This window comes from Ixodes scapularis, unplaced genomic scaffold (assembly GCF_016920785.2).
Source record: "Ixodes scapularis isolate PalLabHiFi unplaced genomic scaffold, ASM1692078v2 PGA_scaffold0__279_contigs__length_252992795, whole genome shotgun sequence".
In the NCBI taxonomy this organism is placed as follows: Eukaryota; Metazoa; Arthropoda; class Arachnida; order Ixodida; family Ixodidae; genus Ixodes; species Ixodes scapularis.
Genome location: NW_024609835.1, coordinates 24,362,778 through 24,434,866, shown reverse-complemented (window position 1 = coordinate 24,434,866; position 72,089 = coordinate 24,362,778). Strand labels below are relative to the sequence as shown.

Genomic DNA, 72,089 nt, shown 5'->3' with positions numbered 1-72,089 from the left:
CTGTGCACGGAGCAAAAGGGTACAGCGTCTGAGGTCTACGGGTAAAACCGTTTCACGACGCATTTGGTACACGCGCCATTGATCCCCATTCAATCAAGATATTCAGTTACAAAGGCTAGATGTATCGCTTCCCGAATTTTCCGGCTGCAGTCACATTGCTCAGACATCATGCAAAAGGCGCGGTGTTGACTCCAGACATGACTACAGAATTATATGCAGGTGCGCCTCAAGCATGTTCAAAGCACGTTTCTGTCATTCATATGTATGCTTCAAAAACTTATATAGACAGCTTCGCTATGACTGTGGTGGCAGTCTCCATCACCACCCGGAGACGGCGACCATCCAGCCGGCGACAAGTGGCCCGCGGGTTTTGAGCAGCCAGCAACATGCGCGCGTGTAAACCGAGAGCGGGGAAAATTTGCTGGGAAAGACAAGGTCGCGGGGGAGAGACGGCTAGGCGGAGATCACAGCGGCCTTTTGCGGGAACAGGCTTTTTCCGATTGGATGCCCTCAAGAAAAACCAGCCGTTTCTACGGCGGAGAATAAAGTGCCGTTCACACACTTGCAACCGAGTAGGACGGAGAGAAACAATACCGGTTTTTGAGTTTTTTACAACGTCGTAGGATCTGATCCGCAGCAGCGCATTCGGTCCTCCGCCATTGAAAGAGGCCTAAAAACCGGTCTTGTCTCTCTCGATCTTACTCGGTGCCAAGTGTATGACCGGCGCTTCATGCCCCGTTCACACATTTGCAACAAAGTAGGACCGACTGAGACAAGACTGGGTTTAAGCCTCTTGAGACGTCTTACGACCGACTCCGCAGCAGCGCATCGCAAGAGGCATAAGAAACCGTTTTTTTCTAAGTCGGTCGTAGATGGTTGCAAGTGTGTGAACGGGCCTTAAACAGCACCGTTTGCTTTCCACGAGAGAGTGGCACGTTAATCATGTCGTTTAACAGCCGAGGCCGTGGTGCAGAAAAGGGAAAAGTCTTAGTCGAAGGAACAGACACAGAAGGGAACGTCTGTGTCTCATCCTTCAACTAAAGCGTCGTTCGCACACTTGCAACCGAGTGGGACAGAAACAGAAAAGAAGGGTTTTTAAGCCTCTTGCAACGTCTTAAGACCGGATGCGCTGCTTCGGAGCTGGTCCTAGGACGTCGCAAGAGGCTTAAAAGCCGGTCTTGCCTCTCTCCGTCCAGCTTGTTTGCAAGTGTGTGAACGGCGCTTAAGAGTTTTCTTTCTTTTCTGCACCACAATATCAGGTGTTAAACGACATGATTAGCTACCACTAGCTCGCCTGCGCACTTACAGGCTCTTCACTAGGAGTCGCATGTCTTTCCTTTTCATCGTCCAATACGCAAGCACTAACGCATATGACATGACCGTCCCAAAAGGAAGAAACATACCTCATCTAATGTCTTCAAGCTGCCTTTTGTATGATTTAGTAACAGTGTTACCACCCGCCGCTTAAATGAATACTAAACCAAACGCTGCAGTGCCTATATTAAGTTGCCGACGAGCTTTTCACGAGCCAGCAGCCGCCGGTGTGCTTGAGCACACGCAAAGATACTGACGCTTAAGACGACAGTGAAATGAGTGGGTTCTGGGGGAACAGACGAAAAAAGACAGGTTTTTCCTCCCCACAAGTGAAAGCTACGTGCTTGTCAGACCAATTATTCGTCTACCATTTACACCAGGCCCCACTGTGCAGATGAAAAGCTTGTCTTCATTGTCCTTTTCCCCGAAGCCCACAGATTTCCCTGTCATCTTAGCATGAACGAGGAACTATGACTTCAATTTCATTGCGTGCGCTCGCGCACACCGGCGTCTGCTGGCTTGTGTAAAGATCGTGCGCCACTTTATATGGATACTGCTATGTTTAGTCAACATCCCTTCAAAGAATCCCTGAAAAGAAAAAAAAATGCTTCTTTTAACAGTTTGGGACACGGGCAGCAAAAACGGAGTTTTACGCAAAAAAATAAATAAAAAATACAGCAATATGGACAGCGCAAGATGCGATGTCGTCGGCAGTCACCTCCTTTCAATTTGTTTTCTCCCTCAGCATTTCGCTCGCGTGGAGGAGAAGTAAATCGGCTTCGCCTTCACGACCAAGATGTTCATTCCGGAATGACCCGCGACGTCATGGACATCGCGCGCAGAATTTTATATAAATCTCTTGCCGTCAATATTGCTCTAAATATTTTTTCCGGTGAAATTTATTTTTTGACACTCGTATCCCAACCAGACTGTTTTTAAATTATTTTTTTCACTTGCCCTTTAATGGGTGGGCGCAAGAGTGCGAACGGGCCTTAAACATAACCGTTTGCTTTTGACGAGGGGGTCAGATGCCATTCATTTTAGTCGTCTAAAACGCTAACACTAAATTACATGCAGACTTGGACGTAATTCAACTATTATACTGCAGTTACTGTGGTTTACCTACTTTTTTAAGTAATTTAATGACTATAAATTACTTTTTTTCGGTAATTAGTAGTTTCTTTTAAATACTATTTCCGACTAACTTCTACTGAAATTACAAATTACTTTCCAAATTTAGTGATATATATGCTTGTAAACCGACACTCGAGCACAGAAACAAATAAGATGCCTGAATATCAGCGGATATTCGAGAAGAGGGGTAAACTTCAAGCCAAGGCAATTCAGAGAAAAAGCTATATTTTCTTGGCTCTGTGCGCTTCTTTGTCTGTCTCATCAACAGGCGGAACCGTACACGAGACGCGAATATGTGTTTCGAGTGTGTTCTCAAGTGAGGTCGAGTAACTGCGAGATTGGCCTTGGAGACTGGAGCTTTTCTGTGTCCTTGAATTTAAGGAGACAAGCACTTTGCGCATTCGAAGGAAAGGCTCGTTCCCGCTGCTCTTCAGCCTAGCAACTCTCACCCTTTCCAGAAAATGTTCTCATTACATACGGCATCCTCACTCAAAGGAGACAACAAAATGCCGCACCCTTTCTGAAGCTCATTTGGTGCTCCTGCGGTTTTTGCTTTGATTGAAAAATCGCGCGCTAAAGGGCAGCACAGGGGTGTCATTTTTGCATTGCCTCTCCTCCCAAAACTCAAAATATGCAGGTCTTCTGAAATTCGAAGATCCTTCGAGAATCTTCAGTTATTCGATCAATGTTTTTACATCAAAGAAATAATAAACACGCAAGCACTGTCTGAAAAATCAAGCTCTGGAAGTGCAAAATCCGAAAGTAGAAATGACACCGTCCACAGTACATAATTATTCAAAAAACAAAAAAAAAGTAAAAAAAAAACAAAACACAATAGAGCACGCGAAAGCAGGATCATATTTTAAAGCGTTTCGATGAAAACAAGATCAAGAACATTTTGTATTAATAATTGACTAGCAGGATTTCGTTAACGGTTCAAAACACACGCCCTTTGTTACCATAAACATAAGAATAAAGTAATTTCAAAAGTAATTTACAACCTTTTTGCGGTAGTTAGTAGTTTACTCAATTACTTTTAGTTTGAATAATTCGTACGCTACTCAAATTACTTTCGAGGCGAGGCGGATCACTTTAAAAAAAGTCTTTGCATCTACTTTCACGTACAACACTCGGAGAGCCAATCAGCGCAACTTACGGAGGCAGCTCAGCAAATGACACTTCCGAAACATATGTTTAGATCAAAAAACGCAGTCTGAGTTGTGACATTAGGCAATGCAAAACGTTACGCTTGCATTGTTTAATGTCACAACTCAGACTGTGTTTTTTTGGCCTAAGCATATGCATCGGCATCGTCATTCGTTGAGCAGCCTCCGTAAGTTGCGGTGATTGGCTCTCCGAGTGGTGTGCTTGAAAGTAGACGCGGAGACTTTTTTTTTAGTAACTTGTACAACGTCAGCTTAGATGCCAGGACCGTCCTACAAGGAAAAAACACTCTTCATCCAGTGTCTACAGATGGTCTTTTGCATGATTTAGTAATGGTATGACCGCCCGCAGTATCAGGGATTATATACTCAGTTTCTGCCTTAATTAGGCGTTAGCGCACCCCCTCCCCTCCCTCCCCGCGTAGCGCAACGCATCTTCCCCTACCACCTCTGCTTTTTACCAGCTCCTCTCCCTCCCCCAACTTAGGTGGCACAAGCACATAATTACCGATGTTTTCCCATTTCTTTAATGCCATCACTCTCTCTCTCTCCCTTATTGGTCGCACGCGATGGGACGTCAAGCCAACAGCTGCTCTCCTTTGCTGACAGCCTCTCCCATGGCCAAATCCTACAGTGCAAGCAATGCCATCACGAGCGAGCAAGGCCCGTGCAAGGTTCCCATAGGAAAGCTTTACGTCGAAGCCGACGTAATAAAGACGCAGATAAACGTGTGCTCATTTGATCCGTCGTCCAGAGAAAACATCCCCGTGCCTTGGACGCCACGCGCCTGTAGCGACACAAATTGAAGACATTAGGTATACCCGCGTGAATTGGATATAATCCCGTCATCAGTGCTGCTCTGGATGGGGTGCAGAGTGGCAGCACGTAATAGTTGTCGAGGATGACACCGTCTCCCGCCAAGACGTCGACATTTGGTGTGGGTATTCAGGTCGATCCATGGAAACTGACATCTCCCCCCATCCCTGAAAATACAGAATAAAAAAAAGATAATACCAAAATGTATAACACAGGCTTGCATTGGCACGAATAGAGAGATACGATAAACAGAACTGAGAAACATAAATAGATAAAACAGCGCAAAAAGGCACTAAAGAAAGCGACAAACCGGACAGGTCAGAGCTCTGCCCTGACCCATTTTTGTCGCTTCCTTTTGTATTTTTTGCTCTGTTTTATCTCATTATGTTTAACCACTACCAACTAGGCCAGCTCTCACTCTCAATCTGATTACGAAGAACTAAATAATAAACGCCTAATGTTTGTTAAGGCGAACTCCCGCCAAAAACAAAATTGTGACTAGAAAACACAAAATTGTCGCGAACAGTTCATGTCGGCGTGGTAGCAGGATCGAACGCTTGCACAAAATTACCCGCATGCTGCCGATTACGTTTTTTCTTCTTGTGTCACTAGCTTTGTGGATAAGCGTATTCTGGAGAAGTGCAGGGGGTGAAACGTTCCAGGAAGACTAAAGAAAAATTCCCGGTTCCTTTCCTTATCTTGCCAACAAAGTATGGCGACCGGCGAGACGCTAGACAAACCGGCACACAGTGACACTGCAGTGTTTAAATTTAGAGGTCGTCTCTGCTAAACTTTAGCGAACGTTGTTCAGGTCATCATTCGACGTCGCGTGAGGCCGTGACATCACGTGACGCTGTGAGGTCACGTGGCACCTTGGCGTCACGTAGCACTATTTTCCCTATATACTGAGTTGGAAAATAGAAAATGTCTTCGGCTAAATTTAGCCTGAATACCTGCGCTCCACATAGCGGGAAATTTATATCGTCGTGTTACTCGACGCCACAGGACACCGTGACGTTCAGCGATCACCGAGACTGTGATTCCCCACTAAATTTAGCGGAGAAACTTTCTCTTCTAGATTTAGCCGGTTATGACGTGCTAATTCGAAACACACTCTAAGAAATATGGAGCGTCCGCTTCATGGCAAAGCCACTCTATGAAATTTACACCGGAAGAGGCAAATCTCTACAGAGGGAACTCGGCGAATGAAGGAGTTGAAAACATGTAAATACATGTAATGGCAGTCTGACCTGTGCCACCGAGCACGCTGAAACATGACGCTCAGTAGCGCAGCCGCAGCGCATACTGTAATTCTTTAGGGTCCCACGTATTATCAACCACGTTATTCGCCCAGATCCCTCTGTAAGTCGGAGCGATCTGCTCTCTGAAGTGCTCTGCGGGAAAATAGATGCACTTTTTTTCTTTTTTTTTTAGTGCACGCACGGTATTCGGTTTGAATTAGAGGCAATGACGGCTATTGCCGTACAATAGGTAAAAAAAATTTTAAAAATCCCTAGGCAGGAATTGAAGGGATGCCAGCGAATACCCTATTTACTCGAGTGATAGCCGCACTGTTTATAAAGAAAACCTGAGGGTTCGCTTTTCCGCGGAGCACGCGGATTGCCAATCACCTCAATCGACAGCACGATTCCAGCTTTTACAGGACAGAGATAACGTCTTCGCGTGAAGATACCATCTATGAAGATTCCATTTGTATATTTGTATGGAGAATAGTGGCCTCGATCTAGTTATTAGCTATGTTATTCTTGCGCAATGCGATGACTGGCTGTATATGTGCTCTGCGGTAAAGCAGACGCAAGGGCCTTGTTCATAAATAGTGCGGCTGCGGCTATTACTCGAGTAAATACGACATCGAAGCTCAGAAAACGATAAAGATCTGAAAAATTTGGTTTGCGCACTGACGAATAGGAAGTGTGCTACGCTTATTGTCCCTCGGCACATCTTCTCCCCCCTCTCCCCCCCCCCCCCCCCCCACACCCGCCCCCCCCCCCCCCTTTATCCCCGGTGAAACAAATCACGCTCAGTAAATGCGCCGCAAACTCCGCCTTGCCTGTGCGTGATTATTGGTCTAGCAGTTGATAGCAATTCCCAAAATACGACGACTGCCTCGAAGGTGTACTTCTGGGCGCTGATTGATTGGGTCCATTCGATCGTAGCGTTTACTGCGGTCGAACTTAACGTTGAGTGAGTATGGAGTGCATCTCACAAGGTCAGAAACATTTCATTCTTAGAGCGCAGCTCTTAGGCGCCCGTATCCGTGCTTCACGGCGGCGGCGTCGGCGTAACCACACGAAATTTAGCGAGAAAATTGAGGTCACGGGACCTTTACGCAATTCGATTTTCCGCTAAATTTAGCTGTGAACTGAATTGGTGTTGAGGAGGAGGTGCAATGGAGGGGAGGAGGAGGAGCAGAGAAGGACGGGAAGAGAACGGGAGGAGGAGAGTGTACGGAGGAGGAGAACGGGCATACCCTCCCCTTCTCCTCAAGAGCTGCGCTCTAGTTTCGCATTACAGAAATTTGTACAGCTTTTTTAGTAATTTTTTTTAGAGCGCAGCTGTGTATACTTGAGTCAGAGCGCAGTCAAAAGCTGAAAGACGCGCAAATACATACACCCAGGCTAAAAGTGCACTGTCACGGTCTACCTAAGGCGTACACTCAAAAAAAAAATTGTGTGCGTCTACTTTCACGCACAATACTCGGAGAGCCAATCAGCGCAACTTACGGAGGCAGCTGAGCGAGTGACAATGCCGAAACATATGTTTAGACCAAAAACCAATCCTCCTTGCCCTCCGTCCGCGCCATGTCTGAGCGAGGCTCACAAGGCGCGCGCCTGTGTGCGGGGCACGACCGGGTGCCTGGCTGTACATGTTATTGCATACAACAAACTAGTTTTTTTTTTTTTTTTTTTTGAAGACAGTTTTGTTTTCTAATGTGAAGACACTAGCGTTTGTGCACCTTTATTGGAGTTATAAAGCACGGGAAGACGTCTCTATTGGCAAATGTAATAGCGCGATCAGAATTGGAATTATTCGGGCGTGAATCCGCTTCCGCTAAACGCAAACGATTAAAACAAAAATGACCGCATCTCCATGTGGTGAATGATGTTGATAGGGGCGAAGATCTGGTGGTGCTTCTCTGCGTAGACGCTGAGCCGCAGCATGCCGAGCTTTTCGTTCGTTTTCATCCATGTCAGAAAGAGAATGTGTGGTATGGAAAGTGGTTATATACCCATTTGAGCATTTGACCGCAGCACCCTCTCGTCTATGAACTTTAAGCCAATGCATGCAAAGTTTAACGCGATTATATACGCATTTGACCGCAGCGCCCTCTCCTATATAGACGTTGAGCGGTTACATGCAACGTTTCATCCATGACAGAAACCCCAGCTCTTGAGTTACTACCACATCTCAGAATCCTCCACTCGTCCCACAGTCGTGGCCGAGTGGTTAAGGCGATGGACTAGCAATCCATTGGTATATCCCCGCACAGGTTCGAATCCCTCGACTGCGCAAACAGTTTTTTTTTCATCTTTTTGTTTTGCCCTACACGAGCACGTGAACACGTGAGCTCACGAGCACGAGCACCAGCAAGATCGATGTGAGCACGGACGCCGGACGGACAAGGCTGGACCCTAAGGAGCTTCACCCCTAAAAAATAGTTGAGTATTTTGTGACATCGCCATGCACTGTGAAAATATATTTTGTTTACCCGTTTATCGCAGCAAAAGCTGAGAGCAACCACACGATAGAATTCACCTCTCTCTGCGTCTAAATAGAGTTTCGCAAGAAAAGGACTGCGTTGCTAGCGGGAGCTCCTGCCGTCGCATTGAGCATGAATTGAGCACGCGCACGCAAGGCTCGCAAGGCTTAGCGTAGGCTTTACAAAACTGTCTTATATCCCTGTCAGACGGAAATTTTAAAGGCTTTTAGAGCAAGCTCCTTTACAAAATTTCAAACAAGCGCACGCAGTAGGGCACGTGCGCACTCAACATCGCGAGCTGATTGGCCGATTTTATAAAGGTCCTTTTCTTAAACGACGCGCATTTGGAGAATCTGCATCGCTCGAGCTAGGCAAATAAAAGATACCACTACGCGTGCAAAACCAGGACTTTTGGGTAATTTTTAGCATCACCGACCGTTTTTCCAATCCTGCAGCTTGGTTTACTTCATACACCTTTTATAAACGTTGAATACTACCTGTAACTGTGAACATGCGCGCTGAGAAATATGCGAGTTCTGCTATTTACTCGCCTCGTGCATATAACTACCCATCAAATACACTCACTTGTATCCCCTCCGTAAAAGAAAAAATAGCACGTGTTATGTTTACATATATTAGTGTTTTGGCGTTTTCACTCGCAAGGTACACCCTTGAGTTCACTCTCAAAGCGTATAAGCTTTGTCGCACACCGGCGGGCGTAACTTACTGCGTGAGTTACAAATTAAGGATACAAAGATCCTTCAGCGGAGCCTTCAACAGACAAGATCATTTTTTATTGTCAATAAATGACGTTCGATTAATCACAGAATACCAATCATGTACAAAGATGAAGACAAGAAAATATTTATTGCTACAAGGCAAAATATTGCACATTCGGAAAAGGTCCATGTGAAAAAATGGGAGGAGCTGCATATGGCTGGAGTTTGTAGAGACCAGTCTTTGCCAAGATGGCTGGCTCGAACTGATCGTTCATAAAGTGATCCTGAAAAATAAATGCAGCATCGCATATTTTTAGTTGCCATTTGGGAAGCACCGATCGCGGAATTTTGTAGCAGAAACAAACTCGCGAAGTGCTCGATTGTTGGTGACTCCTTTCACTGATGCAATATGCACGCGGTAACACGACAACCTTTTAATTTTAGTGGCACCCCAGGTTCTCACGTATCGTTCTCAACTCGGCCGACTCAATGCAAGCGAGCTAAGAGTGAGCGAGTCAGTTTCTATGATAAAATACGCACGAAAAGACGTGTCTAAGTTCGTCGTGCCGGTAATTAATACCCGTGCCACACGGGCAACTCGAATGCCATTTACAACGAATGACATTTGAACGATCGGCCAATCAGCGTGCGACACTCCGAGCGTGGGGCGTTCCACGCGCGACAGATCGCGAGCCGATTCGTCAATCACACAAATGTCATTCGTTGTAAATGGAATTCGAGTTGCCCGTGTGGCGCGGGTATTAGTACCGTCTTTGTCTCCCCGATTGTGGAAATAAATATGTTGCCCAACAAAAGCGCGAGTGACTCGATCACTGGTGACTTTCCTTTCACTGTCACAATATGCTCATAGTAACACTACAGCCCTCTTTATTTTAGTGGCATCCAGTCTCTCACGAATCGTTCTTAAATCGGCCGACATTTGTCTTTTTTTTTCCTCACAGGTGTCATTACATCTGTAAACATTAGCTTTTTCTCTTTTTACAGCGGAGCTGTTAAGGGCTAGGTTCCCCAGGATCGTGTCCGGTAACAAACAAATGTCGACACAAAACTCTGGAGAGCTACCGCCATCTATGAGCGACAGCGGCAATCAGATAACAGACTTGGCAACCTCACTCATAGATTGCGACATCTAGGCGTCGTCCTAGATGTCGTTCTCGAGGTCGTCCAAGAAGTCGTCTTTGAGGTCGTCCTAGACGTCTACTTGAGGTCGTCGTCGAGGATGTTCAGGAGGTTGCCCCCCGAGGTCGTCCTAGAAGTCATCCTTAAGGTCGTCCTAAGAGTAGTCCTAGAAGCCGTCCTTGAGGTCGTCCTAGACGTCATCCTTAAGGTCGTCCTATACGTTGTTCCTAAGGTCGTCCTTGAGGTCGTCCTAGACGTCACCCTTGAGATCGTCCTAAACGTCGTCCCTGAGGTCGTCCTCAAAGTCGTCCTTGAGGTCGTCCTAGACGTCACCCTTGAGATCGTCCTAAACGTCGTCCCTGAGGTCGTCCTCAAAGTCGTCCTTGAGGTCGTCCTAGACGTCGCGCTTGTGGTCGTCATGGACGTCGAGCTCTAAGCGTCGTCCTTCAGGTCATTCAAAAAGTGGTGATTGAGATTGTCCAAGAAGTCCTTGAGGGCGTCCCACCATAGTACAGCTTTGCTGGTCTTCCTTCTTCACCAGAGTGGAAAGGCCAAAGTTTTCTTTAACATGGTAAACATTCACCAGCTCGCCTGCACCCTTACTATAATATCACGTATCCACGACCGGCGGCGTGTCGGACGAGAAGAAACGGGAAGTGGGCGCGTGCGCGTTGCGGCAGTGCAACGAGAACAGCTCCGCTGGTCTTCCTTCTTCACGAGAGTGGAAAGGCTGAACGTTTTTTTGTTTTTTTTTTTTGTTTTTTTTTTAAATCATTTTTTTTAGGACAGATAGCATGACATTATGCTTATAAAACACATAATATTAAAAAAGAAAAAAAAACGCCAGATACTTGGTATTGCTAAGGATACCCATTTTTAAATCGAAATTTATTATAAGCCATAGCCGATATACGAGGGAAAGACAGTAAGCCCCAAAAGGGTATTCAAGGAAACACTGTGGGGGATACTCAATTGAAAACCCTTTTTAGTTCTCGACATGCCCTACTCACCATTGACACATTTCTTCGATATCTTTACCAGTGCCCCAACACATTCTGCTAAATTATCTTGGGCTGCTGTCTCTGCCACGTGTGTACCTCACGCTTTACATCTTCACCCACCGTGAGCGCACATTTTCAAAACATCAGACGGTTATGCACTATGGTGTAGGCTAAACTATGAGACCTCCAGTCATCTGTAACAATTTCTTTCACCCGCCACACTGTTACTTGTTACCATCTCAAGAGGACCACCAGTTCCATCCTCGTCAACAAAATTGGAGCGCCCTTGAAAAACTTTATGAACCCAGCGGTGCACCGCTTTACGCGATAAACAGTTCCCACCGTAAACAGGAAACGTTTATTATTAAATATTCTTTACAAAAAACCCTTTTGCCCCCCCCCCCTTTCCAAAAAAAAAAAAAGGCGCAACAGCACGCTGATTTTCTAGCATATACACTCGTCGAAGCTAAGTCACAGTTTTTACATTGAGCTACACACGCACGCGACTGTTACCTAGTTACTGCGCATTGAATATCATGAAGACGGATTCTGTTTTCGCCTATTAACATATTTGGAAACTAGTCCCTGCTTATATCACATATCTTACATTAGTTTGTGACTTACCGACTTTCCTTCGTATAACACATACATTCCGAATTAGTGCCATTATATTTTAATGGATCCATATAAGAATAGACCCGATGCATAAAATCCTGCGCATGTTTTATTAAGGTCCAAACGAAAAAAGTGCAAATGAGGTGCCCAAATTAAAAAAGTTAAAGGACGAATAAGACGTCGCTTTTGCCTCGGCGTCCTTTCTACATTCTATATTATATAGAACCGAAGTTGTATATTATACAATTTCAGTTTTATAATATAAGTTTGGTTCACAACTAAAATTTACAACTAAGGTGTACACGTTTGGTTATATAATTAAAGTTGTCTAACCAACCTCCCCGCGACCCCCGTGACCGGACGAGTTCGCGTTGAGTTTGGTTAGCAGGAGTGTTAAACCGCTTTTTTTGTGGAAGAAAACGAATGGTTTTCCACAAAGGCAGTACATGAAAGCATACTTTAGAAACACAGGAGTATGGGATGAAAAAAAAAAACATAAGGCTGACTTCGGATTCGCTACAACTGCAATCGATTGATGTTTCAGTGTTATTCAAGACTGCCAAGAGCACTTGTGTCAACGCACAATGGTGGTAATCTACTCCACTCGGTTAGGTGACAGCATGCTTTATATGGTTGTTTGATCAAGTTTCTCCACACGATCTTCATCATATAGTTAACCGTGCGAAATAGATGCGGAACAGCAAGAATGACAACAATTAAAGTCCCTAAGTCCCCTTTATTTTTTCCATTTTTTCTGATAACATTCCTCAATCTAGCCAGGGCGACCAGACGCCGCCGTGATACTCGGGATACGCCCTGGGATCCTGGGGTTGGAAAAGAGGTGGAACTGCGGTAGCGTTGTAGGCAGCCAACTTGGACATCATGAAGCGAAGTACCTGTAACAGAAATTGGGATGATATTGAAGTTTCATGGACGTACATTTCGAAGTTGACCGTTTCCAATTTCACTGAGAGCACGCGTTGAGAGCAATTAATGAACTGACAAGAAACCCTTTTCAAAAGTGCACGCCATCTAGTCGCTGCTACACTCATGATCCGAGTCCGCCATTGTTTGGGCACGTGCTCTGAGCAGGTATTGGGCACGAGAGTTGCGTCAGCGTTCGGCGAGGACTCTGATCCAACCAGACGCTTCGCACCCAAGAAATGGCATGCGCCAATGTTGCTCGATGAACTTTGCGCGATTTTCGCTCATCGCTTGGCCGAAGAAACGGGCTCAGATCATCACTGTAGCACTTTTGAGCGACGAGATATTTCGGTGGCGCCCTCTCATGGTTCCTATCGCTGACGTCAGAACCCAGATTATTAGTAGCGAGCGACGATTTTGATGGCGTGTGAAAAGCAAGGTGGAAGCCCAGCAATCGCGCTCCTAAATCAACACCGTCAGGGGTGACAGTTTGACATTGCTCTTATTTACGTCAATGAGAGATGAAAGCATCTTACTCGAGACATCATGAGCATTGGGCCAATCGTAGGTGGCCGATCACAGCAATGGTTTTGGTCGCGCACGTCACCTATTGAGCCGACGTTCCGGTGTTCGGCAGCTCACGTGGCCATGGCTGAAGCCTTGAGTGCACGCGCCTTTCCCCCCGCCCTCGCTCCCCGCGCACCCAACGCTTTTTCACCCAAGTCATCTACGTGTCCAAATCGCAACATCCCTTCCCCCTTCAAGATTGTTCATGTTCCTCAAAATCAGCAGGTCGTCTTCCTTTCTGCAGACGTTTGCATCAAGTCTCCTTTGCGGGGCAGAAGATCGCACAAAATATATTAACCTCTCGTAGACAATAACTGGGTCCTCACATTAATATTAAGAAACAAAAGTGGGAAGAACTATACATATTTCAGCTTTTCCACCAGTCTCCCCCTCAAACCCAACATCATGAATAGTGCCTCTTAACTTTAAAAAAGTCTTCCATCTTGCGCCATGACTTGCTCAGGTAAGGAGTGAGAACGAACTGTACATTAGACACTTTTGCTTTAAAATAAGCACTGATATAACGTTAAGGGGAAAAAAGTGACAATAACTAAAGATTTGCCCACATTCCCAGCAGTGTATCTTTCCATCTGAGCATTATCAATAGCGCGGCTAGCTTTTAAAGTCTTCCAGCATGTGCCATTGACTTGTTTGTGTGAAAAAAGATAGCGATCAGAGCGCCAAACATGCCTCTGCTTTAAAATAAAATAAACACTGCTGACAAAGCTTGAATTTTTTCCTATCCACACTGATGGAGACCTTGACCGATGCGCTGCCAACAGGACAGCAGGAGCAAGACGGGAGCACGTCACAGCCGAACGTTAGAGTGAATACTTTGACGATGCGTGAGATACTCTCAATGTGCTCCTAATGGCTTTTGACACTGTCGAAGCCTCCTAGTCGTTTCCGATTTCCTGGGCATTACTCTTGAGCGTGCTACATCGAGGTGGCGAAACAGAACAGCGAGTAGACGTCGCCCGGAGCCACCATTTTGGCGATCAGGGCGATCCGCAGTCCGGTGACCCTCGCATAGCCACCCGCGGACAGCTCGAGGATCTCGGCCGCTCCCTCCATCAGATCCTACAAGGCGGCCGATCGGCTGCACATCTCCAGCTACTTGTAGCAGCCGAAATACCTGGCGTAGGCCTTTTCCAGAAGGGGGCCCCAGAACTTGGCCTTAGCCCGGGAGTGGAATCATGGCAGGCATCCGTCGCGCGTGATGTTTTCGTCCAACAGTCTCTGAATGTCCATCGTGTCTCTGCACTACCCGACCCGAGACAAGCGGCGAGACTCACGTTGCGACGTCAATAGTATTCTAGCTCAACGCTTGTCCGGATAAAGGTGCTAAGGTTATCAATGTAGCATTTATTAATCCAATGTTCCGGTGTTCGTCATGCACAAGTTTCAAGTCCACTCACATCGAGCCCCGTACCTCTGCTCCGCGCTCGCTCCTCGCGAAGAGCTAATTACTGTGCTCTACGAAATGTCCGTAACCAAAAGTTTACATTTTGTTATTGACCCCTACATCGCCGAACGCTCAGTCTAGGCCCAAATGCAGTGCTACCGGTTCGAACCAGATGCCAAAGTATCAGTGCTGGGGTTATCTGGCTTAAACTTTATAACTAGGGTTCCGTGTTTTGAGATACTTCTGAAAATTTTCGAGAAACACCCGCCAGTAAAATTTTTATCAATTCGTATGTATTCGATAAACTCCTAATTTTGTTGTACCATCGCCTGAAAATAAAAACATAAAAACAGAAGGCATCTTAAACTTGGTCAGTGCACAGTGTTAATCTTCTCAGAAAATGCCACCTCAGTTTTTTTTTCTTTTTTTTTAATATTTGTTCATTGGCAAAGTGTGTCTTGCCACTTATCTCGTCAAGGTGCATTCAGAACAATAGGTCATCGTAATTTCCTGTTTGGGGCACACTATTGCCCTTTAGAGGACGGAGGCGTTGTGTTTTTATAAAAACAAAAGCTATAAACCATAGATATTTCATAGAAGGGGGAAAAGAAGGTGGGCAGTTGAAGCGTAATGCTTCTATACCACTCCACCTCGCGAAGCCGCCTGATAGGCTGATCTATAGGATGGGATAAATACGAGCTTCCAAGCGACTACTTCCAGGAGTTTATTGATTTCAAGATACCGACATTTATCGAGGCAACACTTCTTTGCAACTTTTATTGTGCGACAAAATAGTATGTCAATAGCACTGGCGTCAACATAAATTCCCACTGAAGAAATTTTAATTGATACAAACGAGTTATCTTCAATGTAGCACACGTTGACACCCGGATATTATTAATTTTTACTATAGAAAAATTGAAAACACAGCAGAATTTCACTCCAAGTTTCGAAGAATCGGTAATCTCAGAAAAATATATATCTATAAGCTTCCCATTTTTGTAGAAAATAAACTCCGAACAACGCCCTCGAATTCGGAGAAAAATAAACTCCGAAGCACAGAAAGTTATAATATATTTTGGAAATTTTTAATGAGAAAATAACGGGCGACAAAACTTAGTTTTGGGCAAAGGTAAATGACGTCAAATACCGTAAACGGACTTCTTTCATCAATGTATATTTTTAAACAATTATAGCTTTTAAATTAAATAACGGAATGTTCTGGAACTTTGGCATCTGGTCCTGTACGGTAGTACAACATTTGAGAGTAGACTGAGCATTCGAAAGTATAAAATGTATTTTCGCGTTGCGGAAAAACTTTACACTTCTTCGGGGACCCTGTAACATTCTGCAAATGACTAAGATCTAAAGACTCATTTCCCGAACATCGAGGTATGGATTGCGAACCTAAGAATGGCGCTTTCCTTGCTTCGTTATCAAGAGCAGAAGGCGTTTCGAGTGCTAATTATCCACATTGCCTCTAATCAAACTAAGCCTTTTTTTTTCGATGCGGTTGTTTTACGAAGGCAAAGTAGGCGCTCATGCATGTTTACGAAGCCAACTTACAAGTCGTTTAGATCCTGCCAAATTGTGGAGCTCACAGGGATCTCGCTCAAGGTCGAACAGGTACGGTGGTTGTCGAGCCACAAAGTTGTTGGTCAGCCAGCGTTCGCGGCAGTCTACGACGGGGTTCTTGCTCCAGTCCAGAGGAGACCAATTCCGATTCTGTTTCCCGTAGAATGACTCGAGTACCCGTGCCACCTTCGAGTCCTTCCTCAGCTGGGGGACGTCATTTGTGGGGCGCAAGCCGCCGGGGAAAGAATAGCGTCCGTCCAGTTCTTCGTTGAACCCTTCACCCACCACTAGCTTGTAGTTCTTGTAGCGCAGTGCCGCGAGGTTGTTCTTTGGGTCAATGGTGAGGAGCACTTCCTTCCGAGGAGACCCAAAGCCCAGGGTTAAATATCGCCACATGTCGATTCCGTCCATTGAGCCCAGATTCGACACGTCACCACCTGCGAAAGAATTTCACATTCGCGTTGTGCATTTTATCGCAGAATCACTAAACGACATTGGAAGTTTCTTAACGTATACTACAGCAATCTCCCCCCACCTTCATTTAAAAAATACCGGGATTATTTTGTACCACCAAAATAAACGACGCTTCGCGGACCTCTCAGCCTCCAACCAAATGTAGCGCTAGCGGTTAGAACAAGATGTCATAGAATTAGAACCCTATCTTATTCAAAAGCTATAAATGATTTTATGAATACTTCATTGGGAAAATACCCTTTTTAGTAACTGACGTCGCTATTCAATCCTATACTTTCGAGTGCTCCGTCGGCCGCCAATTTTTAATTTAAATTTTCTGTTGACTTTCAACTTTTTATTAACATACTGGCTAGTCCAGAAAGTTTGGCCCCTGGTTCAGACCGCTAGTGCTGCACGATGACAGAGAGTGATTTTTCGCGATGCGTAGTCTATTTTTGCGTCAAGAAAAAAACGTAATTCTGGGGGTATACCCTGTGTTGAGAAATAAAGGAAGAGGAAGAGCGCGCGGACGATTGGGGTGCACGCGGGGCTTCGGCACCCGCAATGTCAGTGTTCCATAAACGGCCATCCAAACAGGACACGTCTCGGGTCCCTTCCTCCACATAGAATTTGGTGCCGAAACCCCTCGAGAGGACATAGACCGCCTACGCAGGACCCGCGGCGTTGTCCGCTCCGTCGTCACCAGGACGATATCCCAGCTGGACGATCTTATCCAGAACCCGAACACAACAGAGCTTGACTTGCGGCTCCCGCTCGACTATCTCATTCAGAAGCAGACAGGCCTAGATGACCTGGACCGGGATATTCTTACATCGACAACCGACGACGACTTGGAGAACGAAATCGAGGGAGCAGAGGACTACCACATGAGGATTAGCCACGGCATCACGCGTCTTCGTTACGCCCTGGACAAACTAAACCGACCCACGATCATCGCCACGCGTGTTGCAAGCACCCCAACCGACACACTGCAGCACAGCGGCCACCCTCCCACAACCAAAACCTTAAGCAGCCTTTCTCCCACCGGAACCGTCCCTAAAGCACCCGCTCAGGGCAGTCATCGAAGGGTCGCCCTTCCCAAACTCCAGGTACCTACCTACCTTTGCCGGAAACATCAGTGATTGGCAGGGATTTTGGGACCATTTTTATGTCACGATTCACAGAAATCCCCACCTCCCTCCCATCGAAAAATTTAAGTACCTCATGACATACCTCACTCACAACGCTAAGAGGGCTGTCGAAGGCATTCGTCTCTCCGAGCAGACGTATGACCTCGCAGTTCGTACACTTCATGACAGATTTGGAAGACGTGATATCTTGATCGACGAACATATTAACCAGCTACTGAATCTTCCGAAAATAAGCAGTTCAAGAAACGTCACGCAACTACGTCAGCTGTTCAACGCCATTCGTTTCCACACATCTCTAGAAGGCTTGAATATTCCGCCCAACAACTACGTGGTAGTTCTTCATCGTGTATTTATGTGAGCTCTTCCCGAAGATCTAGCACTCATGTACCGACAGAAAATAAAGGAAAGTGCGACAACAGACAGCCCCAACGCGCTCGAATGGCGCCCAGATGATCAAGTTAAGCTTATCATGACGTTTCTTCAAATCCAGATCGAGATACGAGAGGAAGGGTGCATGCAACAACCTACTCGGGCATCCGAAGGCCCACCACATCAGCCGAACTGACAAACTCAGTCCTTATCGCACAATCCATCTGCGCTGGCACTGACCAGCGAATCAGTTCACCACCAAGTTCTATCGTGTCCGCTCTGTGGCTCCGCTGAACACGACGTCCAGAGCTGCCAGGATACACTATCGACCCAGGAAAAACGATTAAGGCTCACACAGGCACGCTGCTGCTTTAAGTGTGCCAAACGGAACCACATCGCCCGTGCCTGCCGCACAGCAAGGAGCCTAACCTGTAACGCTTGCGGAGGGCACCACCTGACCATTCTATGCGACGTTTCCCGACCCCCTGAAGCTACGCAGGGCATCGGCCAATCTGGAGAAGACTCTCCTCCAAACTCTGCGGCAATTATTAGTGCTCCAACGAACGCGGCAAAGCCCGAACCGTCAGTTCTGCTTCAAACGGGCCAAGTGTGTACTTCTTCGCTCCATGAAAGAGTCCCTGTTCGAATATTGCTGGACAGCGGCAGTCAAAGAACTTTCGTGCGTCGCGACGTCTCAAAACAATTGAACTGCACAGCTCTTGGACACGAAGAGCTCACCATATTAACGCTTGGTAACGCTCGACGATCTTCACGCTATCACTGTCGACGAGTTACCATCGAACTATGTGGTCGAACCACCGGCACACGAATCCACTTGGAAGCATTGGAGGTGCCAGAAATCTGCACTGTCATCAGTCATCCGGTCAACGAAGAGCTGCAAGCTCGACTCCACTCTGAAAACATGCTGAGCGCCGATATAGCACCAGGAGGTGTGCCATGCCCAAATGAAATAGGTATCCTAATCGGATCTGACGCCTATTGGAATATTGCCCCAGGCAAAATTAAACGCCTCAGCGAGGCACTAACGGCAGTTGAAACCGTCTTCGGCTGGATGATACAAGGAACGTATACCTGTCATTCTAGCAACCCACGAAGCACAGTCACCACCCTTTCTCTGTCATGTGAATTCTCCAACGACGGTAACGAGGATTTTGATCCTTCACATATGTGGCGCCGAGATGCCATGGGTGTCACCGATTTAGTCGACACACATCCAATTGATCACCGAGCACTCCAACCATTTGAAAGAAGCATAAAAAAGCGTGATTTGCGGAACGAAGTGCCTTTCATGATAAGTACCGCAGGCCTATAACCAAATTGCAATCAGCTCAAGAAACACAACAGAGAGATTAGGACGGCGCTAATTTCGGAACCAATGTCCCTGTGCAGTAGTGTTGGCCACAAAACGATCTACGCGCGAGACTGCACACCCACGAAACTGTCGGCTGCCACACAGGACGATGTCTTCGAAGAACTGGTGAACCAATTGAAAAGTCCCGTCGCTGCAGGCAAGAAAGGGAGAACTACCATGCTACTCTCGGAACCAATGTCTTTGTGCGATAGCATCGTCCTCGGAGAGAGCGGCACACATAGCTTTATAGCCACGGAGGATGCCTGCGATAGACGGGTAAATCGTTCGGCCTCAAAAAAAAAATGGAAACCGTTTCACCGCAAGCTGTTGCTGCCCAGGAGGAGCGAACCCTTGCCCGACACCTTTCACCGACACCGACACCTTTTAGGCACGGTTCAGCAGTCAAGACTGGTCCCTAACAAGCTGAAAATCCGGCCAGCTGCCGTGGGGAGCACAGACAAGGAACATCAGATCTCCCCGCCGAAAGGAATGTCGGGGCCAGCGGATATCGTGCGCTCAGCAAGACCCGGAAAATTTGAGCACTGCAAAGTCGCGCAGGGGAGCGAGCCGTCTGAAACGGTCGGCACCACGAATGCGTTTGCAAGCCGAGAACAACATGATATGTCAAGAGTTGTGGGACTACTATCAATAGGCAAGCAGACCGTTCGACAAAGCGTTCACAGCTCTAGAAGGATAGAAGGCAGAGAAACGAAAGTAATACCGCCAGGTCTAAAGTGCAGAGGAGCGACTGAGGGATGGTCGGAGAAGCCGGATTCAGCGTGCGTCGAAGAATCGTCAACGTCGAACTTTTGTCACGCCGAACTCGTAGGCGACGGCAGTTGTCGGTCAGAAAGGACTTTGAAAGGCGCATAAGCGGAGGTCTGCAGAGCTTTTCGAGCTGGAGTAACGGACGGTCCTTCAATTCCGAAAGGCAGAAAGGGCGCAGCATCTCCGGAGTCCGCGTACAATCCGAACGCAAAGTCGATTGCCACGGTCCAAGCTGAGCAGAAAAAAACGAAAATGCTAAAGGGAAAAGAGCTACCGTCCGAGGACTCCCAAGCAGACCCCCTTCCAAGCACCGAATACCCAGCTCCTTCAAAGAGGTGGAAGGTGAAATGGAAGGACACCACTAAGCGAAAGAAAATGTGCACCCGGAGCTGGGGTGGCAGACGTCCACGACGACCGGGAAAGTCCGTGGGACGTGTCTGGGCAGGACGACTTCTTGAGTGACGAGGTCCAGACGAAAACATCCGGGCGAGAGATCAACAGGCCTGCCCAGCGGCTCTTCCTTCTTGAGGCAGCATCGACACCAGTGCCGGCCCGGCAGGATGTTGAGAAATAAAGGAAGAGGAAGAGCGCGCGGACGATTGGGGTGCACGCGGGGCTTGGGCACCCGCAATGTCAGTGTTCCATAAACGGCCATCCGAACAGGACACGTCTCGGTTCCCTTCCTCCACACCCCGTACACAGCGAATCACTCGGAAGACTAATCAGTGAGCGCTCTCTAGGCAGACGATGCATTGAGAACTTTCGTAACCATGTTTTAATCATCGTAAAATTTCAGTATCAAAATAAGTTATTCGGTTCTTTACCACCGAGCAACGTTACTAGAACACTCAGTTGGGAAACTCGCCGTCGAAACCTGGGCCGCTGGCGTCCCCCGAGACCGAGCTAAATACGACAACAGCGCCACTCTTTATCATTTGTCTGTACTGTGGTCACATTGAGCTTTTAGAAAGCATGTTATTGCGTAAAAACAAACGGAAAAGACTTCTTGTATGAAATTTATTGGAGTTTAGTACAAAATGAAGGGCGCGTGATGTTTTTATAATCTTCAGTTTGCAAGGTTTTGCGGCACAATTAATATTGTTTTTATACAACCATGCCTCAGCTGTGCTTTCAGGTAGCGCGTCCTGACCTAGGTGCATTGTAACTTTGGTAGTAATTCGCGGCGCGTCCGCTGGGTAGACGGGGGTGGCACCCCTGTAACCTCTTCCGCTGTATCTGTTTCGGCGCCAAAATGGCCGATTAAAGCCAAAATGGAAGTAACGTGCAGTTCCTCGAGTGGCCGCTGCGGGAGAAATGGCGGCATTGTGCTCGCCATTAGCTCGGTTCTGGAGGACAGATCGGAGCCACTTTTTCAGAGCATTCTCTACGGCAGTTTCCCAACTGAGTGGTTCTAGTAACGTTGCCACCGAGGTTTCAAATCTCTAAGGGCTCTAACTCACTTCGTTGCCTGAACTAGGTAAAGAAACCTCAATTATTAAAGTTGTGACTTGTGAGTGCCTTCATTAGAGGTCAGTGTTGCTGAATGAGCACTTTTTTCATTTTAAGTTTATTTCGGGAATTAAAACTTCCAATAATTCCATTCCTCGCAACTTCTAGGAAATGGAGTCACTGGGCCCATTCTCATTCCTGGAATAGCTGAGGAGTTCCATTTCATCCATATTGTGCTTCCGGTAAAACAATCATAAAAAAATGAAACGGAAAAACACCTTCAAAATATTTGAAGCGCATCTCCAAAGCACCGATCCTACAAAGTCTAGCTAGGGTCGCACAAAGCACTTGGTTCCACACTTAGTGGAACTCGAGACACCGATTGCGCGATGAGGCGTGTAATTCTCGCCACAGACGACAGAACGATATTCTTTGTGTACAATTTGTGTACTCTCCACTTCTAGGAGATACATGGGGAGTGAGTTTGATTAACGAGGCCGAACGTATGTCTAATTTGTGCTTCGCATAGTTAGAAGCAATCTTGCTCTCTGATGCGAAGAACACAACAGCCCCGCTACGCTGTCAGAAGCGACGTAAGGTATACCTGCCCAATTGTCCATGCACATAGGGACGCAGAACCGCTGAAGAAGTGCAATCGCACGGTACCAGCACAAGGGTCTGTAGGGCCGTACCATAGAGCTTGTTTAAAAACCTATAAATTTACGTTTATTATATGATTCTTCCCATTTCCCAACTTATCCAATACATTTATTTATTTATTTCAGAGGCAAATACAAAATTTGCAGAGCTAAAAGTATACATGCGCTCATAATGTGCGGACATTATCGCTCTAGTACCTGGAAATTGATTATAAAGCTCAGTACCCGGACACGGGCTAGTATCTTTTTCTGCTTGCGTGTCGCGATACATTGAAATACGAACAACGGAGTGCGTGGCTTTCTGTACATGCTGCGCAGCCTAGCGACGGGATAGGTAAGGTTGGGCATGCGCGGCAAGGCCACAAATACGAGGATTCGCGTTCAACTATTATATGCCTTCACGTGGCCTTGGGTCATAGCTCGGTGCTTGACTTAACACGCCGTGACAAAGCCCTCGCACGCCAAGACGAAGCGATGGCACGCCGAGCTTTAGTCAAGGCATATCATAGTTGAACGCGAATCCTCGTAAGTCTGGCCTAATGCGCATGCCCAACTTTTCCTATCCCGTCGCCAGGCTGCGCAGCATGTACAAGAAATCACGCATTCCGTTGTTTGCCTTTCAATGTACCGCGACTGCATTCGCGATACCTTTCAAAATGCATGTCTCGAGCTCTTAGTTTCCGGTGTTTCACGGCGATTAATCTACATTGCTTATTCTGCTCCTGTGGCGAATAACACTCAAGCTAGTGAAGCAGCAGCACACATTAACGCTAAACGAATCAAGTGCCGCGGAATAGAATGACGACGCTTTTTTTTTCTACGTTCCGCCTGACTCTGAACTGGGCCGTACGCTGCAGCATATCATAAGGTGGCATATGACCGTTGCTGTAGTCGCGCACGGTGACAACAGTTGATTTGTCGCGTGTCGAGGCGCCCGGAGTAATATATCATCCGTCTACATATTTCCGCTTTTGATTGTACGCACCTTCACCCTTGAAAGAGCATGAGCCGGTCAGAGAGTCAAGCCGGCAATCACATCAAGTGCAATGATGTTGTTTCTGGAGCCACTCTGACCGTACGCTGGCGTTGCGCCAGTAGGTCGTAGGTCCTAGCTGAAGGTCAACATAGCTCACCAAATAACCGAGCCCAATCCTTTTTCGCTTCATTTTGAGCAAATATAAATCTTCTCTTTCCATTCCTTTCAGCACTGCCGCCATTCCGTTTCCACCCCACTCGGGGGTCGCGGAAGTGCGAACTGATACCGGAGTCATTCCAACTCCGGAGTGACAACTCCGAAACAGGGCTGTAGTCGGTTTTCCTCAAGCTCATAACTTGTAAAAAAAATTAAAAAAAAAAAAAACCTTTCTAATTTTCCCAGTACATTTAATTTCTATCTATATATAACGTCATAAAAACTATGTTCTCTGGGGAAATACACTTGTTAGTGATCGAGAAGCCTAAAACACCTGCTTCGTCGGCGAAAAATAGGCTCATACAATCCCTTGACACGCAGACTGGGCTTCGGCGCCCAAAAAACATTACCTCTTCCTTATGTGTTTTGCATGTGTGTCTTTCCCTAAAGAGACAGATATCGCTTGTAAAAATTAGCACATATATCCATCGCATGAAAAAAGACCTTTAGGAGCGCTGCTCTTAAGCGCTCGTTTCGGGCTTCAGCGGCGTCGGCGTCGGCGTTGCCGTCGACGTAAACGTGCGTTGAATTATGGGACGGTTTCCATAATGATGTCACATGTGACGTCACGTCTGACGTCACGAGGGAGAAGGGCGTAATTTTTTCGCAAAATATAGAGGAAAAAGCTTCCCGCTAGATTTAGCAGAAACATTTCCCCGCTATATTCATCGAAAAAATTTCCCGCTATGTTTTGCGGAAACGTTTCCCCGCTAAGTTTAGCGGAAAAATTTCCCCGCTAAGTTTAGCGGAAATCATTCTGCGCTAACTTTGGCAGAAAAGGTTTCTCTGCTAAATGTAGCGGAAAATTTTCAACTCTAAATGTAGCGGAAAAATTTCCGCGCTACATTTAGCGGAAGAAATACCCCTTTATTTAGCGGAAACAATTACCCGCTAAATTTAGTGGAAAAAGTTTCACACTAAATTTAGCGGAAAAAACTTTCCAGCGAAATTTATCGAAAAAAAAAATTGCCCCCTGGAATTTAGCGGAAAAATATTTCCACTAATAATTTATTATTATTTTTTTTTTTTTGCTAAACTTAGCGGAAATATTTTTCCGCTAATTTTAGCGGCGATTTTTTCCATGGTATTTAGCCGGAAATATAGCAAAAATTTTCCCGCTCAATGAAAGGGGAGCAGGAGAGGGGGGAAGGGCATACCTTCTCCTCCGTACCCACTTCTCCTGCTCCTCAAGAGCTGAGCTGTAGTGCGGCATTACAGGGCAGTTGTAAACGTCTTTCATTTCATCACCATTATGATGAGGATTTTATAGAATTTTATAACGTTCGCTTGACATGCGGTGTCGAGTCAGTCAGGCTTTCTGGTTTGTGTACACTGGTGCCGGTGGTCACAAATACCCACCAGCCAGATGTCGCCAAATAATTGTCATGCATTAATATGGCAGTTTGGGCCAGTTGGTAGATGTTCGTAGACAAGCACAAAAACCACAAGGACAAGAAGAGACGTAAACACTGGTGCCAGTGTTTACGTCTCTTCTTGTCCTTCTGGTTTTCGGCGCCTGTCTACGATAGTTGTCATGCCTTCAGAAAAAAAAATATGTATGCAAGATACTTAGGGGGCCCCTGACAGCCGGTGAAGTCGGAAGCGTGTTGATGTGATGATGATGATGATACTGAGGATGCTCATTGAGATTGCTGGCTTCGCTTATGTCGCTCTGCCACACCCTTTCAAAAATCATGTAAGGGCAATGTTATGTGGGGCACTGAGACACCAAGTCATGGTGAACAAAGAATAAGGGAGCTCCGAGCTACTGGTAAAATTTATAATGCTATTAGATTAAAAACATGGGCTGTCCGCAGGCCCAGTGAGCGTGGTTTTTCTCTTCATATCTTCAGCGCACATCGCATTTTTAAGTTGTAAACACATTTGGACTTTGACGACTCGCTCGGATCCTTCCCTTGTTCTTCGCGATTGGCTGTCTTCGTGCCCCGCGGGAAAGGTAACTCACAGACTTTTTATAGAGTGCAAGGAGGGGATCCATCGGCTCTAAACTAAAAACACTCACCTGCTGCTGAGTAGAGCGTCGGAAGCCAGTCGCTGATGTGCATGAGCTGGTCGGAGACACGGGGCTTCTTCAGGAACTTTGAGCTCCAAACAAAGGCCGGGACTCGGACGCCGCCTTCCCAAAGATTTGCCTTCGCTCCCCGCAGCGGCCAGTTGAAGCCCCGATTGGAAAAGAGACCGAACGGAGACCCGCCATTGTCCGAACTGAACGCGATGATGGTGTCCCCGAGCATACCAGCGTTTCTCAGGACCTCCACGACTCTTCCGATGGATTCGTCAAGGGCGTCTAGCATTCCTAAGTTTAAAAAAAAAACACAGCGGAAAATGAAGTTTTAATAGGAGATGGACGCACCTATACTTCGTGACAGCTTAAGAAACTCAGGGTGTGGCCTCTTATGATCACTCTTCTTGCTTTGTGATTCGTTCTTGGGTGTTTATATTGGATGGCGCCGCCATCTCGTTTCTTTTGGAGCAACGTTAAAATGTTCGGGATTAACCATGTCCTGTGTTTATTAGTTTTTTTTTTTCTGTTACCATATAATTACTAAATAGTCCTTTGGTACCGCGATCTATAGCATTCGCATGACATGCGGTGTCGAGTCAATCGGGCTTTCTTGTAGGTGTATACTAGTCGCGGGAATCACAAACACGCACCAGCCAGATGTTGGACAAATGATCGTCACGCCTTCAGGAAAAAAATAAACAAAATACATACTCCCGGGGGTCCCAACAGCCTATGAAGTAGGACCAGTCTAAAGGCAGCTGGCGTGTTGATGTGCGAAATCACGTTTTGATATCATGTAACCGCAAATCGACCGTGTGTGTCAATGAACAAAAAGTAAGGGCGCAAACGAGCAGGTGTACATTGCACATGGTTGAAAAAAAAACCGAGACTGCGGGTAAACGACACAACCCTAAAAAGTTAAAAACTTTTTAGGGTTGTGTCTAGAGTTATCCGTACATGGTGCAATTTGTGTAGCATGATTTGAAAAAAAAAAATATTTTACACGCGCAAAAAGTAATAATTTAATAGCGTGTATTCGCTTCCTACGGTAGAGTTCTGGACGAGCCCAGGCCAACTCGAAAACCCTGGCCGAGCCGGGTAAAACTAATTGTTTTCAAACCCTGACCGGGCTTGTCTGGGCCCGAGGTGTTTTTAATCTCCCACTGCCGAGGCGTCTCTCGCAAGGCCGAGCTCGGGTCGGGCTGGCCTGGGGCCGGACCAGATTAGGTAGCCATCCCGCCGGTCCGAGTGAGGGTTGGGTGAACGGGCCCGGGCGGGGTCGGGTGGCAAGAGGTCGGCCCGTGCAGTGCTCTAACCTAGGGTAGCCTTTTGCTAACAAAAGAAGTAGACTTTTGATAGCATACTCAGCCAGCGTCACCACCTAGGCATGACGTCAGAAACATGACTGGTATATACGCGGAAAACCTGTCCAAAACATAGCTTAATTGTTGTTCCTCCCCTCTCTTCCCTTCGCTTTCGGTCGAGGCCACTTTCTCAACGCGTGCACTGTAAACAAGGGAGCATGCCGGATCATTTTTAAAGATTCTTACTTCAGTAATAATGCGCGGGAGCCATGACGCCGGCAGCTCAAAATATACCAGGCCAACAGTAGTCTCATATATCCTCCCATATATGCCGTTTAAATTGTGACTAATGGTTTTGGCCTTCAGTGGACCGTTGTTGAGGATGAACTCATGGAGTGCTGAGAGAGTGGCTACGTAAGATTAATATGTATATATATATATATATATATATATATATATATATATATATCTTTAACATTCTCACTAAACAATTTAACGCATTCGAATCACACTTTTACCATAGTTTACACCTTTGATTTAACCCGATCATCGCGAGGCATAAATGAAACAAGACTTTATTTTAAAAAGAAATTGGCTAAAACCACATTCCAAACCGAGTTAAATTTAAGGCAATGTATGTAATGAAAATCATATTCAACTCTTTTCAAACCCGTCAGTAAATGATCTACATAATTCTTGGTGTTAAACAATAGAATCAAGCCTCAAGCCAAGCCAAACTGAATGCGTTTGCTTTTGTCTCACCGGCGTAAACGGTCCTGTTTGTCTCTCCTATATAAGGAAACTTCAGTAAATTGCGTTCAGGAGCTTGGAAAGGATCCTTCATCAATGCAGAATGCACCGCCTGATGACTGAAGTAGCAGAAGAAGGGCTGCGAATGCAAATCAAGCAGAAAACGTATTAGATACATCCCTAAACCCTGGATTACTTTTTTTTGCAAACGACAGATAGCCCGTGTCAGGTAGAACTTATAGACTCATTAACACTTCAGTCATTATTAAACCTAGAGTTCTACAAGGAGGGAAAGTACGCATCTGAGCTGGTTAGGAAACATCATTGTAAGAAAACCTCAGACTGTAACCAATAAAAAAACGGAGAGCTCTTGAGAAAGGAAATCGCTGCAGTTCATGCAGGGATCACTGTTTCCGTGATAAAGCAAAACAGCTTTTTTACGAAGGCCGTTTAATTTGACACTCAAGATGGTAATTTTCTTTCTTTCTAGCCAAGTTCAGTCCTCTTCTACTGACAGACACTGTTCTTGCAGGATATTTTACATATTCCTTCCTCTCAAATGGCGCTTACTGAGAGGCATCTTTAAGATTGTAGAGGAACTGATTCGACCTTTTCAGTCGTGCTTACTGGTGCTCTCAGCGGACAAGAGCGTATAATGGCGTCTAATCCTAGATAGCTTATCTCCACCTTGCACATATTCCAGCAGGATCGATGCTTCTTGTCTCCAAGCAACACCAACTGCCCTTTTCTTATCTGCTGCCTCCCCCAGAAGGATCGATGCTTTTTGTCTCCAAGCAACACCAAATGCCCTTCTCTTATCTGCTGCCTCTCATGCCCCTTAATCAAAAGCGCTCCGCTTATTACCTTTAGGTACTCCTCGTGCCATTGGCTCCACCTGTCACCTGAGAACTGTTGCTTGGATCTCCAGGCGTCTTCAATGCCTCCGCCCCAGCTTGCACCGGAGCTGGGAAGGCGCTGCTTTCCTCTAATTTTATCTGCTGTTGTGATGGCGACAGGACCCTCCGTTTCATTGTGAACGTACGTTAATGGGTGGTAGTTCATTGCACCCTCAACTTCCGTTGTCAGCGTGAGCATTATATCACTGCTGAGCAACTTCCGTTCAATGGCCTTTCTCATAGACGCTTTCATGGCTCTGACGTTGCGGTCGTAGAAGCCACCCTACTAAGGTGCTTGTTCCGCGGTATACTTTCCCCTGATCTGAGGAATCGCTGTGAAATATTTTACTGACGAAACTCCGCATTTTTTAGCATTTCAGTAGTGTCTTTGCCTTTTTTTTTATATGTTCTGGCATTGTCACTGTACACGGCAGGGCACATTCCCCTCTGAGCCACAAACCTTCGAAACTCCTGTATGAAGTTGCCCGTAGACATGCTGTGTAGGACTTTCAAGTGCACAGCTCTGGTTACTGAGCATGTGAAGATTACGATTCACATCTTATAATATAATAATAATAATAATAATAATTCTTGATTTTCTGTACCCACAAACAACTTTTCAGACTCCACTGTGATGCACAGACTAGTAAAATACAAATACCGCAAAAACTAAAATTCGCCTCTGCGGGAGATTTTGCGTAAAGAAGCCTGCCAAAGTCTATGCCCCTAACATTGAACAGGGGACTTTGCGTAAGCCTGTTTGATAATAAGGGCGATATCTCTAAATTCAGTGGTCTAGTGTTGTACGCCTTGCAATCTGCGCATTTGTTTAGTACCTTCTTAATCAACTTCCGGTGTTCAAGTACCCAGAACGTTTGCCTGAGGCGTGCCAGCATGTGAGACGGTGAACACTCTGCACTGCTCCGTGTGATGTGAGACGGTGAACACTCTGCACCGGTAGATCAGTGAAGTAACTCTCCCTCAATAGAATCATCTGGTGTTTCTCTTCAAAGCAGTGTTGGCTCTCCTGCAGACGACCTTCTAATCAGAGTACCCCATCTTCACTCTCAAAAATGTTTGCTCCATGTATAGCCTGCCTGTTCTCTTTATTTCTTGTTCTTATCGTCACATCGTGTTTCAGTGGTCTAGTTTGCTCTTGTTTTATGATATAACTCAGCTTCCTTAACTTTTTCCGCTGTCAAGGGACCTGTGGCGCTGCTTCGTCTTGAATTTTTGACCTACCTGAATCTCCAAGCTGTCACCCTTAACAGTTTCACGAATGAGCTGAATCTTCGCATGTCAGTTATGTTAGTCAGTGTGAGACTCACCGTGAACATATCTGTTTTTAACGCTTTGCTTCGTTCTTCCTCGTGTAGCCAGTATTCATATGGTGGACGCGCTGTGTCGTTAGCGCAGCCAGTCTGGTCCTTTGCACCATAAGCGTGACGTCGCAAGTTGACACGATTTTATTCCTTTCGTCAATAGACCGGCAGGATATTCTTAGCTTTTCACGTGATTCCACGATTCTGGTTCAGACTTCGTAATTGTTTCTGTCAGTTTGTTTTCAACGAACCTTTCTTGCTTTCTAGTCTCCTTGATCCAGTGGGTAACGATCGGGGAAACTGTCCATAGGCATGTCTCTGTAAATTTCCAAGAAATATGTTTTTACATACTAATTCATGCTTGTGGATATTTTGATGCGAGTAGCTCTGGTCTGGTTACGAAGACCGTTTTCAATGAGAAAATTTTTCCTTTTGCTAGGCGCAGCTGCGTTTCCTTGTCTTCTTCCTCGTAAGTTGTCGCTAAGTATGCTGCAGCACCGTACGCAAAGGGGCTTGCGCCTGAAAAGCGTGCAGTTCCTTCTGTCTACTCGTTGTTGTCTAGGGCCATTATAACGTCTTGGTATACAGACTTGCTCAGTACTTCTAGTTCATCTATTCCTGTTGTACATTATCTCGTGCCATTTTTTGGCAGCAGATACTGAAATGTAATGCTTTTCTTCTACAGGTGTTGGAATTCTCTTCTTGCTCTTATTGAAAATGAAGTCAGCATTCCTAAGGGATCAAACAGCCTCGCCGTTATTTGCCGCACTTGCCGCTTTGTAAGAGGTGCTCATTGTACTTCACCATCCACCTTTTTACTGAAAATTCAAGCTGGCCTAAGACGTCCTCTCTTATTAAGTACTACACTTCATTCTCATCTGGTTTCGTCAGCTTGTCATGGTTCTTATCGCCGTGCGCAAACTTCTCTTGTACCTCTTCGTTGTTCGACACCCATTTTCGTAAGTTCATTGTCGCTCTGGAAAGATGCATCGCGCTCCACGATACATCTACTCCAGAGGAGTTTGGCAGCAGCGGCGGCTTACGTGCCTAAAAATTAAAATTTCTTCTCGCAACTTTACAGTTTTCCAAGAATCGCTGAGCGCGGGTGGCTGCTATCGTAGAAGTAGCAGGCCTTCGGATCTGCTCTTCCTACTCAACGTGACAAGTCACCTTCAGTGATCACTCACCATTATCGCCCTGTGCCACCCACCAGTAAACTTTAAAATTGTCGCCAGCGACACCATCGTCTGCGCTAAAAAGAGCTGTTCGGATGCACGGACCATCACTTTAGCAGCGGCAGCGGCGTCAAAAGTGCACAGTCGGCTAAAATCTTGCCCGTGTTACTTCCAGGTTAGTCCTGAATTTTATTTTATATAAAAGTGCATTGACTGATTGTTGTTGTTCCTGCTGCAAAAAATCCGTTTATTTTGAATCGTTTCTTGCTTTGTTGTGCTTCTCGAAGATTTCGGAGAAAGATGATGTTTGTTTAAAATGTCGCTCCGAAGTCGGCAGTAATGAAAATGCCTTTACGTATTCAGAATGCGACTGCTTCTACCACTTGGGCTATTGCTCCGCTGTAACCAAGATAACGTACAAATCTGAAGGGTACGGTTTAAAGAAGTCTTGGCGGTGCCAACGATGCAAACGAGGAGAATCAGGGGGAGGGTGGGGGGGGGGGGGGGGAGCGCAGGCAGGAAAAAATAAACCTGACCTTAATGTAGCGAACTTACTTGCGGATATAAACCGTAAGATGGAAAGCATAAAACCCCTGAAAACGACAGTTAAGTATATAGAAATCATGCCTATTATAAGGTGTTTTCTTTTGTTAGAGCTTTCCTGAGTTGCGTCGGCATTGTATTTTTTTAGCCTTTGTGGGTGTCGGCGTTTTGGAGGGAGCGTTTGCGTGGGCAGAGCGGCCGAGAAGCGGGAGCGGTTCCCCCGCCGGTCGTTAAGAGACGTCTCGGGTTTCGGGAGTCTGCTCGGACAGATCCTTGGGACAGCCCGTTCTTGCAGCTGCTTGCGGCTTTTAGCCGAATGCGCCTGTATATAGAGGGTTTTGCCGCTTAGTGTAAAATCGTCTCTCTTTGCCCGATGCAATAATTTAGCGGTTGGCGCCAGTCAGACTGGGAAAATCGCAGAGAACAACTCTACAATGAATTTAGGTTTGGCGGCTGGAGCGCCAGGATGACAGCTCGCCGACCATTGGAGAACAGTGTACCACGTGTGAGTGGCGGAATTTGAAGAGATTGGTCGGTTCCTCAGGGGAAAGGAGGCCCTATAAGGGCCTACAAAAAGTGTGCGGAGAGGATTTTGTGGAATTCGGACTTTGGAGTTGATGGAGAGAAATTGGCGACGGGGGTCGACACTTTAGACGATGAAGGATGGTCTCCCAAGCTGGGACTTCTAACTAGAGTGTACATAAATGCACATAGTTCTATTCAAGCAGTGAGTCGACCCGTCACTCAGCGACGTTCGTGCCACCATTTTCCAGACCATCGGAGCGGAACCTGCCTCCCACACCACGGGGAGGAACAACAACAACAACAACAACACTACTTTAACTGGCGCAGTCGACAGGATGGTGGCGCGATTTCCGGTGAGACGACGTGGCGGCGACCTGCGGGCAAGTACGTGAGCTTCGGCTCAACGGCGGACGAGGCAGCATTCCTGTGAGAAGCCTCGTGGGCTCCGGCCCGAAGTGACCAAGACGGCATCCCCGTGAGAGGTCTTGGGGGTTTCGACCCGACGTCAACAAGTGGACGAGGCAACATCCACGTGAGAAGCCTCGTGGGCTCCGGCCCGAAGTGAGCAGGACGACGTCCCCGTGAGAGGTCTCAGCGGTTCCGACCCGACGTCAACGGTGGACGAGGCAACATCCACGTGAGAAGCCTCGTGGGCTCCGGCCCGAAGTGACCAGGACGACATCCACGTGAAAGGTCTTGGTGGGTTTCGACCCGAAGAGAAGAACGCGACATCCCCGTGAGAGGCCTCGTGGGTTTCGACCCGATGTGAACAAGGCGACATCCTCGTGAGAGGCCTTGTGGGTTACGACCCGAAGAGAACGAGTGGACGGAGCAACATCCACGCGAGAAGCTTCGTGGGTTACGGCCCAAAACACAGCGACGACGCAGCATCGTCAACGTGAGAGTTTGCGTGGTGTTACGACAAGAAGAACGGACCAGCCGGGCCCGAACCCAAGACCAACTTAGGCGGGTGACGTCCAGCGACACCGGAGAGTCATCGCCTCAGGTGCGGCGCACTGACACAGGTGGGACTCATTTCTGTTTTCTCCGGGTTTCGCGTGTCAGTGGTGTCGCGTTCGAGGACTAAAGGAACTCGAGGTACAACGTGTAAGAACGGTGATAAGAGCCGGGCGATGTTGGATGACGTATCAAAAGGGGGAGGGAGTGAAAGGGAGAACGCTCTCCAGCTAAAAATTGCATCGTTAAGACTCAAACCCGAGATAGCGAAATTTTACGCTAATCAGGACGATTAGAATTGGCGCCGCGGTGGGAAAGATGAGGGCCAGGTTGGATTGAGCGGAAAATCTGAGGCGGTCGTCAAGACGGGCGAACAACACCTAGTGGACTGGGAGAGTCACCTGCTGCCCTGGACGACATGCCCGGAGCAGGTGAACCTCGAGGCCCGTTTCGAAAGCGTGAGCGACGTTGACGGCGGCGAAGGGAGTGAGAGCGATAACGCGTTTGAGCTAAAAATTGCAGCTCTAAAAGCCAGGCTCGAGATCGCCCAATTTAATCTTAAGCAGGCAGAAGAGAAGTCGCGCCGCGGTAGGAAAGACAAGGGCCGAGTCGGAGCGGGCGGCGCATCCGATGCGGTTGTCAAAACGGACAAGGGGCACTCCAAACCCACCGAGAAGACAGACGCGTACAGCGATGACTGCGGCGACATCGAGGTCGAGCCGGCGGTCCAGACGGGCAGGGGGTACCCCAAGCCCACCGGGAAAACGGACGACGACGACGGGTGGCCCGAAACCTTGCTTCAGCGGGAGAAGGGTGAAGATCCGGAAGAAGACTGCGAGGAGAACGCATACGGCGATGACCGCGGCGGCCGCGAGGTGAAGCCCATTAATAGGAGAGCTGGCGCCGACGAGACAGAAGCACCCACAGGTGATCCGGTGACGCAAGGAGGCGAGAGCGGGAGCGAAGGTGACGGCGGCGACGAGGGGACGCACCTGGTTGGCGACCTCGAGCGCAGGGATCCAGGTTACCCCGGTGCACCGGCCACCGCAGCACTGGGATAGGCAAGCGCCGTCCCAGGCTGGAAACAAGCAGCTGCGCAAGGGGCGCAGCGACAGGTCGGAGTCGGCGCTCGAGAGGCGCCCCGGGTCCGACCCTGCATCGGCTCCGGGCTATGACGCAGACGACCGCGGCGAGAACGTGGACGACGGCGAGAGGACGGCGGAAAGGGTCTTGATCCTTCCGATCCAAGCGTCGAGACGGAAGCTCCGACTGCGGAGAGGCACCGACTTCGGGACCGCGGCCCTGTCGTCGCCGAAGGTCAAGACGGCGGTGCATCGCAGGGCGACTCCCAGGAAAAAGGTTGAGTCAAACGACTCCAGAAGGGGGAGTCTGGACGCAAGGTGCTGCGGGAACGGCAGGTGCGAAATGAGCACAAGGGAGAGGAGGAGGCCACACCGGTCAGTGCCCAGAGCTCGCACGCGTGAACAGCAGACTTCAAGTTTGAGCTCGGGATCAGCGAGTGTCGCGGAAGCGACTGACTGCGCACCGCCCCAGGCAGTCCTCAGAACGTCTTTAACGGCGACGAGATGGACGACAAAACGGCCGCGATTAGGGGGTTAGCTAGCCAGGCTACTAGGTTTTTATTTCACTTTTAGTCTACATTTATGTCACGGCCCCCCTGATTCATTGTTCTTTTGGCCTTCGGTTGGCCCCTCAATATATTATATTGCACGAAATATATATTTTTTGTGTTCGGTTTTTATTCTCTGCGGGAGAAGTTTGAGTGTACGCACGTAATTGAAACGTGTTTCGTAGCTTTACCGTTGGTAAGCACGTCGAGGCTAAACAGGCATGATTAGGGCGTGGTCATTATGCCATAGTTTTGAGAGCTCCCACCACTGATATTGCGGGACCCTGGAATGTACAGGAGTGGGTCCAACTTCTGTGTGATCGTTGGTGGCAGTTTGACTTTGAATGCAACACCTATCATGACAATTATTTTTTTTTATTTTGGACCCATTGTGGTTTGTGCCCAGATGATGATGATGATGAATCTTTTTTTTATCAATACCGTTTGATTCTGTTGACATTTAAGGATGAGCGCTTGGTGAACTTTTAGAGCGTAATGTTGACGTGGATGGTTTTGGTTAATTGTGGGCCAAGCGGTCGGTTCGAATATTTTCCAGTGCGATATTCGAGGAAGGAATTTATGTTGCGCTTACATCAAGTGTCAACGCAACAGTCTTGGTGGAGAGGAGTTAAGTATATAGAAATCATGCTTATTATAAGGTGTTTTCTTTTGTTACAACTTTCCCGAGTTGCGTCAGCATTTTTTTTTTTTTTTTAGCTTTCTTTGTGGGTGTCGGCGTTTTGGAGGGAGCGTTTGCGTGGGCAGAGCGGCCGAGATGCGAGAGCGGTTCCCCCGCCGGTCGTTAAGAAACGTCTCGGGTTTCGGGAGTCTTCTCGGACAGATCCTTGGGACAGCCCGTTCTTGCAGCTGCTTGCGGCTTTTAGCCGAATGTGCCTGTATATAGAGGGTTTTTCCGCTTAGTGTAAAATTGTCTCTCTTTGCCCGATTCAATAATTTAGCGGTTGGCGCCAGTCAGACTGGGAAAATTGCAGAGAACAACTCTACAAGGAATTTAGGTTTGGCGGTTGGAGCGCCAGGATGGCAGCTTGCCGACCACTGGAGAAGAGTGTACCACGTGTGAGTGGTGGAATTTGAAGAGATTGGTCGGTTCCTCGGGGGAAAGGAGGCCCCTACGGGCCTACAAAAAGAGCGCGGAGAGAATTTTGTGGAATTCGGACTTTGGATTTGACGGAGAGAAATCGGGGACGGGGGTCGAGACTTTAGACGATGCAGGATGGTCTCCCAAGTTGGGACTTGTAACTTGAGTGTAAATAAATGTACATAGTACTATTCAAGTAGTGAGCCGACCTGTCACTCAGCGATGTTCGTGCCACCACGCTCCAGACCATCGGAGCAGAACCTGCCTCCCACACCACCGGGAGTAACAACAACGACAACAACACTACTTTAACTACGACTGTTGACAACATCAAAAAAGAAATTTCAAGACGCGTCAGACAAGTATGATGACGTCCTCAGAAACCAAGTTTGGTATCACAAAATAATTAAAAAGTTTTGAAAACGTATAGACGCTGCTGGAAACGCGAGCCCGGCTAAAGAAATCGAGCGATTGGAAAATGAAATCAGCGATCTTCAGTGACAATCAAGGAAACTAAACCTCGAGATTCACGGCGTTATCATTCTCTTGGGTTTTGCACATAATCCTCCAGAATATCTCTCTCATGGCATTATCAAAACGGAAAATGAGAACATGCTTGATAAGGTCACTGAGTCAGTGTCCAGATTGCAGCTTCGACACCTAACAGTTAACGAGGTGGTTACTATACACAGATTGCCTGCGAAACCCGATAAGCGGCCGCACATTATCATCCGCTTTGCCATACAAACCTAGAGAAAACAGTAAATGCAAAACAAGCAAAAAAAAAAGCTGCGGGGAACCAAGCCCGATGTGTTTTTTTGTTGAAAATATGACTAGAAAAACAGGGCACTCCTCTGGCAGGCAAAAAAGTGGGCTAAAGGGACTGTTTTTTGGTATTTATGGCATCGCAAGGGAAGTTTTGTGGTACGAAGGCCAGATGATGACTGAGCAATTGTAGTGAGGAGCGAGGATGACCTGTTCCGTTTTAGTAGCTAGACCGGTCGTACTTCCCTTTTCTGTTTCATAAAGTGTTTCTCTCCTTTATGGCGAACAACTTCCCATTGCTGCCTAACGAACTAATATGCAAACTTGAGAAAGTGGCTCCTATTTGAATTGTTTGCATTTAAGTGCACAGTGAATCGGTAAATAAAAGAAAAACCTTGAAGTTTTTATTTATTTTTCATCACTAGTTTGGTGCTTTTTTATGATAGTATGTTTACCGAAACATGATACACTGAACATTTTGATTTCTAGCTTACCATCTTATAACACTCACATCTTAAATCGTACATAAAAGCGTGGCGGAGGATTGGCTCTCGTGACAAAAAATGTGTAATCGGTGATCTTTTTACTATGTTTTTATAACGGAAGATGTTGAAGTATTGTGCTTGCATTAAAACCAGAACATGTTCGCTGTTGTTTACCACCCACCAGATGGTAATGTTTAAGCATTTTTGGAAGTTTTTTTAATCGTTTTTGTCCTTCATAATCTAAGGTCAGTTTAACGATTTGTAGTGGTGACTTTAAATGCGTTTTCTGACAGCGCCACTAAAAAAATGGAGAGTCTTCTTGGTTTGAACGAATGTATAAATACCATCACCGATTTCACTAGAATAATTTTAATCAACAACTTTTTTACATTTGTTTATAACGAATTTTCACGTGGATCGAGTGAAAAGTGGAGTAATTAGTTGTGACCTAAGTGACCATCCTCCATTTTTTTTTTGTTTTTGCGTGTGGAATATAATCTACATATTATGAACCTTGCAGCACCTCGAGCTCCCTCCGTATATTGCAACGATTGGTTCTCACAAGTGCTTTGCGGGAGAGCAGTCGCTCCAGATTCCTTCGTGCCTTTGTAGCAAGAGGAATTTTTATGTAATCTTGTGAACTTTATCTTGAGTTTATTATACCGCGACGCCTGTTTTGATAGCTCGGTCGTTTTTGCGATAATGGATTTTACCACAAAGCGTAGTCTAACGAGCGCACCTTGGGTTTAGTGGAGAATGAAGCAACGGAGCCCAGCTAACACAATGCGACTTTTCCTTGATATTCTTTCCGGGCTTGGGGTTCGAGTTGTTCCGTGAATTCCCGTTTTAGTCAAAATAGTCGACTTCCGCAAGGTTGTAAAATAAACGCCTGCATTCGCCAGTAAACCGATGTTCTTTCTTTGCAGTTTGCTAGACGTATATTTTGTCCATAAGAAAGCGAGACTATTAAGGGGTGAATCCACTGAAGCTTCAGCTGGATAAAGATGACTGAACCACTAAACCACATCAGGGATTGCAAAAATACTTATTAGATAGATAATTAACTAAGATGTATTAATGAACTTTTTTACTTAGAAAAAGGTAAATATAGGGTTCCACTAGATCTTTTGCCAAATCTAAATGCCCCTGGTGGCATGGTGGCATAAATTATTCTGGGTACCAGTTGGCCACTTAGTTTTGATTTCAGTTTTAGATTTTTCATGACCATCATATCGTAACGCGGCACGCTGCTTGTGTATTCATTGCTGCGACTTTCTAGAAGTGTACAGTACTGTAGGCGTTTTTGAGATATACCAAAAAACAATTGACACTGTCTCTGGGGTTCCCAATGTGCCGGATTCTGGGCAAACGTAGGCAAGCATAGGATACATTGAAACGTCCCTGCTGATGCCCCTGCCGTTCGTGCACGTTCGCATGCGCGTGAGAACAAATTAGGCAGGCTTGAATGTTCACGTGCTTGATTGCAGGAGTACAGACAGCGGCGGTCTGTTCGAAACCGAAACCATGCCACTCCGCTTCGTGGCCAACTGGTTCCTAGCGTTCAACGCGCGAAATGTTGCATGGAGGGATATTTTAAAGTAGCCTATTAGAAACTTACTGAGAGCCACCGAAATCCCCCCAATCAGTGAACTTTATGAAGACTTAAAGCACGTGCGAAGCATGGGGTTGCTCTAAAGTTACAACTTACGCAGCAGGCGCATGTCTGGCAATAAGGAAATGCAGAAATGAGGAAATGCGGATGATAAGAATATCATCAACGTATTTGCACCGCCAGCGTTGTGCCTGTCACACAAGAAGAAATTTTAGCAAAATCCAACGCTTCACAAGTGCTTTAAGTATTCCTAAATTTGACAGATTTAGGGGCTTTCAATGGTGCTCAGCCTGTTTGTAATTGAAATTAAACGTTCATATTCACTAACTAATATGTAATTAGTAATCTTTAGTTAATTATTTCGCAATCTCTGACGTCCGTCGTGGCTTGTTCTTTGATCCCGAAGTCTTAATATCTCAACCACCCTACTGGTAGGAATGTTTTTTAATTCTTCACCGAAACACACGGTATGCTTCTAAGAGCGCTCATTTTGACCCCTTTAATGTATAGAGAACATACATCTGTAAATTAATTTCAAAATGTAATTGAATTACAATTGCTTCATTTCAAAATCGGTTTCCGACAATTACAATTACTAATGCGTGAAAAGTAATTAATTACAATTACGAAATAATTTAAAAAGTAATGCAATTACTTTACAATTATTTACTTCTGAAAGCGACCCTGGGCCATATAACTTGAAACGAGTCGTATCAAATGCAAAGTATTTGTTCATTCGTTGCCCCAATGTCTGAGGAGGCTTCTGCATCGCTGGATAAATGCAACGTATTGTACTTTCCTTTTATGAATTTTGTTAAATTCATGCTAGAACTTGACAGTTTGGGGCAATAAAGTACTACGTTCTTATATTTTAAAGAAATAATAATAAATTAGTTCCTATGCTGGAAGACGCCAGACCGCTACAGAAAAAATTGGGTTGACATGCAACAATCACATGCAACAATAACAAAATGCGACAATTCATATATTAATATTTTACAAGTATTTATATAAAACAGAAATCAACACGCGCTAGTACGACGGCATTCACATACAAACATCACGGTATTGTAAATTATTTACATTGAGTTAAAATCCTAATGGTTCAAAAATATATAAGAACCAAATCGGGGCTTCCGAATCACTGCTGACAGTATTCACAGGTGCCAGGTCAGTCTCCAAAATGCTTATGCAAATAATATCAGAAGTAAAACCAACAGAGATACAATTCTGTGACAGTACTGGAAAAAGAACGTATAAAACTGGCAAAAAAAATTCATAGACAATTAAAATTATTACGCTCGGCTGAAAGCTGAATAAAAAAATTTTGTTTTTCCTTTCAATGTTTTTGGAATGTTTATGCTATTGTTTTCTGCTCGCTCCGCAGACGGCGCCACACGGCGCCGTTGAGGTAGACTGCAAAGAGGGTTGTCTCACAGCCCGCAGTGTAAGCAACAAAACAACAAACGCAATATTATTTTTGTTGTCCGTGTATGTGCGTGCGTGTCTATGTGTGCGAGTGTGTCACCGAGCGCCAGGCCGCTTGTGCGAGCGCTGAGGCTTTCAGAGAGGTTCCGTCGGCTCCACAAAGTCTTCCGAAAGTAATTGTAATTGTGACTGAAATTTGGCAATTACTGATGTAGGAAGCATTATATAACAATTGCAATTTTTTGCCGAAAGTAATTAAATACGATTTGAAATTACGAAGAAAAGTAAATAAATTACAGTAATTCAAATACTGTAATTGAGTTACTACGCAAGTATGATGGAAAAATAATACCTTCGATTTGTTTCGGTTTATAACGAGGGAAGCGAATCTGTTGGTGAAGAGATCGGTACTGTAGTGCCCGGTCTCATTGAACACGGGCGTCTCGTTGTCTCGGAGGTCGAGTCCAATGTGGTCCTGTAAGTAGTCTCCAAATGGTTTACGAAGTCAGGGAGTACTGTCGTTGTCAATTCGCCCAAACAAAGCAGGAGAAGCTGAAGCTTATTGAAAATTACATAAAAGGCTTGCGCTGAACGGAGGAAGGCCTTAGATGCGCATCTACACTTCGCTAAGAGTTACAGCTCGTTTTTCACGTCCTGTATAATCCCAGTTTATCAGTGTTACGTCAGCAGCAAATTTGAGGCCTTCAGGAGGATCCGTTCAAGTGGTCAGCTTGTTATATATCGGGCAGATGTTTAGTTCACTCAACTTTATTCGCATGTTTTAGAGCGCAGCTCTAAGGCGCCTGTTTCCGGGTTGAGCGGCGTCGCCGTTGGCGAAACCGCGCGCGTTGCATTATGAGATGTTTTCCCGCTAAATTTAGCGGGGAAATTCATGTCACATGACCTCAACACCAATTCAGTTACCCTGCTAAAGTTAGGGGGGAAATGACATCACAACCTCTTGTCACGTTACCCATGAACAAATTCAGGGGCAGAAGGAGAGGAGGAGAAAAGGAGGAGGAGGGGAGGAGGGGGAGTAGGAGCAGGAGGAGGAGCGTAGGGAGAGGGTGGGAAAGGGGAGGAGAGGTGGAAGGGAGGAGGGTACAGTGGAGGAGGAGAGGCATACCCTCCCCTCCAAAACCGCCCCTCCTCCTCCTCAAAAGCTGCGCTCAGTTTCCAATACAGAGATTTGTGAACGCCTTTCATTTTATCGTCCTTTTTACTTACAGTTCCAGCGGTGTGGTTGTAGTAATCGCTTGTACCCGTATAATAGCCGAAGAAACTGTCAAACCCTCTTCTGGGTGGCGTGTATTCCGTTTTAAAGAATCCCAAGTGCCACTGAAAAAAATAGTGTTACTTTTCACTGTCCGTTTTCAGTCAGGTTATTAGTAAAAGTCTACACAAATTCCCGTCTTAAACCTAAAGTGGTTGTTGATTTAAAAATGAAACAAGTCTTTAAATGTCAAAGATTAAGTGTGCTGGTATTTTAAATGTATTTAAAGCCTTTGGATCTATGGGCGACCGTTAATGGGAATAAAAAATTGGACTTTACTGAAATATCTAAACTGGTAAAGGGCCTTGGTCAGTTGAAAACTACAAGATGAAAACTTACATCGGCAGCTAGGTAATTATAATATTTATGTATTGTTATTCTCGTTTAATGTCAGTTTTATGTGTCTTTCTCTCTTCCTCTCTCTCACCTACTTTATGTTTTAAGTGTCCAACTTTGGCGCGTAGCAAGATTAATTCGATAAGCGCGGTGAGTTTCTTCATAACGCAGAATGCGTACTATGTTAAAGCCTTGCCTGTCTAGGGAAAGATCAACATAAAGTTGCGACATTCAAGAGTGACGCGAAAAACAAGACAGCAAAGCCCACCCGCTAAATATTTGCGGGCTTACGTCTCGTTAAATTCAACGAATGGTGGTTACGCGACGACCCAATAATTAAGTAACGTAGGTAAGCGCAAAACAAAAAAAAAACAAAAAAAGGATAATGAAGTAAATAGGCATGAACACCCTTGCAACTAACTTTTATTTGAAAAAAAAACATACGTTGTAAAACAAACAGTCACATCTAATTTCGGTGTAACCCACGTAACAAAAAAGAGTGCTCATTTGCCGATTATAGCAGCGACGTGTCCCTTACTGAATTGTCGCTCTTTGCTTTGATGTTAAAAGCTCCATCTAACTGTCTACAAACACTATCTGGATACCTAGCCAAAAACCTGTAGCTGCTAAATGACTAGACGCATGGGAAACGATTGCAGTGAGTGACAAGGTGTCTTGACAGGGTAGCTTGCGTGGCAGCAGCATGCTGGCGCGCACGAGCATGACAGGGCAGTTTCATAAAGTAATCCCATAGTGCCTTTGGTGTATTTGGTGCGGTGCCTGGCTTTTGCAAGGGTCGGTAGAATCCCTGGGATTGTTGATCCTTCGGCAGAAACGCCACAACATATTGGGAGCAGAGAAAGTCACGGGTACATCGTACGGAGCGGTCACTTTCTTAATATTATGCCTGACCGATGCACATATACAGAATTAATACCTACCTTGCCGAATTGCTGCAGCAGGGTTGATTCTGTATCCCTTTAATTTTTTTGCCAGGCTTTCTGCCACCTAAACCAGGGTTTTCTGAGGGAAACCCGCTCTCTTTAGCCGCGCCACATAGTTCTCGAAACCTTTTTGTGCACCCTGCTTGCAAGACTTCTTGAGAGCCGCCTCTACATACATAGAGGCAATGCTTCATTTTAATACTCTTTGAATAGGGGGAGTTAGGCGGAAGTATAGATCTTTCTTTTTTTAACGTGGCTGATTCATTCAGCGGATATGGAACTTCTGTAGACTTAACACAATATCCAGAGACTGCAATCGTCCTTCTCTTGGTTGGTCAAGCCTGAATTTTAAGCCACTACAACATAACAAAAAGACCTTCAACACCTCCTTCACGTCAATAGTTAGTGTGTCAGTCTGTAAAATCATTCTCATATTCGGAAACTTTGAATCTGTTCGAGTCCAGCATTTCTCTGTGATGGCTCTTCCGCAGTCACTTTGAAAAATGTTGCACAAAAACGGAGCCACACGAGAGCCTATGCAGATGCCGATTCTTTTGGACAAATCGATCCCCTTAAAAATATTGTTAAGAAGAAAAAGAAGGGACGTTTTCGTGAGGGGACAAGAGAAGAAGAAGAGGCAGAGGCAACGAGCTTTGGATGATTGTAACCGCCATTTTCAATCTTCACCTAATGTAAATTAAATCATTGTATATATCTATATTTGTCGTAACATCTTGGTGGAGGTGCAGTCCGTCCATCTACCTCTCCGTCGCCACCAACCTGGAACTCCGGAGCCGACAGCTCCCCGTCTCATCTACCATAATGGCCTCCGGCAGCACGGCATCTGGCAGTACCCCACCGGAGGGCACACCGTCGCAACCCACCTCCCCTCTTATCATTGCCCACCCTCGTGATCCTGGAAACTTCACCGGATCCGGGGATCAAGATGTAGAACAATGGATCCACCTATACGAAAGAATCAGCGTCCATAACACGTGGGACCCAACTATCATGCTTGCAAACGTCATTTTATATCTACAAGACAGCCCGAACCTGGTTCCTCACCCACGAGGAAACTATTACGTCTTGGGACATGTGTAAGGAACAGCTACAACATCTCTTTGGCGATCCTACTGGTCGAAGGCTCTCCGCGAAGCGCAAGCTCGCTTCACGTGTCCAAACGCCCACAAAATCCTACATTACGTATATTCAAGATTTTCTTTCCCTTTGTCAGAAGGCTGATCCTGTCATGACTAACGCTGACAAAGTAACTCACATTCTTAAGGGTATTGCCGACGATGCATTCCAGTTGATTGTATTTAAAGATTGAGCCACAGTGGATGTTGTTATACAAGAGTGCAGGCGCTTTGAAGAGGCTAAAAAACGCCGGATCACAGCAAACTTCACACGCCTGCCCAACACGAAACCAACTTCCACCTGTGAGGATCCGCCTATATTTGAGAGGCAAATCATCCGGATAGTACGCCGTGAATTGGAAGCGATGCTGCCAACAGAAACCTCTGCTCTCCCTGCTGATTCAGGTAGTGCAGCAGTTCCAGTATCTGCTGTTCAAGCGCTGGTTCAACGAGAAATCCACCGGCTCGTCCCTCCGGAACGACCAGACAGCCGACGTCTGCCTCCTCGTCCTCTCCACCACTTGCCATCCACCAATTCTATGAGTCCACAACGTGATCCTAACGCATGGAGGACGTCAGATGACCGACCCGTCTGTTTTCACTGTCATGGAATCGGGCATATTGCTCGGTATTGTCGCCGCCGATTCAACGATGGACCGCGCATTTTCTCATCGACTGCCTACCGTCGGTCCTTTCAACGTCACTCCAGCCCACCAGCCAACCTCTACCCTCATGAAGATCACGAGCCCCGGTTGCCCACACGATACAGCCGTTCCCCCTCCCCCTATCTTCGCCGCTCACCCTCGCCCATGCCTCGTCGCTCAACATCCCCCACCCACGACCACCGCATTTCGGGAAACTAAACCGTGCAGCCTCGCGAAGTGGGGCTGCACCAAAACTCGTGCCCATTAATCCTGTACAGGAAGCTATAAGCAACACACAAAACGAACTTTTAGTTTCAATAGACCACGTTCCTATATTGACGCTTGTAGATACCGGTGCCGCCATCTCCATTATGAGAGAAGATCTTAGACGCCAGCTTCACAAGGTTTTGACGCCCCCGGATTCTAAGCTCCTCCGGGGTGCAGACAGCCGCGCTATCTCACCTCTTGGAATGTGCAGCGCTCAAATTACCGTAAACAATGAAACCACTCGCGTTCTCTTCACCGTGATTTCTAATTGCCCCCATGCTATGATTCTAGGATGGGATTTTTCGTCAACGCACGCCGCCCTCATTGATTGCGCCACAGGAACCATTGCCCTCGACCTTCCTACCTCGGCCCACACGTCTGAATCAATTCTTTCAAGATTATGCACCACTGGAAGTCATCGGATTCCTCCGCTTGCCGCCATTACCGTTGAACTTCACTCAAATCACTTTGTTGCCAATGGAGATTACGTTCTAACGCCTAACAAGGACCTATCTCTCGCAAAACAGCATGCCCTCCCGCACTGCATTGTTCCAATTTCCAATGGCCGCACCCACGTATGGATAGCTAACTTTAGTTCCAGTACACAAGTATTGCCAAAAGGTGCTTCCTTAGCAACAAGCTCAACGCTAGACACGGCCACCGTCTCCACTATTGCAACAGACCCTTCAACCCCTTCTAATTCAACCCGCCCAGGTCCCCTGGACCCTTTCAACATACTCACCATGGTAGACTCCACGTTGGACCCTTCCGAACAACAGCGCCTTCAAGATCTTCTATGGGAGTTCCATGACATCTTTGATTTTGACAACCGCCCCCTTGGCCAAACGACCCTTGCTACACACCGCATCAACACCGGCCACGCAACTCCCGTTCACCACAGATCTTACCGAGTGTCAGCCAGCGAACGCCGAGTCATTCAACAAGAAGTTGACACCATGCTTTCGAAGGACATTGTTCGACCTTCCTCTAGCCCCTGGTCATCGCCCGTTGTATTGACTAAGAAAAAAGATGGATCATGGAGGTTCTGCGTCGACTACCGTCGCTTGAACAAAATCACAAAAAAGGACGCTTACCCACTCCCACGTATTGATGACACGCTTCATTGTTTGCACGGTGCCGAGTACTTTTCCACTATCGACCTCCGCTCGGGGTATTGGCAAATTACAGTTGACGATTCAGATCGAGAAAAAACAGCATTTATTACACCAGATGGCCTCTACGAATTTAAAGTTATGCCATTCGGCCTTTGCAATGCCCCCGCGACATTCGAGAGGATGATGGATCGCCTGCTTAAAGGTTTAAAATGGACAACCTGCCTATGTTATCTCGACGACGTAATTATTTTTTCAATCACATTTTCCTCTCACCTCACGCGCCTGGCCCAAGTACTCGAACTTTTCTGTAACGCCGGCCTTCAATTAAACTCGTCCAAGTGCCACTTCGGCAGTCGTCAAATAAAAATTTTGGGCCATTTGGTGGATAAAACCGGCGTTCAACCAGACCCTGAAAAAGTAGCAGCTGTTCAGCACTTTCCAAGACCGCGCTGCACTAAGGATGTCCGTAGCTTTCTGGGATTGTCTTCATACTTCCGCCATTTTATACACCACTTCGCACATACTGCCCGCCCACTTAACAACCTTCTGAAAAAAGGCACGCCTTTTTTATGGCAATCGGACCAAGAACGAGCGTTTACGTGCTTAAAGACTGCTCTAACAACCAGCCCCATTCTAGGTCATTTTGATGACTCCGCACCCACTGAGCTACGCACAGATGCCAGTGGCCATGGGATCGGTGCTATTTTGGCTCAAATTCAATCCGGACACAACCGAGTAATTGCTTACGCTAGCCGCACGCTTTCTTCAGCCGAAAAAAATTACACGATCACCGAGCGGGAGTGTCTAGCGGTTGTGTGGGCAATAACAAAATTTCGGCCATACCTGTTTGGCCACCAGTTTTCTGTAATCACTGACCATCACGCCCTGAGCTGGTTATCGTCTATAAAAGATCCTGTCGGCCGCCTTGGATGATGGGCTCTTCGACTCCAAGAGTACGATTTCACCATAACCTATAAATCAGGGAAGCTCCATCAAGACGCCGACTGCCTATCCCGTTACCCCGTGGACTCTACTACCCACATCAATGAAGACACCGATATTCCCGTTCTTCCTATCTCGAACCTTCTGGACATTGCCCAGGAACAGAACCTCGATCCACTGCTGCACTCTCTCATTTCAGATCTGAGAGGTAACACCAATACACCCTCTTCAAGTCTCTACTCTCTCCAAAATGGCGTTCTATATCGACAAAATTTTCAACCCGACGGTTGTTCTTGGCTTCTGGTCATACCCAAGCACTTACAAACGTCGATTCTCGCCGAGCTGCATGACGCACCATCATCCGGTCACCTGGGCGTGGTCAGAACCTACGCCCGAGCGAAGCAACGATTTTACTGGACAAATATGTACAGAACAGTGAAGCGATACGTCACCTCGTGTGACTCCTGCCAGCGCCGAAAAACACCCTCCTCCCGTCCTCCAGGATTTCTACAACCTCTGAATCCTCCTGAACAGCCCTTTCACCGCGTAGGAGTTGACCTTCTTGGTCCCTTCCCTACTTCCTCAATTGGTAATCGCTGGATAGCGGTCGCGATCGATCACACCACACGCTACGCAGTCACAAGGCCCCTCCTGACCGGAACGGCAGTTGACGTCGCCCAATTCCTGCTCGAAGACATCATCCTCAAGCACGGAGCACCTCGGGAACTTTTGTCCGACCGTGGACGGCCCTTCATATCTCGCGTCGTAAGTGAAATCTTGAACCTCTGCTCCATTCTTCACAAAAAAACGACAGCCTACCATCCACAGACGAACGGCCTCGTAGAACGCCTTAATCGGACCCTTGCCGACATGCTCGCAATGTACGTTACCCACGAGCACAAAAATTGGGACGTTGCACACCCTAACGTAACTTTCGCATATAATTCCTCTCCTTATAACACAACCGGCTACTCTCCCTTCTATCTTCTTTTCGGTCATGAACCCCTCCTCATGTTGGACTCACTGCTTCCGCTACACCCCGAAGCCTCACTTTCCGACTATGCATCGGACGCCATAGGCCGTGCTGAAGAGGCACGACAACTTGCGCGCCTGCAAACTCTTGATTCTCAGGAACGGCAATGCGCCCGTTATGACAGCACCCACACTTTCGTCGCCTATTCACCAGGTGACCTGGTTCTGATCTGGACCCCACAGCGACAAGTCGGCCTTGCTCAGAAGCTACTACCTCGATATGCGGTCCTTATAGGATCCTCAACCGAACAAGTGACGTCAATTATACAGTGGAACCCGTCGAACCTCCCCAAAATAACCGCCATCGTCAAGTACAAATTGTTCACGTCCTCTGGCTGAAACCATACATCACCTAATCAAACGGCGGGACGCCGTTTCCACCCGAGGGGGAGTGATGTTAAGAAGAAAAAGAAGGGACGTTTTCGTGAGGGGACAGTAGAAGAAGAAGAGGCAGAGGCAACGAGCTTTGGATGATTGTAACCGCCATTTTCAATCTTCACCTAATGTAAATTAAATCATTGTATATATCTATATTCGTCGTAACAATATGTTCAATTTAAGTAAAAAGTAAAAAAATCCAGAAAATGTTTGACATTAATTCTACAGCAGCTCTGGAACAAAAGAAAACCGTTATCTACAATGCACTTTGTGACAGAAAAAAACAGGGTTTCGTGAGGCACCGAATAAAAAAGGTCTTCAACGTCGACAGAGAACGCACTTCGTATTCCCTGCGCACATTCTCTAAAAATATTGTTGATTCATTGGTAACTTTGCATGATGAATGGACCGCGCAACTTAAGAACGGTAAAATGCTCAAACAGGAAGCTAGTCACTTGAAACTGCCATGAATTCCTTTCGGTAACGGTAGCCCTTAAGGGACCCCAATTTTAGAGTGTTTTGCGGTGAAGAAAACGTCAGTTGCAGTTTCTTGCTTGCTTTGACACGTTTTGGCAGGTCAGATAGTTCCATGACACTGCGCTACTTCATAGCGCGGGCGTCCACCTTTGCTAAGGGTGGTGGACTCACTTACTTGAAGGTAGCATGAATGACAAGGCCCAACTTGATGACAGAGCGAGATGTGTGGCTGAAAGCGTGGACATCCTCCAGGGGTCTCTTGTCCGAACGAAAAAACACTTCAGGACCAACAGCATAGTCGACCGCTTCTTGGACAAGAACCTAAAGTTGCTCATTTCGGACAAGGATGAATGCTTCGTGGTCGCACCGTATGCCCCCTACGTTACCAAGGAAAGAGGAGCCATACATAAAAATATTGAGCAAGTGAGTCCATCATCACTAGCAATGGTGAAAGCCCGCTTTATAGAGATGCGCATTGTCATGGAACTACATGGGCTGCTAAAAAGTGTCAAAGCCAACAACAATCTGCAACTGGATAGTTTTTTCACCGCAAAAACCTATAAAATTTGGATCCCCTTAAGGACAATTGTTACCGAGATGTCAGGGAAGTTTCATGCGGCCGGTTCCATATGTAAGCATTTGACAGTTCTTGAGTTGCGTGTTTTGTTCATTGTGCAAAACTCCGAACGCATCATCGATTTTTGAGAGAGCGTGCGCAGAGAATGAGAACTGCATTCGTTGTCGACGTTGAAGACCTTTCTTATTCGGTGCCTCACGAGCCCCTGTATTTGTCTGTCAGAGAGTGTATTGAACATAACGCCATTTTTCCGTTCGAGAGCTCCTGTGGTATTCGCATTAAATATTTTCTGGAGATTTTCATTTTTTACTCAAACCATACATTTGTTTCTTTTGAAGTTCATCTTTTTGTGCAAAAGAGGGGCATCTGAATCGGCTATTGTAATGCGGCTGTTTTGTGAAACACTTTCTTTGTGCCTATGAAGAGCCATCTGAGACACTTGTGGACTAGAACAGATTCAAAGTCTTCGGATATGTGGAAGATTTTCACAGTCTGGTAACAGGCTGACACATTAACTAGAGAGGTAACAGAGGTGTTGGAGGTGTTTGCGACATGTTGTAGTGGCCTAAAATTAACGCATGAGGAGCCAAGGAAAGGACGATTACAGTTCCTGGACCTTGGGGCTAAATCTACAAAAGGACCATATTTGCTGCATGTATAGGCCACGCTCAAAAAAAAAATGTATATATCCATTTAACTTTAATAAATTCAAAAATAGTAAAAAAACATTGCCTCTAAGTGCCTAAAGGTGGCTCTGAATAAGCCTTGCAGGCACAGTGCCGAAGAACTTTCGAGAAGCAGGCAGTGCAGCAGGAGAGTGCGGGTTTCCCTCAGGGCACTCTGGTTGAGGTGACCGAAAATCTTGTGAACAAAATTAAGGGGTACAGAATCAACCCCGTTACAGGACCACGGCGAGGCCGGTTTTGATTTCGTATGTGCACACCGTCAAGCATAATCTTAAGATAGTGCCTGCTCGGTACGATATACTCGTGGTTTTCAGTGCATCCAATAGCTTTTTGCGGTTGTGTCGTAGGATCAACCATCCCTGTGATTCTACAGATCATTGCAAAACCGGAGACCGCACAGAATACACAGAGTGCACTTCGGGAGATGTGTATGAAATACCCTTTCATGCAGCTCTTCTTACATCGGCCAGACACGCAGGTGGTTCAATGATTGTGCGCGCGAACGTGCCGCGGCCACGCAAGCTACCCCGTCGGGACACCTTGCCACTCTCTGCGGTCGTCGTACATCTGCGCCCCGCCATTTAGCGAGAGCAGGCTTTCCGCAAGGTACCCAGAGAGGGTTCCGAAAGGGCTGCATTAAATTGTTTTTTTTTTTAATCAAAGCAAAAGCCGACCACTGCATAACTGACTGGTCACGGTCCTTACCAAGAAGTAAGTACCGTAATATCCCGAGAGATTCCCCACCCCCGAAAGATAGCCCACCCCTTTTTAGAGCGCAGCTCTTAGGGGCCCGTTTCCAGCCTGAGCGGCGTCGCCGTCGGCGTCGGCGTCGCCGTCGGCGTCGCCGTCGCCGTCGGCGTCGGCGTCGGCGTCGGCGTAACCGCGCCCCTCCCTCTCCTCCTCCTCCCTCTCCTTCTCCCCCTCCTCCTCCCCTCCTCCTCCTCCCCCTTCTCCTCCTCCCCCCTCTTCCTCCTCCCCCTCCTCCTCCTCCCCCTCCTTCTCCTCCTCCTCCCCTCATTGTCCGGCTTGAGCGGCAAGGAGGAAAGCAGTACGAAGGTGGAGGAGGGGGGGAGGAGAGACGAGGAGGCGGAGGCGAGGGGAGGGGAGGAGCTTGAAGGACGAGGAGGTGGTAAAGGAGAGGGAGGGGGAGCAGGAGGGGAGGAGGACTAGCAGGCATGATCACGAGGGAGGAGGAATATATCCTCCACTCCTCCTCCTCAAGAGCTGCGCTCCAATTCGGCGTTACGCGCCGAATTGTAAACGGCTTTCACTTTTTTTTGCCTGATTTGATATATTTTAACGCTGAAAAATACCCAATCCTTAATAATAGTAGTGTTAGGATCAATGATTGCCTCGGTGTAAATCTGGCTGGTTCGCTATGGCGGGATTTAAGCGAACCTTGCTGACTAGGAAGTAGTCATCTTTGCTTCGTTGCCCCTCGGCACCTGAACAAGCTTGGAGAGGGCCCGACCTAAAATAGCAATATGTTTTTTTAACCTCTTCGATTTTACACCGAAAGTTAGCCACTCCATATTTTGAGCCGATTTGCTCCTTATGTTAGGTGGGCTATCCATTGGTATTTTGCGGTACTCTTTTTTGTTCCAGGTTTTTCTCCGGGATTAGCCGTGATTTTGTTTTGCCACAGCTATATATTCTAGTTTAAAAAAAAAAAACAGTTCGTTTTGAGTGTAGCCCTGTCTGCCTACTTCCTTCTTCCTGTGTTTTTTGGCCCTTGCCCACATCATTATGAACCATCTGGCCCAAGCTGCCCCTTTAATTCAATAGTTATAGAGTTCCTTGTTTTCGGTAAATACCGATAAACCCCGATGGTTTAATAAACGAAATCGGGGAACAGCGTAAAACCCTGAATTGTAGCTGTACTTGAATGAGAAAAGCCCAAGCGTCTTTGAAACAAAACATTTATCTCGATTTTTATATTTTCTTGACTCGGTACAGGTCTATCCGGGTGGCTGCTTCTTTCTTGGAAAGCACGCTTTCGTTTCATACATGTCGGTACCGGGACGTTTGCCAAGTATTCAGGTAACGGAAATGTGCCCTGGAGTTTGTGGGATCCTTTTTTCATGAACCACAATCTTCAAAATAAGCCCCAATAAAAGCCAATTCCTTTTGTCCGACATCGAAAAGGGTACCGAAAAATACCGGTATGTAGAAAAAAAAAAAACCTAAAAACACACGTGAATAGACCGATCTCAAAGCCAGTTTTATTACGCCACCGCTGCCACCATGCATCCTGGGAGATGTAGTCTTTCTGCACGCGCGACAACGCCGCTGAGGGCCTGCGCGAGCAGAGCACGAGGCGGTACGAGCTGCCTCGTGAACTGGCGCATGCCTCTTATGAACAGTTATGGCGGCGTCACGCATGCATGAAACGCTTAGTGGGATTGGTCTATTCGAAGAAAATAGGTCTCACAAACAAGTAATCTAACCTACATCATATTCTACCTTCATAATATTTTCAAGAAAGGTAGCCCTCCTATGGTGCCTGAAACATGGCTTCGACCAATGGAGTTAGCGCATCCTAAAAAGTTTTTTTTTTTTTCAATTTCCGCCTGATAACGTCAGAAAAGTCCCACGTTGAACCCCGACACCGATCTTAGCGGTGTCACCGCCTTACCTATAAGCACTCTTGAGTGTAGATATAAATTATTCGGTACATTTGTTTTAAAGATTGGCTAACCATCTTCTTGTACTAAATGTTAGTGAGGAACCTTAACTGTGCTCAAAATAGCTGGAAAATAGCTTTGATTGTCCCTACAGATCAATACATCGAAATATTAGTCAATGGAAATAAGTATTGAAATACTAGGCAGATAGCTCTGAATCTTGCTAGCTCGGTGGTAAACGGCACATTACACGTTTTACCATACATCCAAGAATTGTCGTCCTGTCGTGAAATGCTGCTACCCAGTGGTGTGCGAGGAAGGTTAATACCCGATTTTGTTGAGTTAAAATTATGACAGCCATCATGATGTGACTGCCGCACCTCGGAAACTTTAAACTATATGTCACGGAGAAGTTAAAGAACGCAGAGCGTGGCGAGTCCCAAATCTCTTATCACAATCATAATCATAACCATAATCATAATCATATTCAATCAAAACTAGGAAGGCAAGTACAAATATCTTAAATATTACTCTCATCTCAGAAAGAATGGAGCGACATCATTTGTAACAGGAAAGCTCTCGTGATTTCAATCGCAATTTAAATAAGAATTTAGATTATCTTGATTTTATTTCTTTCTAGAGCCTCTGCTCAAGCTTTCAAAATATCAATCGCAAAAATAATAATTATCACTGTGTATTACCTTGCCAATCATGTTCACTTCGTAACCCAAATCTTCAAAATGCTGCGGCATGATCTTCGTTTCCAGCGGCAGGCCCCAGGGTGCAGCGTCCTGGATAACGCCAGCCTGCATGCCTGAAAGAACCAGGAAAAGTAACCATTGTTTAAGAAATTATTGTCGTTTATTGTTTGTTTGCTTTTTTCAATATTTTTGCTGTACTAAACCATAATATTGACTTGAGGCTCAAGGTACAGTCTATAACTTAGTGTTAGGTTCTGTAAACTTGCTCAAGTTTTTCAACGGCAGGCTCTGGTGCCTTTGGTGGCAAGTTGCTGTGCACCGAGTAAAATGGTACAACCATGTAAGGTCCACGGGTAAAAATGTCTCACGATGCATTCGGTATACGAGCCGTAGATATACGAGCCTGTAACTGGTTAATCCGATTCAATCAGATAAACCAGTTACAAGTTGCGAGATGTATCGCTGCCCAAATCCTCCGGCCGAAGTCGCCCTGCTCAGACATCATGTACAGGTATAAGACAAGGACTTCACTGCACACATGACTACAGAATTATCTTCGGGCGCTCTTCAACCATGTTTAAAGCTTGTTTGTTTCATTCCTATGTATGCTTCGAACCCGTCTGCAGACAGTTTTGATATGACTCTGGTGGTATCCGCTACCACCAGGAGACGGCGTCCGCCCAGTTGGCGACAGGTGGTCCGCGGGCTCCGAGCAGCGAGCAACATGATCGCGTGCGAGCCGAGAGCTGCGCCCTGGGAACGCCGCCGGGAAAGACAACGTCGCGAAGAAGGGGGAGAGGGGGGGAGGGGGGTGGCGAGGCAAAAGAGACAGCCGCCAGTTCAAGGAACAAGATTCCCCAGACGCTTCCCACAATGACCAACCTTTCTTCGAAAGAGAATAAACAGAACAGTTTGGCTTTTCGCGAAAGAGTCGGATGTCTTTCATTTTCGTAGTATAAAGCGCGAGATATGCGTCGTAATACTGGCCGATCCGACGTGCGCACTGTCACAACGACCGTCAGACACGACAGTTTTGTCCCATGCCCGGCTCCGGCATGCTACAAATTTGCCCGATACTCGGCGCACGGATGTCCGACTGTCGAAGCGCCGCAGCCAATGGAAGCACAGATGGCGCGTACGTCACGTTGTCACGCGACTATCAGACCGGTGGAGAGAGGAGGTGCTACGCGGCCCGGGGAAGCGGATGCGGTGCATCACGCGAGTCGCCGTCGTGAAGGCAACTGACACCATGGAGTTTTCCCGCGCGCACAAAACGAGCTGCTGCTTTCGCGCGTCCATAGCAAGACGGTATTCTGGGACCGATCGAGAGGCGAATATACTCAGTTTCATTTCACGACACACAGCAGTGGACTCTGCGGGCCATTATAATGCCCTGCGAGTGTCACGTGAAATTCGGGAAAGACGCAGCAATGCGCAGGGTGCGTATCACGTGATTTCTACGCAGTGCTCGCTTTGCTGAGATGGCTGCTAAGGTCTGTTCCGCTCCATCGTGATTAAGTGGCTTTGAGCTAAAACGTATCCTCAAGTTATTCTTCAACATGCACAATTGAATAAAATATAATAAAGATGTTTTGTTTGCTTTGAAATTAGGAAAGCCACGAAGGGCAAGGGGAGGAATAAAAATCTTGGTTTCTAGGCCAGCTGGCGCAGGCTACCCCCTGTCATAAATACATCTGTTAGCAACCATTCATCCATCCCGTAGGGGGATACCTGGAACTGGACGGAGCTCAACGCAACGATACGTCGGAGGCATGCATCCCGAACTGTCGTGTGCGGCGAGTTGAAGCAGCCATATTTTTGACAGTTCGTACGTCGGATAGGACAGTTTTGACGCGAATGTGGCTCGGGTTTAACCCATAAAGTGTTAACCCTAGACGGCTGACTATATATACACGGTTCCGCACAACATCTCACCATGCCTTCAGCGGACACCGGGCAGGCTGCTGAAGATTCCAATCGACCAGAATCACTTGCGGCAATCCGACTGAAGCTGCCGCCATTTCAGACAAAGAATGCCAAGGTCTGGTTTGCATAAATGGAGTCGCGATTCCAACTGCACCGCATCAGGTCACATGCCACGAGGAATCTCGTGTCGTCTCGCCGCTGCCAGACCAGGTCGCCGACAAGCTCGAGAATATTCTCGCGACCGCACCCCCCCCCCCCCCCCCCCCCCCCCCCGACGTCCATGTCTTCCGCGCGTTCTCGCGCGGAAGACCATGTCGGATTGCAGTCGCCTTCAGCACCTCCTCAACATGCATGAACTCGGTGATCAGCGACCTTCGCAGCTGCTGCGTCACATGCGACAACTCCTGGGCAACGCGACTTCGAACGCGGACACATCGCTGCTACGTGAGCTGTTTTTGCAGTGTTTGCTGAACAACATGGTCGCCGTCTTTGCAGCGCCCCTCTGAAGCGCCTGGTTTACTTGGCGGACCGTATTGCCGAGTGCTCCGCACTTTGCATAGTCGCCATTTCCACCATAACAAGTGGAGAGCACTGACCCTGCTCCGCCTTCTAAGGACATAGCTGCCCGACTCAGCCGCTTTGACACAGCGGTTGGCAACTAGCGCCCGCCTGCTTTTCAGCGGCCCACCTCTGGTCGGAGACCAGGCTCCCGCTGCGGTTCTTCAGCTCCTGTGTCAGCAGACGGTGGCCAGTGCTGATAACACCACACTTTCAAACCTGTACCCCGAAAGTGCACCCCGCCGTGTTCGTGGCAAGAAAACCGCACGGCAAAGCGGCGGGTAATCCCGGTTCACAAAAGAGCCAGTTGTTTTGCGTCATGGATCGCGTCGGTGGCCACCGGTTCCTCTTGGAGCGTTCTTCCAGATTCGGAGCGTTCTTCCAGATTCAACAGCTGATAAACGTTGCCTCGTTCAAACGTCCCTGCTTCGAGACGTCAACAGTTTGTCGATTGCCACGTAGGGACAACATGCCCTGACCATCAACCTTGGCCTACGGCGGCATTTTCCGTGGGTGTTTATCGTCGCGGGCATTCATGTTGCTATTCTGGTAGCCGATTTTCTCAGCCACTTCAACTCAGGATTGACATACATTCTCGTCGCCTGGCTGACGCAATGACTCGCCTCTCAGACAAAGGGTGATTCACACACTTGCGTTGAGTTCGACCGGGTGCGAGAGTTGCTATGGCGAACTGCTGCGTCAACTTCAACGAAACGAAAAAAAAAACGTTTTTTTTAGCCAACGCAGCTGTTGCCGTAGCAACCCTCGCACTCAGTCGGACTCAACGCAAGTGTGTGAATCGCCCTTCAGTCAACGTCATGTCATCATCCTACGTGGTCTCCAAAGGTACGTCCTCCGCCGCCAAGTTCAACGTTCGAGGAACAGCTAGCCAAGTTTCCCGAGCTGACGACAGCTACCTACTTGAAAGAACCGGTACAGCACTCCGTCACTTATCACATCCTGATTACTTGATCGTCACTCATCACACTGTGATCCCATGTTCGCGCGGCCTCGTCGTCTCACGGGCGAAAGTCTCACCGTCGTTCGCCGTGAATTCGGTGGGGAATGATCCGCTCTTCTGCAAAAAATTGGTCGTCATACCTTCACCTCGTCCACAAATCATCGCTGGTGACTGGTGGCTTGTGGTGATTACCGCGCACTCAACGCCATCACCGTCCATGACCAGTATCTATAACCACCACACCCAGGACTTCACCGCGAACCTGGCGGAAAAGTATATCTTCACCGGGGTCAACTTGGTTAAAGCGTACTATCAGATCCCAATAGAGCCCTCCAATATTCTCAAGACGGCAATTACAACGCCATTCGGTATACACGAATAGGTGCGCATGCCATTTGGGTTGCGAAGCGCCACCCAAACGTTCCAGCGTTTCCTCAACAAAGTGTCCCCAGCCCTGGACTTTGTGTTCGCCTACCTCGACAATCTGCTCAACGCGAGCTCATCCATCGATGAACGCGAACACCTCCAGTTCCTCTTCGAGCGCCTCAGGTCCTAGGGCGCCGTCATCAACCCAGGCAAGTGCGTATGCGGCGCCTAGGCCAACGAATTCCTTGGCCATCGTGTAAAATAAAACAGCATCACGCCATGTAGAAGACAAGATGGAAGTGGTGCGTAACCTTACGCAGTCTACGTCACTCCGGAAGCTCCGCGAATTCCTTGGCCTTCTGTACTTACGCAGACACTTTATACATGACTGTGCCCACATTCTATAGCCTCGAACCGATCTCTTACGCACCCAAAAAACACCCAACTCACCGGTCGAATGGTCAGACGCATCGGTAACTAATTTCTCGCTTGCCAAGAAATTCCTGGTCTACGCCCTACTTTGTGTGATGACGAATACCTCAAGCGCCGCCCTACAGCAGTACATTGAAGGAGACTGGCACCCTCACGGATTCCTCCCTCAAAAGATAAAGCCACCGAAGACTGGGTGCAGCCCATTTGAACTAGAGTTGTTGGCCTTTTTTTTTTCAGTGTGAAGAACTTCCGGCACATCCTGGAAGGCATCAAATTTCCCGTACTCGCCTACCACAAGGCTTTCTCCTTTGCCTTCAGAGGCAACCGCACCAGCTATTCTTCCCGCGAGATCCGACAGTTTCAATTCATGTCCGACTTTACAGTCGACATTCAACACGTTCAAGGATCCTATAACTCCGCTTAGGACGCCTTTTCATGAGTATCGGGTACTTCACACCAGTCCTTGCAAGTAGACATTTAAGCAATGGTCCAAGAACAGTGCGACGATGGCGAACTGTTGGCAGAGCAGCAGAAAGAATCATCGTTGACGCTCAGCGACACTTCCTTGCCACTTGGATCATCCACGATCACCAGCAGTACGTCAAAGGGCCACCCACGTGCCTTCGTACAGCTTTCATATCAGAGGGCGGTTTTCGAGACATTGCACAACTCACAGCACCCCGAGATTCGTAGCACGTAGCACCTGGTCACAGCACGCTATGTATAGCTCAGTGCCAATATTGACGTACGTCGATATGCCACAAGTTGTGTATAGTGCTAGCGTGCCCAAGTTACGCGTCACAACATCACACCACTTGTGCTCTTCGCACTCTCCCAGGCCTTATTTGAACACGGTCAACTGGGTCTGGTTGGACTCTGCCAGCATGCCAAAGGTTTAAATACCTCCTCACCTGCGTTTTACAGGTACACAACACACAGGTACACAACACGGTAACTCTTTGCTAACAGTCCGAATTAAATATACCTGTGTGAATTGGATATAATCCTGTCATCAGTGCCGCTCTGGATGGGGTGCAGAGCGGCAGAGCGTAATAGTTGTCAAGTATGACACCGTCTCCCGCCAAGACGTCGATATTTGGTGTCGGTATTTGGGTGGATCCATGGAAACTGACGTCTCCCCATCCCTGAAAATACACTAGAAAAATTTATCTGAAAAGTTAATAACACAGGCTCGCATTGTCAGGAATGGCTAGAAACGAGATAGAGAAGAACTGAGCAACATAAAATTAACCGCATGCTGCCGATTACGTTTTCTTTTCTTTTGACGCTAACTTTGTGACTAGGTATGTTGTGCACAACAGAAAGGGGTAAAACGTTCCAGTCAGACTAAAGAAAAATTCCCGGTTCCTTGCTATGTCCCGGAAAAAATCCCTCACATCACGTGACACTGTTGCGGTGCGTGGTACTATGACGTCACGTAACAATAAACATTCTATACATTTAGCTCAGAAAATGAAGGTGTTTTCGCGACATTTAGCCTGACTTCCTGCGTTCTATTTAGCAGGAAATTTATATCATCGTGTTACTCGATATGCCACATGGCACTGTGACGTCCCGTGATTACCCACTAAACTTAGCGGATAAACTTTCCCTTCTAGATGTAGCCGGCCACGACTAACCGATAAAACATCTGGAGCTTCCACTCTCCTGCATAGTACCTAGAATAGCCAATTGCTTCGGAGTGAACTCGGCGGATGACGAAGTTGAAAATATGTAAATACCTGTAAAGAGTTTTCAGACCTGTACCACTGAGCACTCTCAAATGTCACGCCCAGTGGTACGTCGCATACTGTGATTCTTTAGGTCCCCACATATAATCAGCAACGTCAACCTTCCAGCTCCTACCTTAGTTGCAGCGGCCGGCTCTCTTAAGGGGTTCTATTTAATTTATTTATTTATCAATACTACCTATCCAAAAGGGCCGTGGTAGGAGAGGCACTAAAATACAAATAATAAGAATACAATTCAATACCAGGGATTATGTGGCCCAAAGTATTATACAATATAAATAGCACCCAGCATACAAAACAATAAATATTGTTAATAATATTAATATTAATAACAATTTTTATTCTTTATTTCGGGTGCCCAAAAACCACCGCATCGGTCTTCCCCTTGGTGCACCAACACAAACAATAAAACCAGCCAACAAACAAAAAAATCCTAAAAACACGTAAAGTTAAGAGTCAAGTGCAAGATTATCCAAATGGCGACGGTACATTGTAACAGCTGCAGGTATAGTAAGGTGGGGTGGAGTGGTCGCGTTATATAACGACTGAGTCAGAATTAGTGACATCAGCGTTCAGAAATGTGGCCTAAAACATTATGCAAGATTTATAGCAGTCAGCATACAAAACAATAACTACTAACAAGTCATCTAAACATGGAAAAACAAATTTAATTCTATTCTGCAAAAAAAAAAAAAGACAGTGGCTTTATCAATAGAATAGTTAACAGAGTATGGATTGGCAACATCTGCGGGCAGCTTGTTCCATTCGAAATGGTCCTAGGAAAAAAGGAGTATTTGAATGTGTCCAATCGTACTTGATAGCCCGGTATTGAACGTGTATGGGATGATCTGTTGTTTAATCTGCCTGAAAATGTAATGTATCTGGAAGTGTCGATATTTATTTTACACTGAATTATTAAAATAGCATCGTTAATCTATCTATCCGCGATCTTTCGCTTAATGTTAGCAGGTTGGCCTATTGCATTATTTCTGAAGGGGAGCTTCGCGTTTCATATTTGTTGTAAACAAACCGTATTGCTTTCCTTTGGACACCTGTTAGCTTATTAATATTGATTATAGTGAACGGGTTCCAGACAACATTTACATATTCTAAGATTGGCCTTAATATCGTTTTATAGGTTTTTTGTTGGCGAAAGAGTGCTTCAAGAGACGTTTCAAGGCCCAAAGCAGCTGGGTCGCTTTTGTTGTAATGCAATCAATGTGTTTGTCCCATAATAGTTCATTACTACAATATAACCCCAAGTGCTTGTATTTTTCGACGTGTTGGATAGGTTGACCATCAATGCAATAGGAAAACACCAGAGGACACTTTTTCCGCATAATGGACATTGAAGCAGTTTTTGAGGTAATCAGCTTCATTTGCAATTCCCGACAGCAAGACTGTATCCTCTCTAAGCAATTATTAAAAACTATTCGGTCTTGATAGGACTTAACTTGTATCAAACGCAGTCGTCTGCGAATAATCTAATGTTGACCTTTATGTTTTTCAGTGATATTGTTGATATATGATAGGAAAAGTAAGGGCTCCAAGACAGCCCGCCTGAATCAACGGGAAGGGAATCACATTCGAAACCTTTAAAATAAACGTACTGTTCTCTTCCCTCAAGGTATGAGGTTAACCATTTCACTAATTCAGTTGCGTTAAGTATAGTATTCAGTTTTAGAAGAAGCTTGTTCTAAGGAACTTTATCAAACGCTTTACCAAGATCCAGGGATAAAACATCTGCCTGACTTCTGTCATTTATTGCCTTACTAAGATCATGCGTTATTCTTATCAACTGGGTTACTGTAGACAGGCCTCTTCTAAATCCACGCTGACTTGCCGCTAAGATATTTACCTTTTCAACGTAATCGAAAATGTGCCTAGAAATTATATATTCTAGCGAGAAAGTAGAAGCAATGTATTTTTGAGTGATCACACGGGATCCGGTCCAAATTCTCGGCAATGCCGTAAAATAGGTAAAAAAAAAAAAAAAAGAGAAAAAAACTCCTTTGGCAGGAATCGAACTCTGAAATTACAGCGAATATCGAAGCTCAGAAGACGCTAAAGACCTGAAAAACACGATTTGCGCATTGACAAATAGCAAGTGATACGCTTATTGTCTCTAAGTCCCACGCTCTGTAAAAAAATTAAGTTTTTTTTATTGATTGCGTGACAAAAAACAATTTCTCGGACGTTCTTTCCTTCGCTCGAGAAACGATATATCCATCAACTACAAATGCCTGACTTGAATTTTCCCAAAGCAGGCGATGTGCTCCAAACATCGCTAGAGTTTTGCAGTGTACGTCTTGCAACTAATTGACCACGAGCGCGAAGCACAGTATTGTTTTTTGTTTTTTTTCGAATTTATTGCTATTTGACGCAATCTAACCGGTGGTGCAGTGCTCGTGTCCAGTTTACTAGCCGCGTTTGGTTATGACGCGTCCGTGCGGGTAACGAAAATATCAGAAGGTATGCCGTCGGTACAAAAGATAAAATCCTTTTTTTTTTTTTTTGCTTTTTTACTCTTTTTGCGGAAATCAAGTTTGTGGTCTCTTACTTCGACCTTATGATAACATACATCTTAAGAATCGACCGGTGTGACTTATCTCGAGCATAGTCTTATTGCTCTTCAGCAAATCAGATTGCTGTATTCATCGATAAGTACACGCTGAAGAAAGAATCACCAACCAAGAAGCATGAACATAATAAACCACACCTGCGTTTCTTAGGCTCTCAGTGCCTACAGAATAGAATAGGAGAAATTAGAATGAAATGAAATTGAGTTTTCTCTGTTCAAAACGCAACTCGCAGTTAGAAAGCCTTAACGCGACATGACGAAATAACCCGGTCTTATGTATTACAATTTCAAGGCCTAGGGGTTCAAATTGATAATAACCAACGTGTGAAAATCCCCACTTGGTATTTTTCGGAGTACCGGTTTCGATCAAAAAACTAAAAAACCCGGTTTATGGCCCGAAAAAACACACTACAGCTGAAATTCCGTGAAAATGGTCCGCTAGCGCTGGTGAGAAAATGCGAAACACTGAGCTCATGACGTTACCTCGAACAACAGGTACAAAAGAACAACAAAATTTTTTTATAAGCCGACGTCGAACTTAGCTTAATATTTATCACATCTAAAATTGATATTGTGGGTGCCTGCAGCATTAATTTTAGCGAAATCACCTTTTCAGCAAGAAACAAGCGATATTTTATTTTTAATGGGCAAGTTTCTTTTTTCCGCTAAATTAATGACTAGAAACACCGGAAACATCCAATTCCTATTAATGAATATTGGACTTTGGTGGATGTAGGCTTCTAGGTAAATTTTCTTTTTCTTTTCGATATTTTGATCCAAGCAACGTCGTGTGTTCAAACTTTGGAATTTTATAACCGCGCGCGCTAGCGTCACACTCTCATTGAATTTCAGCTTTCTGCAATACGTAGTTTATTTGTGCGGGTCGAAAAACCGGATTTTATGTTCTCGATCGATCCCGGTATATTCAATCGGAACTAGCTTTTTTGCTCGTAGATTTACTTTACCTTTCGCAGTCCTTGTTGCTTCAAAATAAAAAAAATATTAAAAAAAAGCGAGGGGTGTGCCGAAACCGGTTCGAATCGAATAGCATTGCGTCATGCACGAACTTTCCCGTGGAGGCGAAAGCCAAGAGAACCGGTGCTTCTAACATTATTGAACAATTAGGAATGACACTTCGCTGTTCCATTCGAACCTGTATATGCACGTCCTCTACTTGAAAACATTTGATAATCTGTAAAAAATCTGGAGCGTCCACATTCCCTCAAAGCACGGGTGAAAGCAAATCGCTGAAATCTACGGAGGGGGCCCGGAGAATGATGAGGCAGGAAATATACGTTGAGCTTTAAAAATAACAAGCAAAAAAAAAGACTGAGCTGTGGCTCCGAGCATGTTGAAACGTCGTGCTTGGTGCAGCAGCGCAGACTGTTTCTTAAACCGAAACGTATTTTTCAACCTGATTATAGTTAGTGACTCCCCCAAGGGCTTTTCGGGAAAATAAACGCTACATGTATATTTAACTCCGTCCCACACTACCAGTTTTTTTTTTGTTTTTTTTTTGTATGTGCGCGATTGGTTTGGCAGCTGATAGCAAACCCCAACATGCGACGAGTCCCTCGAAGATGTACTTTTGGGCGCTGATTGATTGGGGCCATTTGATCGTAGAGCATACTGCTGTCGGAGTTAAAGTTAAATGAGTATTGAGTGAAACCCACAAGATAAGAAATGTTTAAATTTTTTTAATTCGCCTTTAATTTAAGAGCGCACACGCCAAACGTACATAAATTCTGTCAAAGCGCTATCGTTTTAACCTCGTTGAAGGCAGCTGCTTCCTTTTCTGCCAGTGTTCCACACGCTGGTATCAAAAAAAGTGGAAAATCGAAGAATAACAACCCCGTAAAAACTACACAAAGCATTTTCCGCTAACGCCGTATCAGTGACCTCAATATAAAAAAGAGTGCTTAGCTCTCTTCTTTGCGTCACGGTCGATGACTTCTTTTTTATTTCTACAGACAGGTTTTTGACACGGGCTCTTTCGATGAATACATCATGCTGAGTTCAATTATGCTTTTTTTATTATTATTATTACCAGACAACGCAACTATTGTACTCTCTCAAAAGCTTTTGAATGCCCGTGATATATAGCGATTCACTCGTCACGCTCGTCATTCATCTTGTTTAATAATTTTAATTCTGTGAGAACGGCGAGCGCTATTACGTAATGTTCATCTGTCGTCTCATTTGTGAGAAGGCGGCCAATTTTATGCAACGAGGTTTGAAGTTTGACTAAAATTGCGGACGGCTAAAAAAACCCAGCGAACCATTATGATTCGAGCCATCACTAGTTACACGCTTACACTAAGAAAAAAAACCCAAAAAACTCGAAGCTCTTAAAAATTGGGTTACTCCCGTCATCCTTTTGAAATTGTACGTCTACTACCATCACTTCCGCATTGAAGGCTGAACAAAACGTCCCTCTTTTGAAGCACAGAAGAAATATATGACCTAACGGCCCGCACCTACACAAAACATATTACTACTCAAGAATGCATGCATGCTGTCAATGGGCTGTCCGTATTTTCCCTCGCACATAAGACCTACTCAATATTCAACTAGTTACAACTAGTTAGAATAATTAGTCCGAGTTTTCTTTATTCCAGTTAACTTTCTCTGAGTATATTAATGTACCCAAGCACAGTGTTTGCCTTACCGAAAGTTTCTACTTTCCGATCTGCCCTTGCAGCTCTACACGCCACTTAACCTCATGTTTGTACATGTTACAAAAGTAACCGAGTGTTAATTTTTATCGTCCCATTTATAATTGAATAATATAGTTGAATATATATAAAGAAACTTACAAAACCTTTCAGAAATTTGTATCTAGTATTTTAACAAAATACTTTAGATGACTAATGTACACGCGGTTGTTTAGGTACTTTCAAGATGCGCCTTTTGGGGGAGGGGCAAACGTTGATTACGTGCTAATATATTTTGGGGGCGATCTGCTATTTGTGCATTTCGACTCTTCCTGAACGCCCCATTCCCCGTGCTGAATGGGAAAACCGCAGAAGTAGGTGTCGCTTTTTGCGGTCAGCGGAATCGAGGCTCCTGGCAGGGCAGGACATCAAAGTACATATCATGGCCATTCGTTTGTGGCGAAGGGCAGGAAAAAAACGCTCTCCTTTCGACCCAGACTTCCAAACAGAAAACCATGCTGATTTAGTTGTCTACAAGCCAGGCTAGGAGGGATGCTCATTTGCGTGAGCAAAAACAGCTTCAGTGACTGGTAAAATTCAACAACGATCTGAAGTTTTTTGTGTGTGTGTTTTTTATGCAAATATTTGGTAGAAAAAGGAAAAGAAAATTGTCAGCATTTTCGTCCTCACTGGTGTCGGTGTCTTTTATTTTGTAGTACTTTTATATTATATAAGTAATTGTAACTTAAAATTATCTTAAATTAGTAATCAAACGATTTTTCTGCTTTCGCGACATACTTTGCTTAGAATCACACCCTACCGTTAATAACTAAATACGCACGCCTTAGTTTTTCTTCTGGGGCGATGGCAGTCACCAAAAAATTCAATAAATATGAGTATCGTTCATTCCCTCAATTCCGAGTCAGAACATGCGGCCCCATGTCCTGGTGCCTATCCTATGCCGCCAATGTTAATCATACCCAAACGCTGTGGTTGGCAATGTATAAAACGCGTGCTGAGCTCCAGGCTTTGTTAGAGTTCGGCTTTTCTCATCATCGCAGTGGTCGGACAGGAACCACAACACGAGTCTTCGCCAAGGCATTGATTGTTATGAGCCAAAGTCGAGTACTCAAACAGTTATCCTGCCCAAGCCGCGCTCGACTGTCGTCCAGGCGGGTGGTTTAGATCCCACAAACACGTCATCAAGCTTTGCAAAGGCAAGACCGAAACAAATTGTTTTCTTTTATCCTCACAATTTCACCGCGACAAAAAAGCTTCTGAATCAGTGGCGGTCTGTTAGAGCATACTTGGGCCAGACGAGGACCAGTACGCCTATGCAAACTCGTGAACATTCCAACCCGACATCGTTTCATTATTCATTTAAAATCAACGACTTACCTGTTGTATTGTTTAATAATCTAATCAGGTACTTTTCACAATAGAGTATGCATTAATCATTTTGACTGGCACTTAGTAACTAGATTTGAATACTTGTTTTTAAGAATGTGTTAGCATTTCTAAGGTGATGAAAACTAGAAGTCGCGTCCGTCTTTGCGATTCGAAAACTAAATCGGCGGGTAAAAATGGGTTGCTTTATAACATTAGACCATTCCTATTTTTCGGCTGAATATGACAAGAATGCTGAATCAAATTATGATTATCATTCACTATAATTTAGAAACCAATGGCAAGAAAACAGCACCGCTCTGAGCAGACAAAAAGCGCCTCACTAGACGACATATTTGCACGAAGACGTGCAAAAGACCCCAATAACTGTCGCATTACATCTGTTGTAGCAGCTAAAGAAAAAGTGTACTTTTTGTTTTTATAAGCCTGGATGGGAAAATGCATGCCGTAGAAACTAAGTTGGCGAAAATTCTAGAGCCTTACCAAGTCATCGATCAGTATCATCACTATGTGGGGACGCTTTGCGAGGCATTGTAGCACGGAGGCCAGAAGCAGCACGACCTGCAATTGCATTCTGAAAAACAAAAATTTTAACGAAATCGACGAGAGCTTAAGGGCAATTTCTTTCGTACTCGACGAGTTATATTAATCTGCGGTTAGGCGATCTGTCATTGTATTAAAAAATGAGGTACCCTCTTTATTGTTTAGCTTACCACCTGGACTTTCGAATCATGACCTAAGCAAGTTGATTGTTCGACGGTATTACATCCGGCGGAAATTCGGAGCAAGGATAGAGGGGGAACGTTAAGTTTAGCAACACGTGCCGCGTTGTCTTTAATAGTTCTGTTTATAATGTTTCTTTAAAACCTTCGACAGACCAACCTTATATGTATTATTTCTTTACATCAGTTTATTGAATGTGAAGTTTGGACGTTCTCCAATATTTATGCCGTGTTCTCTTGCAACAAAAGAACTTCCGGCTTCGTTGCGGCGCTCCTAGAAAAAAATGGGGCCTAAGAACGCGCCATTATTCTAATCTCGAAAAATAGTAATGATTACAATATAAATAATAATCAATCAATCAATCAATCAATATTTTTTTTATTGAAGTGCCCAGGAACAACCTTGCGGTCTTAGTACAGGTGCACTCAGGAAACATGGAAATCAACACTACACACAACAAACAAACAGTAAACAATAAAACACTTAAAAAAGATCACATATGTCACATAAACTCGCTAGGCTATACCACCACGATAGCGAAAGGAAAGGAAAGCGAGAGTATAAAAATTGGTCCTAAGGAACTTAATCAGGTGCAAAAAAAGAAAAAAATGGGAAGTCAAATTTAGGTGAGGAACTTCAGCGCTCTGATGAACTCCGGTGTGTTATTCTTAAATATATCAATAGAGTCTGTAAAAGAGGAATTGTAGGTGCGCCCAATTCTCGACACGGGGTCGCGAAGATTAGTTACAGGAGCATTGTAGAAGGATGCATTTTGCCTTGTAGTTTTTACGGGAATTTTCAAACGCACATTTGATATCAATGATGTGCAGTCAGTGATGCCATGAATAAGTTTGTACAGAAATAGGATGTCGGCATGTTCTCTCCTACGCCGCAGGGTGGGCAATGCCAAGCTATGTTGGACTGGGACTGCTGGATCATCGTTTGAGGTGGACGCATCGCGCGACGAGAAACGATGTCTGTAGATACATAAGAACTTATTCTGAACACGTTCGATTCTAGCTGAGGTTGTCGCGCAGATTCCATTCCATACAACAGAGGCATACTCGACGTGTGGTCGACATAAAGCACTGTACAGTGTCACAAAAGTACTAGGGTTATTAAACTCTTTAGTAATGCGGCACGTGATACCAAGCGTACGTAAAGCTGAGCTCACAATATGGTCAACATGACTCGAAAAGCGTGATGTTCTATCAAATACAACTCCAAGGTCTTTGATTTCATTCACACGTGTCAAAAGAACTGACTGAATGTCATAAGAGAATATAATATTATGTGTCTTTCGAGTGTAGGACATTACTTTAGTTTTCGAACTATTTAGTTTTAGGGCATTCTGATTGCACCAGTTTTCGAATGCATATACATCATTTTGTAGCAGAACACAGTCGCGTTCGTCCCGTACCTCTATAAACATCTTAATGTCATCTGCATATTGTAGAAAGGAAGAGTGACGGATCACAGCCGAAACATCATTCACAAAAACTGAAAACAGAAGGGGGCCGAGAACGGAACCTTGAGGTACACCCGTCGTAGCCTGATAAGCAGCAGACGAATTACCATTCGAGCTGACAAAACACAGTCTATCACGCAAGTAACTTTTGAGCAATAAAAGTAACGACCTGTGGACATCAAGCCTTGACAGCTTTGCCAGCAACATGTCGTGATTTACAAGATCAAACGCTTTGCTTAGATCAAAGTAGATTACATCAAGTTGGCCTCTATTAGAGACGACCTGAGCAGCAGTTGACATGAAACAAGTGAGGTTAGTCGTGGTTGAGCGACCCGCCATAAAACCATGTTGGCTAGGGATGAGAGAATGTTTGAGCTTAAACGACAATATTTTGTGTAAAGCTGTTTCGAAGAGTTTTGAAAATGTACAAAGAAGAGATATAGGCCTGTAGTTTGAGACGCTTGTTCTTGAACCGGACTTATGTACGGGTACAACAAGTGCTGTTTTCCACAAGACGGGAAACACTTCGGTTTTTACGCAGTTGTTAAAGATGTGTACCAAAATAGGGATAAATATTGCACTATAGGCCTTCAATAGGACAGACGGAATGCCGTCATGGCCAGAAGACAAAGACGGCTTCATCTTCTTTACACACTCGTGTAATAGCTCCTCATCAAAAAACGCAATACAGGTTGAATTACTAGAGGCAGCTGGCGCGGCGTTAATGGGAGAATTCGGTTGATGCCTAAATGCGGACTGGAAGTGGTGGGCAAAAATTTCGCAAACATCTGTGGTCGAGTTTCCCTGTGAGTTCAGCAATGTGATCTCCCTCCCACATTTTGTCTTTGATCGAGACCGAACGTATTTCCAAAATTCCATGGGATTCTGAGTTAAATGCAGCTCAACAGAATTAACGTACCTCTGACGATCACGCCTCATAACTTCCCTGCATCAAGACCTTAGACGCCTACATTCTGATTTCCATCCAGGGAGACCGTTCTTTTTAAATTTTCTGTGAGCGTGCAACTTCTTATTCATTAATCTGCGTAATTCACGTGAGAACCAAAAGGGAAACCTAGAACCTGCGGTTCTCCGTAACGGGATAAACTGGTGCACTCTTCTCGAACGATGCGTGTGAACTCACGAACCTGTTCATCGACGTCAGTGCATCGAATGATCGATGACCAATCGTATTCGGCAAAATGGTTGTATAAACCAACGTAGTCTCCAGCGGAAAAATTGTGACTAGTCACATTAGAATGACAGCAGCAGCGGCAGTACGCTGTACTGAGACTAAACGCCTCATCTCGACATTTCAGTTGCGGAGCACACTTCTACCGGACTTCATCGCCCTGAAACACCGTCATCGTGCCCTGGATCATCTACTCATGCCTGTGACCGGGAGCTTCATCGGCGATTGGTGAAAGAAATCGGCGCCATCTGCACGTGGCTGTGCTTGGGAGCACCGCCGGCAATCGGCAGATAGGACCAGCGGCACCGCGGCCACGCCACCACCCCTATAAAGGAGGCACTCTCGACTTGCGGACGCACAGCAGCAGCGGCAGTACGCTGTACTGAGACTAAACGCCTCATCTCGACATTTCAGTTGCGGAGCACACTTCTACCGGACTTCATCGCCCTGAAACACCGTCATCGTGCCCTGGATCATCTACTCATGCCTGTGACCGGGAGCTTCATCGGCGATTGGTGAAAGAAATCGGCGCCATCTGCACGTGGCTGTGCTTGGGAGCACCGCCGGCAATCGGCAGATAGGACCAGCGGCACCGCGGCCACGCCACCACCCCTATAAAGGAGGCACTCTCGACTTGCGGACGCACAGCAGCAGCGGCAGTACGCTGTACTGAGACTAAACGCCTCATCTCGACATTTCAGTTGCGGAGCACACTTCTACCGGACTTCATCGCCCTGAAACACCGTCATCGTGCCCTGGATCATCTACTCATGCCTGTGACCGGGAGCTTCATCGGCGATTGGTGAAAGAAATCGGCGCCATCTGCACGTGGCTGTGCTTGGGAGCACCGCCGGCAATCGGCAGATAGGACCAGCGGCACCGCGGCCACGCCACCACCCCTATAAAGGAGGCACTCTCGACTTGCGGACGCACAGCAGCAGCGGCAGTACGCTGTACTGAGACTAAACGCCTCATCTCGACATTTCAGTTGCGGAGCACACTTCTACCGGACTTCATCGCCCTGAAACACCGTCATCGTGCCCTGGATCATCTACTCATGCCTGTGACCGGGAGCTTCATCGGCGATTGGTGAAAGAAATCGGCGCCATCTGCACGTGGCTGTGCTTGGGAGCACCGCCGGCAATCGGCAGATAGGACCAGCGGCACCGCGGCCACGCCACCACCCCTATAAAGGAGGCACTCTCGACTTGCGGACGCACAGCAGCAGCGGCAGTACGCTGTACTGAGACTAAACGCCTCATCTCGACATTTCAGTTGCGGAGCACACTTCTACCGGACTTCATCGCCCTGAAACACCGTCATCGTGCCCTGGATCATCTACTCATGCCTGTGACCGGGAGCTTCATCGGCGATTGGTGAAAGAAATCGGCGCCATCTGCACGTGGCTGTGCTTGGGAGCACCGCCGGCAATCGGCAGATAGGACCAGCGGCACCGCGGCCACGCCACCACCCCTATAAAGGAGGCACTCTCGACTTGCGGACGCACAGCAGCAGCGGCAGTACGCTGTACTGAGACTAAACGCCTCATCTCGACATTTCAGTTGCGGAGCACACTTCTACCGGACTTCATCGCCCTGAAACACCGTCATCGTGCCCTGGATCATCTACTCATGCCTGTGACCGGGAGCTTCATCGGCGATTGGTGAAAGAAATCGGCGCCATCTGCACGTGGCTGTGCTTGGGAGCACCGCCGGCAATCGGCAGATAGGACCAGCGGCACCGCGGCCACGCCACCACCCCTATAAAGGAGGCACTCTCGACTTGCGGACGCACAGCAGCAGCGGCAGTACGCTGTACTGAGACTAAACGCCTCATCTCGACATTTCAGTTGCGGAGCACACTTCTACCGGACTTCATCGCCCTGAAACACCGTCATCGTGCCCTGGATCATCTACTCATGCCTGTGACCGGGAGCTTCATCGGCGATTGGTGAAAGAAATCGGCGCCATCTGCACGTGGCTGTGCTTGGGAGCACCGCCGGCAATCGGCAGATAGGACCAGCGGCACCGCGGCCACGCCACCACCCCTATAAAGGGGGCACTCTCGACTTGCGGACGCACAGCAGCAGAGGCAGTACGCTGTACTGAGACTAAACGCCTCATCTCGACATTTCAGTTGCGGAGCACACTTCTACCGGACTTCATCGCCCTGAAACACCGTCATCGTGCCCTGGATCATCTACTCATGCCTGTGACCGGGAGCTTCATCGGCGATTGGTGAAAGAAATCGGCGCCATCTGCACGTGGCTGTGCTTGGGAGCACCGCCGGCAATCGGCAGATAGGACCAGCGGCACCGCGGCCACGCCACCACCCCTATAAAGGAGGCACTCTCGACTTGCGGACGCACAGCAGCAGCGGCAGTACGCTGTACTGAGACTAAACGCCTCATCTCGACATTTCAGTTGCGGAGCACACTTCTACCGGACTTCATCGCCCTGAAACACCGTCATCGTGCCCTGGATCATCTACTCATGCCTGTGACCGGGAGCTTCATCGGCGATTGGTGAAAGAAATCGGCGCCATCTGCACGTGGCTGTGCTTGGGAGCACCGCCGGCAATCGGCAGATAGGACCAGCGGCACCGCGGCCACGCCACCACCCCTATAAAGGAGGCACTCTCGACTTGCGGACGCACAGCAGCAGCGGCAGTACGCTGTACTGAGACTAAACGCCTCATCTCGACATTTCAGTTGCGGAGCACACTTCTACCGGACTTCATCGCCCTGAAACACCGTCATCGTGCCCTGGATCATCTACTCATGCCTGTGACCGGGAGCTTCATCGGCGATTGGTGAAAGAAATCGGCGCCATCTGCACGTGGCTGTGCTTGGGAGCACCGCCGGCAATCGGCAGATAGGACCAGCGGCACCGCGGCCACGCCACCACCCCTATAA

General features: G+C 46.5%; 1 protein-coding gene across 1 annotated transcript; it reads right to left on the bottom strand.

Annotated features, from left to right (window-relative positions):
* Positions 1-12,390: 12,390 nt before the first annotated feature.
* Positions 12,391-66,365, bottom strand: LOC8034772 (arylsulfatase B-like). Its single transcript, XM_040210838.3, has 9 exons — positions 66,276-66,365; positions 58,385-58,544; positions 53,157-53,269; positions 41,252-41,362; positions 40,377-40,499; positions 27,600-27,726; positions 25,531-25,824; positions 16,086-16,531; positions 12,391-12,519 (listed from the first exon to the last, which is right to left on the bottom strand). The coding sequence occupies exons 1-9, from the start codon at positions 66,363-66,365 to the stop codon at positions 12,391-12,393; spliced, it is 1,593 nt and encodes a 530-aa protein (XP_040066772.3).
* Positions 66,366-72,089: the final 5,724 nt, after the last annotated feature.

What these genes read in the sequence shown, in the direction of transcription:
- LOC8034772 (XM_040210838.3), bottom strand. Translation starts at nt 66,365, where the DNA reads ATGCAATTGCAGGTCGTGCTGCTTCTGGCCTCCGTGCTACAATGCCTC. An exon ending in ATTATATCCAATTCACACAG is followed by an intron (nt 53,270 to 58,384) that starts GTATATTTAATT and finishes TGGTTCTTTCAG; the next exon opens with GCATGCAGGCTGGCGTTATC. An exon ending in TAAACCGAAACAAATCGAAG is followed by an intron (nt 27,727 to 40,376) that starts GTATTATTTTTC and finishes TTGCATTCGCAG; the next exon opens with CCCTTCTTCTGCTACTTCAG.